The 63,017-nt window shown below is 38.6% G+C and overlaps 1 protein-coding gene across 1 annotated transcript; it reads left to right on the forward strand.

Annotated features, from left to right (window-relative positions):
- The first annotated feature begins 31,774 nt into the window (after window positions 1–31,774).
- On the forward strand, window positions 31,775–60,719 carry Prps2 (phosphoribosyl pyrophosphate synthetase 2). The gene is made up of 7 exons (XM_047536710.1): window positions 31,775–32,002; window positions 38,241–38,424; window positions 44,455–44,553; window positions 45,229–45,353; window positions 54,363–54,536; window positions 55,381–55,540; window positions 58,112–60,719. The coding sequence occupies exons 1-7, from the start codon at window positions 31,881–31,883 to the stop codon at window positions 58,202–58,204; spliced, it is 957 nt and encodes a 318-aa protein (XP_047392666.1). The 5' UTR covers window positions 31,775–31,880; the 3' UTR covers window positions 58,205–60,719.
- The last annotated feature ends 2,298 nt before the right edge of the window (window positions 60,720–63,017 follow it).

Here is a 63,017-nt window from a genome sequence, read left to right on the forward strand (position 1 = left end):
TAAGTGTTGCCTACAAAAGTAAGGTTCCTAAAGGATGACTTTAGGTATTTTACATGGTTTGGATGTGAGATTTTGGAGGGAGAGTGGTGAAATATACATGCATCTGTGAAAGATTAAGAGTCGGGTTTATTTTCAGCTGGACAGAATACCAATTCACTTCATGAAAAGTGTAAGAAATAGGGGGGCCCGTTATAGTATGAGCAGTATTTTTCTCAGCCAAGAATTTGGGATCTTTTTGAAAAATGTGAAAGGCCCTAAAATTACTGTCAAATAGCATGTGATATTGTGATGATATGAAGAGATGCTATTTGGGCTGGACAATCATTTGAAACACCTGTTTCCTTCTTATAGCTTAGTCCATAAAAGAACCTCAGTGTTGCCTCTGGGAATATTTTATCTTTATGAAGACCATCATCTTGATGGACTTGTGATAATGAATTTAAGTTCAAAATGCACTTCTTGTAGGCTAGGATGACTTGAGCATTTAAATGGAGGTTAAAACATTCAACATTTTCTTGCCACATGTTCTGCAGATAATTACTATGAATCCCTTTCATCACTTGCTATGTAAATTATAATAAAAACCATTCAAATATAGCTATTCAATGCTAATTCAAAATTTTTCTGTTTTATTTCTTAAAATATTTAAAGAAAATTAAATACTATAGCTAATTTGACTCACTTTCAAAAGATCCATGTAAGTTTGAAAAATCAGATTTTCAAATTTTCAATTTCTTTTGGTTTCTGTTGAAACACACAAATACCAATTTAGTAACCAGGACTTCCTGTGAAAGATGGGCCATTAAAATCCAGTAGTTATTTCTTCTCCATTCAAAAGTGCCCTCAAGCAAAGCATTTGAGATGTATTTTTAAGGTATACACCTACAGACAAATGAAATGAAGGAGAAAACATAATATCACAGTGTTGGAGGTGGGAAGGCAGGAGGACAAGTGAGAACTGACTTAGTAACTAGAGACAGCCAAATTCTAATCCTCTAGGGAAGAAATCACTGCACAATGATAATTTTCCTGTTTCCTGCAGGTTCCCCAAAAGTCTCAGATATAGGTGACCCCAGTTATCTGTACAAGTGGAGATAAAAGTGGTGCTAAGGGCTGAAGTTTGTCCTCCCTCCCAAAATTCACACATTGAAAACCCTCAGATTGTGAGCATATTTAGAGATAGGATCTTAAAGATGTAATTAATTTAGGATTGCTGATTAGGGTGAGCCCTAATCCAATAAAACTTGTGTCCTTTAAGAAGAGGAAATTTGGACAGACATCAACAGGGAAAGACAATGAAAAGACACAAGAAGTTATCAGGAAGTCAAGGAGTGTCCTAGAACAGAGGTCTCCCTCATGGCCTTCATCAGGAACCAACCCTAGCAACACCTTGATGTCAGACTTCCAGCCTCCAGAACTGTGAGGAAATAAATTTCTGTTGGGAAAGTATAAAGTCTGTGGTACTATATTACAACAGCTCTAGCAAACTAATGTAAGATGGAATTTTAAAAATAGGAAAAGCGGTTGAAGCAATTGATGCTACAGATCCTCTCGTTCAATTAGGGAGGCAGGAAATGTCCTTTCTGCCACCCTGGGAGACAAGCCAGATCTGTGTTCTTGATCATATAAAAGAGAGGTTCCTACCCTCTCTTTAGCTATGGTTAAGGGTAAGGGGACTGTGATGACAACAGGAGCATTGTTAAATCCATGTATACATGCAGTCAGGACACTAGAGAATACTTCCCTGGAAAATTCTACCTACCCAAGTGAAATGATATGGGGGCTTTTGTGACAGAATGGGTCATGTATTCGTTTCCTATTGCTGGAACAAATTACCACAAACTGAGTGGTTTCAAATGACACAAATTTATTGTCTTACAGTTTGGGAGGTCAGGAGTTCGAAATGGATCTCTCTGGGCTAAAATCAAGATGTCATTGGGGCTGTGTGTCTTCTCAAGGCTCAGAAAAGTGTCATGACCTGTTTGGTCATGGTGTATCCCCCAAAGGCTCATGTGCAGGAAACTTGCCCCCAATGTGGTGACATTGAAAGATGGTAGAACTTTTAAGAGATGGAACATGCTGGGAGGTAATAAGGTCTTCTGTTTCTTTTGCACCACTGGAGGAATCCAAGACCTTGAGTGTGCTAGGCAAGCCCTCCACCACTGAGCAACACCCCCAGCTGAAGGAAGTGGTGGTTAGTTCTGTAAGTAGGAATAATGCTTTCCTCATAGGAGTATCTTCTTGCTCTTGCACAAAGTCCCATGTGAGCAAGTTATTTTAGAGTCTGGCCCTTCCCCAGTCTCTTGCTTCCTGCCTTGCCATGTGATCTCTTCCACATGCAGTCCTGCCCTTGCCATGCCATTCACTACAAGACCCACACTAGAGCAGAGCAGATGGCAGTGCCATATCTAGAACTTCTGGGACCATGAGCTAAATAATCTCTCTTCTTTGTAAAGCTCCCAACTTCAGATGTTTTGTTATAACAGTATATAATTAACACAGATATGAAGAATCTTTTTTTTCCTTTTCCAGATTCTAGAGACTGCCTGCATTCCTCGGCTCATGACCCCACATCACCCCAACCTCTGCTTCCATTACAACATGATCTCTGATTACTACTCTCCTGCCTGCCCCTTTCACTTATAAGGGCCCATCTGATCACATAGGACTCACTTGAGTGAGCCAGAGAACTCTCCCCATCTCAAAGTCTTAATCACATGTGCAAAGTCCCCTTTTACCACATGAGGTACCATATTCACAGGTTCTAGAGATTAGGGTGTGGGCATCTTTGGGGCTATTATTCTGCCAACTCAGGGGCTCCATAACTCTCAGTGAAACCCATAGTTGGCAAGCCCCACTTACTAGCACAGAGCTTCTGTTCCTCTCTTTGGTACTGCACCCTAAATATTGGCAGACAGCTTAGAGATCTGAGTCTCCATTTTCTCATATCTCTAATAGCCCCTACCACACAGGATTGTTGCTAAGATTAAAATTTCTAAGATGAAATGAGTTCATACACATAAAGCACTTAAGAGAGTTTCTGCCAGACAGTAAGCACCACAAAAATGTTTGTTATTATTGATATTATCATCATCTGAGGAAAACTTCTAATATGAAAGGTAGAGAACAAAACAATTATTCAGGAAAACACAACTGAGAAGAAAGACATCATAAGAAGATAAAAATGTACAAAACATCTGCAATTAATATATTCTCAGAGAGATCAGAGAAAATTTTACATCCATGAAATGAAAACTAAATGCTATCAAAACAGGAAAAACAGGGTTGGGGAGATAGCTCAGTTGGTACAGTGCTTGCCTTGCGTGCACAAGGCCCTGGGTTCGATCCCCAGTACCGCAAAAAAAAAAAAAAAAAAAAACAGGAAAAACAATCAGAAAACATGAGTGTTATGGTTTGGATATGAAGTGTTCCCCTAAAAGCTCACATGACAATATAGGAATGTTCAGAGGCAAAATGATTAGATTATGAGAGTTGTAACCAAATAATAAATTAATTCATTTGATGGATTAAAAATTTGAAAGCATTACTGGGAAGGTAAGGTGTTCAAATTGAGCAGCTTTCCTCCACCATGGCCCTCCACCATGATGTTCTGCCTTACCTCTGGCCCAAATCAATGGAGCCCACAAAGCATGGACTGAAATCTCTGAAACCATGAGTTAAAATACATTTTTCTCCTCTATGTTTTTCTTGTCAAGTATTTCGATCACAGTGATGAAAAGTTGACTGACACATGGAGTAGATTTTGTAAATTAAAAATAGCAGTTTTGGCAGTCCAAGATGGCGGCCCAGAGGGTGACTGCACCCCCAGTCGCTCCAGAACCCAGGAGTTAAGAAGGGGAGGCATTGAGAGACTCAGATGGAAATAGAGCCACGGGTGAGTCTGCCCACTGGGTAAAGCTCGGCCCGGGTGGCAGGCCCAGATAGAGGTGGCTTATCGGAGCAGGGCAGGGCAGCTAGAGTCTTCCACAGGCAGCCCTGTGCACTCCGGCGATGGGCCCTGCCCACACAGCCAGCTTCTCCAGGTTCTCAGAGCAGGCCCCCTAGTGAGAGCCTTTCTGACCAGAACAAGCTCCAACTCCCGGAGCCAGCGCAGCGTACTCCCAGCGTACTCCGGCACGCAAGCAGCTTCAGGGACCAGGATAGGGCAGCCAGAGACTTCCCCAAGCAGCCTGGACCCCTGCGGTGGGAGGTGCCTTTCAAGGCTAGCTTCTCGGACCAGACGGCCCAGTGAGAGGCTTTCTACATAGAACCAGCCACAAGTCCCCGAACCAACGGAGAGCTTCTATCTGCAAGCAGCCTCTGGGATCAGGACAGGGCAGCCAGAGAACTCTTCAGGCGGCTCTGCCCACTCCGGCCGCAGGCTCTTTCCATGGGGCGATCCAAGATGGCAGCCTAGAGGGTGACTGCATCCCCAGTCACTCCAGAACCCAGGAGTTAAGAAGGGGAGGCATTGAGAGACTCGGACTGAAATAGAGCCACGGGTGAGTCTGCCCACTGGGTAAAGCTCGGCCCGGGTGGCAGGCACAGATAGAGGTGGCTTATCAGAGCAGGGCAGGGCAGCTAGAGTCTTCCCCAGGTAGCCTTCCACACTCCGGCGGTGGGCTCCTCCCACACGGCCAGCTGCACGGTGCAGGCCCCCAGTGAGAGCCTTTCCGCACAGAGCCAGCTCCAAACCCTGGAACCAGTAGGGGGCTAGGGGCAGCTTTCTTCGGATACACTGCATTATCAAATTCCTCCAAGACATCAGGCTACTGAAGTCTGGGAGGTGATACACTGGAAATCTACTGGGACACTATAAGCCAATAGCAGAAAACTGCAATATCTCAGGGTCCCACTGACAGCTGACCAATATGAGAAAACAAGGGAAGAAAATGTCCCAAACAAACCTAGATACTACATCAATAAAACCCAATGACAGCACAGCAGAAGAAATGTCAGAAAGGGAGTTCAGAATGTACATAATTAAAACAATCAGGGAAGCAAATGAGGAGATGAAAGAGCAAATGCAGGCATTGAAGGAGGAGATGAAAGAGCAAATGCAGGCATTAAATGATCGCACCAATCAACAGTTAAAAGACCAAATACAGGAAGCAAGAGATCATTTCAATAAAGAGTTAGAGATACTGAAAAAAAAACAAACTGAAATACTTGAAATGAAGGAAACAATAAACCAAGTTAAAAACTCCATAGAAAGCATAACCAATAGGATAGAACACCTAGAAGACAGAACCTCAGACATTGAGGACAAATTATTTAATCTTGAAAACAAAGTTGGCCAAACAGAGAAGATGGTAAGAAATCATGAACAGAATCTACAAGAATTATGGGATATTATGAAAAGGCCAAATTTAAGAATTATTGGGATTGAGGAAGGCTTAGAGAAACAAACCAAAGGAATGAACAATCTATTCAATGAAATAATATCAGAAAATTTCCCAAATCTGAAGAATGAAATGGAAAACCAAGTACAAGAGACTTATAGAACTCCAAACATACAAAATTACAACAGACCCACACCAAGGCACTTTATTGTGAAAATACCTAACATACAAAATAAAGACAGAATTTTAAAGGCTGTGAGAGAAAAGAATCAAATTACATTCAGAGGGAAACCAATAAGAATATCAGCAGATTTTTCAATCCGGACCCTAAAAGCTAGAAGGGCCTGGAACAACATATACCAAGCCCTGAAAGAAAACGGATGCCAACCAAGAATCTTATACCCAGCAAAACTTAGCTTCAAATGTGATGATGAAATAAGATCCTTCCATGATAAACAAAAGCTAAAGGAATTTACAAAAAGAAAGCCAGCATTACAGAACATTCTCAGCAAAATATTCCATGAGGAAGAGATGAAAAACAACGATGCAAATCAGCAACAGGAAGTGCTAGCCTAAAGGAATAGCCAAATAAAGGAGAAACCAGATCATGTCAAAAAAATATGAGTCAATTGACTGGGAATACAAATCATATCACAATAATAACCCTGAATGTTAATGGCCTGAATTCATCAATCAAAAGACACAGACTGGCAGATTGGATTAAAAAGAAAAATCCAACAATATGCTGCCTGCAAGAGACTCATCTCATAGAAAGAGACACCCATAGACTAAAGGTGAAAGGATGGGGAAAAACATACCATGCACACGGACACAGCAAAAAAGCTGCAGTATCCATCCTCATTTCAGATAATGTGGACTTCAAACCAAAACTAGTCAGAAGGGATAAAGAAGGACATTACATGCTGCTTAAGGGAAGCATAAATCAGCAAGACATAACAATCATAAATATCTATGCCCAGAACATTGGCTCATCCACGTACGTCAAACAAATCCTTCTCAATTCCAGAAATCAAATAGACCACAACACAATCATACTAGGCGATTTTAACACACCTCTCTCACCACTGGATAGATCTTCCAAACAAAAATTGAATAAAGAAATTATAGATCTCAACAACACAATCAACAATTTAGACTTAACGGACATATATAGAATATACCATCCAACAAAGAACGAATACACTTTCTTCTCAGCAGCACATGGATCCTTCTCTAAAATAGACCATATTTTATGCCACAAAGCTACTGTTAGCAAATACAAGAAGATAGAGATACTACCTTGTACTCTATCAGATCATAATGGATTGAAATTAGAAATAAATGACAGAATAAAAAACAGAAACTTCTCTGATACCTGGAGATTAAATAATACACTATTATATGATGAATGGATAACAGAAGACATCAGGAGGGAAATAAAAAAATTCTTAGAAGTAAACGAGAACAAAGACACATCATATCAAAATCTCTGGGACACTATGAAAGCAGTACTTAGAGGAAGATTTATTTCATGGGGCGCATTCAACAAAAGAAGTAGAAATCAACAAATAAACGACTTAACACTACAGCTCAAAGCGCTAGAAAAAGAAGAGCAGACCAATACCAAAAGTAGTAGAAGACAGGAAATAGTTAAAATCAGAGCCGAAATCAACGAAATTGAAACAAAAGAAACAATTGGAAAAATTAACAAAATAAATAGTTGGTTCTTTGAAAAAATAAACAAAATTGATAAACCCTTAGCCACACTAACAAAGAGAAAGAGGGAGAAAACTCAAATTACTAAAATTCGGAATGAACAAGGAAACATCACAACAGACACGAGTGAAATACAAAACATAATTAGAAGCTATTTCGAAAATCTATACTCCAACAAAACAGAAAACCTCGAAGACATCAACAAATTTCTAGAGACATATGAATTACCTAAACTGAACGAGGAGGACATACACAACTTAAATAAACCAATCTCAAGCAATGAAATAGAAGAGGTCATCAAAAGCCTACCAACAAAGAAAAGTCCGGGACCAGATGGGTTCTCAGCCGAGTTCTACAAAACCTTTAAAGAAGAGCTCACTCCAATACTCCTCAAACTATTCCATGAAATAGAAGAGGAGGGAACCCTCCCAAACTCGTTCTATGAAGCCAATATCACCCTGATACCTAAACCAGACAGAGACACATCGAGGAAAGAAAATTTCAGACCAATATCCTTAATTCTCAACAAAATTTTAGCAAATCGCATACAAATATATATTAAAAAGATAGTGCACCACGATCAAGTGGGTTTTATCCCAGGGATGCAAGGTTGGTTCAACATTCGGAAATCAATAAATGTCATTCACCATATCAACAGACTTAAAGTTAAGAATCACATGATTATTTCAATAGATGCAGAAAAAGCATTCGATAAAATACAGCATCCCTTCATGCTCAAAACACTAGAAAAAATTGGGATAGTGGGAACATTCCTTAACATTATAAAGGCCATCTACGCTAAGCCCATGGCCAATATCATTCTAAATGGTGAAAAACTGAAAGCGTTCCCTCTAAAAACTGGAACAAGGCAGGGATGCCCTCTTTCACCGCTTCTATTCAACATCGTCCTTGAGACTCTAGCCAGAGCAATCAGACAAACCAAAGAAATTAAAGGGATACGAATAGGAAAAGAAGAACTCAAACTATCCCTGTTCGCTGATGACATGATTATATATTTAGAGGAACCTGGAAATTCCACCAGAAAACTTTTAGAACTCATAAGTGAATTCAGTAAAGTAGCAGGTTACAAGATCAATGCTCATAAATCCAATGCATTTTTATACATAAGTGATGAATCTTCAGAAAGAGAAATTAGGAAAACTACCCCATTCACAATAGCATCGAAAAAAATAAAATACTTGGGAATCAATCTCACAAAAGAGGTGAAAGACCTCTACAATGAGAACTACAGAACACTAAAGAAAGAAATTCAAGAAAACCTTAGAAGATGGAAAGATCTCCCATGTTCCTGGATAGGCAGAATTAATATTGTCAAAATGGCTATACTACCTAAAGTGCTATACAGATTCAATGCAATTCCAATTAAAATCCCAATGATGTACCTTACAGAAATAGAGCAAGCAATTATGAAATTCATCTGGAAGAATAAAAAACCTAGAATAGCTAAAGCAATCCTCAGTAGCAAGAGCGAAGCAGGGGGTATTGCAATACCAGATCTTCAACTCTACTACAAAGCAATAGTAACAAAAACGGCATGGTATTGGTACCAAAATAGACAGGTAGATCAATGGTACAGAATAGAGGACATGGACACAAACCCAAATAAATACAATTTTCTCATACTAGACAAAGGTTCCAAAAATATACAATGGAGAAAAGATAGCCTCTTCAACAAATGGTGCTGGGAAAACTGGAAAACCATATGCAATAAAATGAAATTAAACCCCTATCTCTCACCCTACACAAAACTCAATTCAAAATGGATCAAGGACCTCGGAATCAGACCAGAGACCCTGCATCTTATAGAAGAAAAAGTAGGTCCAAATCTTCAACTTGTTGACTTAGGATTAGACTTCCTTAACAGGACTCGCATAGCACAGAAATAAAAGCAAGAATCAACAACTGGGATAGATTCAAACTAAAAAACTTTCTCTCAGCAAAGGAAACTATCAGCAATGTGAAGAGAGAGCCTACAGAGTGGGAGAAAATCTTTGCCAATCATACTTCAGATAGAGCGCTAATTTCCAGAATCTATAAAGAACTCAAAAAACTCTACATGAAGAATACAAATAATCCAATCAACAAATGGGCTAAAGAAATGAACAGACACTTCACAGAAGAAGATGTACAAGTAATCAACAGATATATGAAAAAATGTTCAACATCCCTAGTAATAAGGGAAATTCAAATCAAAACTACCCTAAGATTTCATGTCACCCCAATTAGAATGGCGATTATCAAGAATACAAGCAACAATAGGTGTTGGCGAGGATGTGGTGAAAAAGGAACACTCATACATTGCTGGTGGGGCTGCAAATTAGTGCAGCCACTCTGAAAAGCAGTGTGGAGATTCCTCAGAAAGCTTGGAATGGAAACACCATTTGACCCAGCTATCCCACTCCTTGGCCTATACCCAAAGGACTTAAAATCAGCATACTACAGAGATACAGTCTCATCATTGTTCATTGCTGCTCAATTCACCATAGCCAGATTGTGGAACCAAACTTGATGCCCTTCAGTTGATGAATGGATAAAGAAACTGTGGCATATATATACAATGGAATATTACTCCGCAATGAAGAATGATAAAATTATGGCATTTGCAGGCAAATGGATGAAATTGGAGAAAATCATGCTAAGTGAGATAAGCCAATCTCAAAAAACTAAAGGACGAATGATCTCGCTGATAATCGGATGAGGACATATAATGGGGGGTGAGAAGGGTTAGCATTAGGTTTAGGGTTAGGTTTAGGGTTAGGGATAAGGAGAGCGGTAAGAATGAAGGAAAGAAGGACTGTATAGAGGGAAAAGAGGGGTGGGAGGGGTGGGGGGGAAGGGAAAAAAAATAATCAAACATCATTGCCCTATGTAAACATATGATTACACAAATGGTATGCCTTGACTCTATGTACAAATAGAGAAACAACATGTATTCCATTTGTATACAATAATAAAAAAAATAGCAGTTTGATGCACACAAATTGCCAATTTTGAAGATTTTAAATCATCAAATATTGGCAATTTCATATGGTTCAATTTAATATGAACACAAATGGAAAGACTCAATAGAGTAAAAAGTTGAGGAAATTTCTCAGAGAGAACAAGAAAGAGTTAAATAAATGAAACACAGAAAAAAATAAAAGATATATAATCACAGGAGGTCCAAAAACTAGATGGGAGAAGCTCCAGAAAGAAAAAACAGAAAAAATGAAGAGAAAGAAATCATCACAGAAGTAATCCAAGAACCTAGCCCCAAATTGAACAGCATAATTGAAAATGTCCCTTGAGGGACTAATATAATGAAAGCAAATAGAACCACATGCCACAATAAAAGAGTGGCTCATAGATGACCCCAAAGAACAATAGTGGGGAAAAGCCAATCTCATATAGGATTTGAAATTTTGTCCTCTTGAACATAAACAATGAAAACTACAAGTATACAGTTTTGAAGGAAAATAATTCCCAATCAAGAATTCTATTCCCCACCAAATTTTAAGTGTGAAAGTACACTTAAGACATTTTCAGATGTGAAGAACCTCAAAATGTATTTCCTGTGCACCATTTCTCAGGAAACTACTGGGTATCAGCCTGCTCCCTTCCCACAAGCAAGGGAGTCTAAAAGAAAGAGGAAGACACAGTTGCAGAAAAATTCCGGAAATGATGATAAAATTGGGGTAGTAACAAAAGCACTGGGCTCAAGAGAAAAACAAACATATATTTAAATAATACCTTAAAACATATTTTAAATAATTTACAATAATATAACAGAGACAATTCTGTAGAGTATGATTCTCAAACTTGAATGAGTCACTGGGAAGGCTTGTTAAACCAGAGTAAGCTTTCTAGGCATAAATTTTTGTATCATTGAGAGATACAAAGGTTAATTAAGAAAAATTAAAGAGTTGAAAGTGCTTATATTCAGGGAGGAAAAAGTGGAGATGCAAGGTTGGGGGTGGGAAGGTACAGTGTAGGAAATTATCGATAATAACCACAGTAGTTCCTTAGAAGAAATATATTTGGCCCTTTATATGAGGTATGAGCAAATTATGGCCAGCAAGCCAGCTGCCTATGTTTGTAAATAATGTTTTATTGATAGGCAGATGTGCCCTCCCCCTTTGTTTTCTTTGTGGTGCTGGGGATTGGACCCAGAGTCTCATGCATGCTAAACATGCACTTTACCACTGAGTTACACCCTCAGCCCTAGCTTATACCCATTTATTTATCTGTCTAATCTATGGCTGCTCTCCCACTAGAATGGAAAAGTTAAGAAGTTTCCACAGAGTCTGCATGGCCCCAAAAGCCTCAAATATTTATTATCTAGTCCTTTAGAGAAGTTTGCCATCTCATTTTAAACTATTAATGTTTGATGTATAGAAATAAAACGTATATCTTGAAAGAGAAAAAACAGACAAAGAATGACTACAAAATCATAAAATGTGGGCTTGGGATATAGGTCAGTTGTAGAATGCTTGCCTAATATGCAAGGCCCTGGGTTCCATCCCCAGCACTGCAATTAAAAACAACAAAAATCATTAAAATGTTAGAGTGGAAAAGATCATCTCCAACTGTGTTGTTTTACAGGTGAGAAATCTTGGGTTTAGGAATTTGATATGGTTTATCCACTACCCAGGAATAGTGGGAAGTCTAGCAGTATAACCCAATCCAATGATTCTGGCTCAAATCCATGTCAACCACTGTGCTGCTGTCTCTCACAAATCTATGGTATTTAAATAACTTTCATTTAGTCAGTCATACAAAGTTACTAAAGTAAAGTATTCATGAATTAAAATTCACCTGTGACTAGAGTTCACTGAGAGTTCTAACTAAGCATTCTACAATGAAATCCATGAACCATAAAACCTATATGCAGCTGAAATTACCAAACTTATCAAAAACACTGTTTTGCGTCTGTTCTGAGTGTGCAATGTTGACTTCAATGTGATTTTCGATTGCTTTCAATTATAAAATGTGACTCTAGCTTGTTATCACTCGTCAACCCTAGTATGTAATATTTACTGAATAGGGGTCCATAATTTCTCCAAAGGTAGGATTTAAGGTACCTGTGATTGAGTTTGAATATGAGTCATCCATGTCCTTTGTTATAACCTAAAGTACTGTAATGAGTAGAACCCAAAATGTAATGCTCACAGTTTCTGATTCACATAACACTTTGAAGTGAAAGAAGTAGGGAGAGGGTACAAAATTGGGGGAGGGATGAGAGCGACTCTGGTACTCATGATCACTCAGAGGTTCAGGCTGATGGAAGCAGTTCTATCATATTCAACATTCAACATCCAAGAAAACTCTAGTCATCATCATTCCAGCTGGCAGGAAGTGGAAGGGTCATGGAGGGGTATGTGACATTTAATGCCACTTTTACTCAAGTTCCACTGGCTAGAACTCTGACACACAGTGGCACCTAACTGACTTAAATGTGAAGGTAATTGGGAAATTTACTGGTAACTTGCTCAATAACATTCATCAACTTCTAAACCTTTCCATGCGTGGCCACGGGTCTAGGAAGAAGTAGATGGATTTGGTAGTCTTTGCCATTCCTATTACTATGGAGGTTTTATGGTCAAAAATGCTTGTAAAGTAACAGTCCATTGTTATCACTTCAGTCTGATTGTCTCTCCATTGGAAAGTAGAAATTAGACAGATGGGTTTGCAATGGGGGATCTTTTGTTCTACTAAACCGTATTGAAAAACTTTGAGTCATTATTACTGATGAGCAATTACAATTGATAACTTGGTGGACTGAAATTTTGTAGAGGGGATTTTGGTTCACACACAAAAAGCACATGATCTCCCCAAGGACTCAGGCTTATGGAGAGAGTCTACATGCCCTGAGGCTAAAATTTAAAAATTAATTTTGAAAGAAACCATAAGAAGTCATCTTCACCTGCAAGCACAGACAGGTAGTAGTCAAGAATGATTCTAAATAACTTTATCTTACATCTCTGTAATAGTCTAAGCCTGGAGACAATTCTAATCCCAGCTAATGTGGTCTGTACACCCTAAGCCAGTGCACTTACTGGATGAGGGTGGCACAGACGTGTGGCTTCCTTCTCTGATCAGGTTGGCATGACTCATAAACCCTCCAGCAGCATACCCCACTTTGCCTCCTGGATCTACTATTTGTATTGCTGCCTGGTAGAAACTGGATTGAGGAAATGTACAAACTCACTCTCTCCTGTCTTGCATGAATTGGTCTGGAATTGGCATAATCCATGTGTTCTGTCATTTGATTTGCTCTCCAGGCCTTCCTGGTAACTGGGAGAGATGGAATTCCCAGAGGAACTAGTAGAACAGAGAGCATACATGCCAAAGTAGAGTTGGTGGTCCTGAAAGCAGTAGAACCTGCCAAGTGGAGGGAGGACAAAGAAACCCTACAGTCATCAAAAATCAACTACATCTCCCTTAAAATATGACCTCAGCATATCCCACTCTCACCTAGGAGTCATTTTTTTGTAGTAAGAATGCTTGGATTTATTATGGGTTTTGGTTTATGTTCATTTTAATTTACAAATTCCTGCCATCTAGTGGCCAAATTAATAACATCTCCTTTGAACTTGCCAGTATTTGCTCTACTCAAATCTTTTAGCCTTGTAATTTCAGTTTTTAAAAATGCTTAACGTAGATCAGATGTGCAAAAATATTTGATGTGAAAGTGACATGTAGTTCAACCAAAAGTTTCAACATGTGGTATATGACACCCCCAAAATGAAAAATAACCATATCTGACAATATTTATAGCTAAATTTTTGTCAGTGCATTGAAATCCAATATGTATCTCTCCTAAGAGAAATCATAGTAGAGCAAGAAGAGTAAATTATTGTACATGCATTTTCTTCATCACCATCATTATCCAGATAAAAAGGACCAACAGCAGACTTGCCTTGAGAAAATGGAGAAAAATGGACTATAAGGGGGGATTTTCCAAAATCTGCATATTATAATCACCTGGGGGGTCTTTGAAAAATTCTAAAGCCCAGGCCACATTTCACACCAATGAAATCACAATCTCTGGGAGTGGTCCATGCATCAGCATTTTGAAGCTCCCATGTAATTCTAATGCTCAGTCACATACAGGGATCACTTGATTCCAAGGGCTTAGCATTAACATACATGTACATATGAGCATAGTACTTCAGAGTTTACAAGAGCATTTTGGGATGGAATATCTCAGCTAAATCTTGTGCAGTAAGTATAATCCCTAAGCAATAAGTACAATGGTCTCACTGGTGGCTTTACATTTCTATATAGGGGTGGCAAATTGGTGATCCAAAAGCTTGGGGAGTCGTCTGGAAGCTAAGTTTGTATAGCAAGCCTGCTCCTCTTTCCTATATTATATGGTTTCTTGGGGTACTGGGGTAAGGAAACCGATGAAGAATGTGGCAACCTAAAGATTACCCCTTATGATGCCTCCTAAATGATTAATTATCTGCACTTTTTAAGAGATGGAGGCAATCCTTTCCTTAAAGATGCAAAAAAGTGTCCAGAAGAGGCAATCCTGTGACCTAGATTGAGGTTTCCTGAGAACTCTCGGGACTACTAGAGAGAACGTGTACTGTTTTGCTCACAGATCTTGGATCCATGCATTGCAGAGGTCTTCATTTAAAGCAAATTGGATGTACGAAAATCTGAATTGTTCCAATGACATGAGGTGATTACTTTGTGAAAGTCTTCTTCTCTTTATGAAAAAACAATTGCCACAGAATTTCTTAAGATAACGACTCCCTGTCTAGATTTTAAATTATTTAATTTAAAAGTTCAATTCTACATTCATCTTTTCCAGTAATCAGTTTTGGGTTGAGGCTAAGCATGCTCCAATATTCGTTCAAGTCATTGACTCTACATTTTTATACTTGTCTATCCAACACAAAATACAACAGAAAGAGAAACCTTTCAAAAACCAAAGAGTGACCCTCTCTGAGGGCTGATGTTTTAGGTGTGCAAGTTGTGTACTGTAGAACCCCAGAGGGCACACACCATGTGAGTCATATATTCTCATTTGTGTGATAAAGTGTGGTCGCTGTGATGTTAGGTGTTGCAGAAGAAATATAGGTGCTTGTCTTGATGTGTGTTTCTAACCTGAATGCTAGTGACACACCAGCTCAGCCTGGGAAGATCCCACAGTCAGACGTAATGGTTATCACTTTAAATCCAAAGCTGATTCTCCTGGAGTGGCTTCATGTTGGTCCTATGACATTTCAGTGACGTAAAGAGCATCTCTTCTGGTTTATAAAAGAATTTCTCTGAGAACATTTTTTAAAAGATCTATCCCAGTTCATCCATATTCAAGAGAACTTCATGCCTTGTACCCCAAACCTGAAAATCTCAGTTAAGAGAAAGAACAGTGTCCCCTCTGCCAAACATACACAATGGCCCTTTACCAACCCTCAGTACCATACTTGCCATTGTTCTTTGGGAAAACACTTATTCCCCTTGTATTCAAATACAATTTTCACCTCTTCTGAAGCATCTGATGAATTTTGTGTTTCTGCAGTGTGCTTGCCTTTGAGAGTAAGCTTCCCCACAGTGGGGTCCCTGGCAGCTTCTGGAAGGGGAGAGGCAGATCTTGGAAGGCTTGTCCTCCTACTCAATATAGAACTCACAAAGATGAATGTGTTAAGAACAGAGTGGCTAAACTCATCATGGCCCATGGTCCTTTCATTTTTCCATACAACCTGGTCTGTAGTCAATGCAAAAGCCATCTTTGGAACCCCTGAATCTTTGGAATCCTCTTTGCACCACCACCAGGCATCATAGAGACCAGTGTTCTTTCTTAGCTTCCCTTGGCTGCCTGGAAGATAAAGAGGGGTTTGGAGTTTCAAACTTTCTCTTTTAACTTGGCTTTCTAACGTGATTCATCCAAATCCATTTAGTCATTTTAATCTTGCATTAGTATATTCAGTTTGCAAATTTGCTGTTCTTTATCTTAAGGCTGACTCAAATTCCTCTAGGAAGATCAATAAAACTTTGAAAACAACATATACTGAGCTATGGAAGTAGCTCAGTCATAGAGTACTTGCCTAGCATATGTGAAAACCTGGGTCCCATCCTTAGTACCATGGAAGCAAAACAAAATGAAAACACACACAGACACACACACACACACACACACACACACACACACACACACATTGGAAATACACATTGAGAATACACAATTCTAGTTCCAAGACTTTGAGATTTGATCAGAAGGCAGGAATTAAGGAAACCAGAAGCCAGGAGACCCCTGAATCCTGCTTCTTGCTCATGACAATGGCAGGGGCGGGTTAGAGAAAGGAATGCATTTTCTCCTCTTTTCTTTAACACATAGGAATCGTAGGTCATAAATCCACAACAATAAGCAGGGGCAGAGTGTGCAGTAATTCAGTTGATAGGCTTGGGATGTCAGATCCACCTGAGTTCAAATCACAGCTCTGCCACTTTCCACCCCTTGATCGAATTACTTTTTCTCTCTGCCCTTTAGTTGATTAATCTGCAAAATGGGGGTAGTAACTCATACTTCTTCAGCTTTTGTGATAATTAATTGCATTAATGAATGTAAATACTTAACACGTTGCTTGGAGTATTATAACATGGGTTCAATATATGTGATAGGCATATATAATGAATATAGTTTAATAATCTTTTTTTTCCAGGAGAAAGCTGGGTAACAACTATATGAATGGGTATATTGTTAGTCATCATTCTAAATAACAGGCACAATTCAAATTTTTCTTTATGAAAAGGATTAGGGGATATGGGAAGAAAAATTTCTAGAAATAACTTTATTTTCCTTTACAAAAATTTTCCCAGATATGTATATATATTTGAAATAATATACCTTTGAAATAATATGCATATCTTTGAAATGTAACTGCCCTTAAACACTAACTTATTAGGACAGTTGAATGTTTCATTTGCATACAGTGATCTTTAATTCAAGACTACAAAATACCATTCCTTTGGGGTTTGTTACCAAAAATAAAAATTAAAAAATACATGATCTCAGCACAATTCAATCAAATAACCAAGAAGTAATATATTCTTAAATTTTATTCACTTTTGGAAAGACAAGTTCACTGGAAGAGTCTCTTTTTTGGAAAGTTAAAATACTGAGTCAATAGCTTGACCATGAACCCATATACTTTCCATACTTTAGTTTCTCCAAATTGTAGAGAAAAAAATACAATAAAGATTAAAATTATACCCAAAACAATAATGATACAACAAACCTTTTTCTGGAAAAAAATGAAAATATATTTCTAAAATAAGTATTTTTTAAGAGTTAATTCAATCCTGCAAATCTCAAGCTATGTATGGTTACAATTCATATTGCCAACCAACAGCATCTAAAACATAAATTTGAATTTCAACAATTCCAATATTACCTGTTTTTTTAGGTTGCATCATTCATTTTAAAATTGATTTTTTTTATTCTCTTAATGTACAAGGCAGGCAGCAAATGCTTTGCCACGAGGAGGAGCACAAGTCCTTTGACAATTCAGATCTGTCCCCTGTCTGCAATGCTCTGGTGAGGCTAGTTCAGAATCAAGAGCTTACGAATAGCCTCCATGTTAAGACAACATTTATCCAGACCTATTTGATATGCACTATGTGTGCATGTGGGTGTGTGGGTGTGGGTGTGTGTGTGTTTCCTTCAACAGTGAAAGCACACTCACTCTCCAGCAGAATAATTAAATTTCTCCAGCCCCATGCACATCCTGAGCTGCATTACAGGCCCAGGATAATTGGAGACAGGCAGCTATTTGCTCTCTAATTTAAATGGGTCCTAAGGCTTGGAAGCACACAAGCAAAACCAGACGCTTGTAGGAGCCAACATATCCAGGGAGAGGGTTGACTATGTGATGGCAAGCACAAGCACAGGCATGACAAGAGAGTGCAATTGACATATGACCTCCATGGGACTAATATAGAGATTGTTGGGGTAGATGGCAGAGAGGGAGTGCTGCCCAGGGCAAAGACATCAGATCAAACTCAGAGACAGGTGTCTGTGGCTACAAGGAAAAGCAGGATTGGTGTTACCATATCATCTGATTTTTTAAGAGAATTCAAAGATCTTGTGTTTGTATGAAATTTTCCACATTTGTAAGTGAACATCTCATTCAAATTAAAGGCTGCAACATATCAACATCACTATGCAGACAAAAGAAAATAGAATTTCTGGACAATGGTTTCCTAATTGTTGCTTTGAGTAGGTTTTCCATAGGGTTGCATTTTTCCTTGAAATATACGTTGAGACAGATGCCATTCTTTCAAAAACTCTTCTCTGATAGCAGTATTAAAGAAAAAAATTCTACAACCTGGATTGAACCTTGGAATAGAAAAATGTTCTTTGTCATAATGAGCAAAGTCGAAGTCAAATCTGGAGATATTTGGAATCCCACTGGTTCCCAGGAGAGCTTGCCATATCCAACATTGAAGAGTGAGTGATTATCATCTGTGTTTCAGTATTTTGGGGGGAGTACCAGAGATTTAATTCAGGGGCACTTGACCACGAAGCCACATCCCCAGCCCTATTTCTATAATATAGAAATAATATATTTCTATATTATTTAGAGACAAGAGTTTCACTGAATTGCTTAATGCCTTGCTTTTGCTGAGGCTGGTTTTGAACTCCAGATCCTCCTGCCTCGGCCTCCTGAGCTGTTGGGATTATAGGCATGTGCCTCCGTGCCTAGCTCAATATTTTAAAAAAATCCAACTTACAAACAGAAAATGGAGACAAGATTTCAAATTCTTGCCACCATCCCTTACTTGCTAGGTTGGATGTGCTATCTATGAGATTCAGTTTCCTTATCTGTACTAATGGAGCAATACCCAATGGGGTTATTGTCAGAGTTAATGTTACTCTCTGAGGAGTTCAGCCTATAATAATGGAGTAATGATCCCTTCTTGGGATTCCATCCATGAATGAGTCAACACACAACCTTTTATATATTAAATTGATGTGTTTATAGTTATTTGGATTTCATACAATACTGATGTTTGCTAAATGTATTGTATTGACTTCATTTCAAGCAATCTGGAACTGAGGGTCTAAGTAGCAGAGAGAAGTGTACATGAACTAAAATTCCTGATGGTGCCTGGCTGGTCCTTCTCTCACCTATGACAGTGTGACCTTGAAGTCATGCCAAGAAAGTCAATCATTTACAAAGCATGGCTTTTTCCCTAAAGACACTTGAGCTGAGACTTTTTCAAGCCTGAATAAAGTCACGTTTATTCTTTTAAAAGATCAAGAAACTCACAACATGATTCTGAAAATCAATGTGGAGATAGTTGTTATCATAAGTTGGCCTTCATGGAATGTTTTTGTTAAAAAAAAAAACTGTGATTGTAAATCAGATTCTTATATATGATAAGTCTTAAGAAAGTACATATCAAATTCTTACCTCCTTTACAGCTCTAATTTGGAGGGCAATGTTTTCAACAATTGTTTATTTTCTCTTATTCTAAATAAACACTTGTTTAAATGAGCTGTATAAAAAAAAAACATTGAGAAAGTGTTGATTTTAATGTTTCCTCACCACCATGGTCAAATTAATTAGTCAGGATAAATAATTTACATCTTCTTAGCTGGCACCCCTGATCCCTGAGGAGCAAAAGATACTGAACATGGGAAAAGGAGAAATAATGTCAGAATCGCAGCCCTGATTACTTGATTAGGGGACAGGGGAGAATGGTGGTCTAAAGATTTACATCATAAAAACAACAACAAAGAAGGCATATACTGTTAAATTGGGTACTCTTCTTCCAGGAAAAGGTGACTCAATATTCTGAAAAGAATGAGTCAATTCAGAATCTAGAAAGACAAGAAGCTGATGGGAGAATTGGACACGTCATTGTTGTTGTTATTGACATTTGTGTGTGTGTGTGTTCCTTTTTATATAATGATCAGAAAGACACACTTTGTTGGAGTTATTCCTCATTACTCTAAGAAGTTTCTAGGGGTAACTGGATGCTAATTCCTATCTTATTGGTAGATTATTTCTGAGTGTGGCTATGTGAGCACAACATAAAGAGACTTGGGTCATCAGGAAGATGCCAAATGCTGAATAGTTTTTATTGTTGTTGTTACTGTCTACCTTGATCACATCAATTGCAAAATAATCACATTTTAAATTAACTGTGCAATGTGCCTTCTCTGAGAACAAATTTAAGGAGTATTTGTTGGAGAGCACTTCTAATTTTTTAAAGGTTTTGTCTGCATGCCTTCTTTATATTTTATAATTTTTGTAAAAGAATCTGCCAAACAATGTGCTAACTGAAGGATTGGCAAACTGCTTACAGCCTGCTAGCCAAATCATGCCTGCTCCATTTCTATACAGCCTTCAAGCTAAGAATGGTTTTTATATTTCTAAGTGGTTGAAGGAAAGAAACCACAAAAGAATAATAATAAATAAGAATAAAATAATAATGAGAAGCAGAATATTTCATAGCACATTAAAATTAAATGAAATTTAAATTTCAGTATCCATAAATAAGGTCTTTCTGGAACAGAGTCACACCCATTTATTTATTTGTGCTACAACTGCAGACTTGAATCTTTGGAACAGAGAATTTATGACATGCAAAACTGAACATATTTACTCCGTGACCAAACATGCTTATGGACTCAGGATGTAACTGGTCAAGACTGATTCAATCCCTGGCCTAGTGTCGCTTACATTCTAGTCACTAATGGAAAAGACAATCAATATGCAACAAAAGACAACAAAGAAATAAATTAAGACAAATGGCATAAAGGCAACTGACACACAAAATGATATGATAGAGAAAAGCTAGGGTGAGAATGGGGAGGAAAGGGAGTTATTATATATAGGGAGGTTTAAGAAGTGATATTTTTAAACAGACACAAAGATCAAAAAAGCCAAGGCTGTGATGTAGGAGCCAAGGAAAGAGCTTCTCAAGAGAAAAAGGTCAGGTGCAAAGGTCCCATAGCCAGAGAGATTTTAGGTGTTTTAGAAAGGGAATGAGAGGACCTGAAGGTTAGTCAGAAAGATCACATGAAGTTGGAGTGCAGGGATGGTGAATCATTCACTTTGATTTTTAAAAAAATCATTCTGATTGTTATATAGAAAGAGGTGGAAGGGAGGCAAAGATCCTTGGAAGAATGCCCTGAGGAGGACCCCGCAGGGGCTGACTGATAGCCATGAAGATAGGAGGTAGGGAGACTTGAGATTCAGATTTGGCAAACAAAACCAACAGCCTTGGAATGGGAAGGGTGAGAAGAAAGACAGAATCAAGGGTAATTCACACACTTTGAACTTGACCAAATGATGGTGGCACCATGTTCAGGAAAGAGCAGGTTATTGAGAGGTAGAACATCATGCTTCCCATTGGAGAAGCTCAGCTTTTCCGCTAAATGACCACAAACTAATTATTTGGGTTCAGAAGGCCAGTGTCTCAACCCCAACCCTTCAACTCTGGGTGGCACAAGAGCAGACACAGACAATATGTAAATGAATGGGTGTATAAATATGTAAAAATTGATTTACAAAAACAGGTTATAGAATGATTTAGCCCTTAGGTCAGAGTTTACCAACCCATTGGAGTAGGTTGGATGTTCAATTCTGACCCCTATGGGAGAAGTCTAAGCTAGAGATATAAACATTTAAGTGCTCAACATTAACTCATGGGACTTGATGACATCAAGGAGGGCATGTAAGAATAGTGAAGACAAGAAAGTCCAGGGTTCAGGGACTAGGGATATAGCTCAGTGGTAGAGCTCTTGCCTAGTATGTGTGAATCCCTGTATTGGATCCCCAGCATTGGAAAGAAAAAAGAAGGAAAGGAAAGGGAGAAAAAGAGAAAGAATGAAAGAATGGATGGAAGGAAGGAAGGAAGGAAGGAAGGAAGAGAGGGAGAAAGAAAGAAAGAAAGAAAGAAAGAAAGAAAGAAAGAAAGGAAGGAAGGAAGAAAAGAAAAAGGGAAAGAAAAGAAATAGAAAGCCCAGGAACATACTTGGAGTCATTCCAAAATTTCTTGGCTTTGTGGGATAATCTTTATCAAAATTGCATTACTGGAATTATTCAGAAGCAGAAACCATTATCATAAGGAAGGAGAAGTACACTTTATATACCACATTAATCTAAAATTGAAATTATATTTCAACTACATTCACTTACAAGATACAGTGAAGTAGGAGGAAATAGAGACATAACAAAGAACTGTCTGGCTCTACTATATAGCTGTGTTACCTTGGGTAAGTTACTCCATCTCTGTTCCTCAGTTTCTCTACATGTGTGAGATGAGGTTAATAGTAAGGAGACTGATCTCATAAGATTATTTTGAAGGTTTTTCATACATTAAATACTATATACATGGGCAAAATTATTATTCCTTCTTTTAAAAGCTACCTTATTCTAGAAAAGATTTGCTGAAACTCTCTTGTATTGGTCCTTACTTAATTTAGACTCTCTAATTTTTTATCAGATTGATTCATGCTAAAGTTAAACTCAGTCCAATTTCAATGACTTTATATTGCTCCTCTCATCAGAATATTATCCTTCCTCATCCCTGAAAATCCAATCACCTATCCCTGAATTAGTATGGTTTTTATTTGCTATAATGAAATACCTGAGTCTGGATAACTTTTTAAAGAAAAAAGTTTTATTTAATTCACAGTTCTGGAGTCTGAAAGTCCAAAGAGCATGGCACTGGTTCAAGCAAGGGGTCTACTAGTTGCATTACCTCATGGCAGATGACATCATTATGGGAGCATATGTGAGTAATTACGTTGCCAGATGGGAAGCCAAAGCACACAAGGAGTGGCTAGGTTCATGCTTCTATAACAACTCTCTTATACATTCTCAATGACCTAAAGACCATCCAGTAGGTCTCACCTCTTGTGTGTGGAGAGGTGGGGTACTGGTGATTGAACCTAGGGGTACTTTACCACTGAGCTATAACCTTTGCCCTTTTTACATTTTAAAATTTTGTGACAGGGTCTCACTAATTTGCTGATGATCTCCCTAAGTTGCTGAGGCTGGCTTTAAACTTGTGATCCTCCAGCCTCAGCCTCCTGAGTTGCTGGGATTACAGGTGTGCACCACTGTGCCTGTTAAAGGGAAGGTCTTTACTGAACAATTTCAGCTAATATTTTCATACAGGAGGGGTTGATAGAATTAGAGGCTTCCCATTTTTCAAAGGTAAAAAAGCTGCCTTATAAAGGAGAAATTAGAAAATCGCCACCTTAAACCAGTGATCAATCTCAATATCACTAGTAGCTGAATAATTTGACATGTTAATGTGGGATGTGATCATGATATTAGAGTCATAAAGAAAAATGTCCTAGCTGCCTTCACATCCATTCCTGCCCCAGATCCTGAGTCAGCCAAATTGACAAAGATACCTGTTTGCTTTCTGTGAAAGATAGTGTCACAGTTTGGATCTGGAATGTCCCCCAAAGACTCATGTGTGAAGTCTTGGTCTCCAATGCAACAATGTTTAGAAAAATAAAAGTTTCATTTAGATTTAATTCACATACCATGCAATTCACCCATTTAAAGTATCAGATTTGATGACTGTTAATATATCCACAGAATTGTGCAACCATCACCACAATCAATTTTATAACATTTTCATTACCTCCCTAAAGAAGTTCCACACTGCTTAGCCCTCACCCCCCAACATTCCTCCATCCTCCAATGCTCCAACCATAGGTACCCTCTAATTTGCTCTGTCTATAGATTTGCTTGTTATAAACATTTTACATAAATGAGCTCATGCAATATGTGTTTTTTTGTGTCTATATTTTTACTCAACATGTTTTTTAAAAATTTTTATATGTTCTAATAAGTTATACATGACAGTAGAATACATTTATGCATTTTGGTAAATCTTGTAAAAATGGAGTATAATTTCTCATTTTTCAGGGTTAATCCATGTAGTAGCATATATCAAAACTCCATTTCTTTTGATTACTGAATAATATTCTGTTGTATGTATATACCATATTGTGTTTATTTACTCATCAGTCAATGTACATCTGGGTTGTTTTCAGCTTTTATCTGTTGTGAATAATGCTGCTGAGAACTACTTGAGCCCTAGTTTTCAGTTCTTTGAGTGAAATGCTGTCTCATATGGTAACTCCATGTTACCCGCTTGAGGTAATGACAGGTTATTTTTCAGAGCAACTGCACCATGTTACCTTCCCATCATCAATGTAGCAGGCTCCAGCTTCCCCACATTCTCACTACCATTTGGCAGTATCTTTCTTTTTATTATTACCAGCCTGTTGAATATGTAGTGAAGTGGTTTTGGGATTTGAATTTTCCTGATGGCCAATGTTGTTTGCCAGAATGTCATGTGTTTATTAGCCATTTGTATATCTTCTTTTTTTTTTTTTTTTTCTGTACCAGAGATTGAACTCAGGGGCACTTGACCACTGAGCCACATCCCCAGCCCTGTTTTGTATTTTATTTAGAGACAGGATCTCACTGAGTTGCTTAGCACCTTGCCGTTGCTGAGGCTGGCTTTGAATTCATGATCCTCCTGCCTCAGCTTCCCAAGACACTGGGATTATAGGCGTGTGCCACCTCACGCAGCCCATTTGTATCTTTTGGGAGAAATGTCTATTAAGATTCTTTTCCCACATTTTGGTCACTATTTAATAGACTTACTTTCTTAGAGAAGTTTTATATTCATACTAAAACTGAGTAGAAACTGCAGAGTTTCCACAGACCCCCTAATCTCACACATGCTCAGCTCCACCACTATCAATATTCCACACCAGAGTGGTGCATAGGCTATAATCAATGAATTTTTATTGACATATCATTATTACCCAACACCCAAAGTTTATATTATGGTTCACTCTTGGTGTTGTGCATTTTATGGGTTTTGAGAAATGTGTGATGTTGTGTATCCACCAATAATAGTGGCATGCAGAACAGTTTAATTACACTAAAAATCTTCTGTGCTCCACTGATTCATCTCTCCTTCTTATCAAACCCTGGGCAACAACTCATATTTTTATTGTCTCTGTAGTTTTGTCTTTTCTGAATGTCTTATACTTGGAATCATACAAGATGAATGAAGCCTTCTCAGGTTTGCTTCTTTCACTTAATTATATGTTTTAAAGTTTCCTGCATGTCTTTTCATAGCTTGATAGTTCATTTCTTTTTAGTTCTGAATGTATCTCAGTGTCTCAACGTATTGCTGCTATCTTACACAGTCACCTACTGAAGAACATCTTGGTTGCATCCAAGTTTTGATAATTATGAATAAAGCTGCAGTCAATATCCATGTGTAGGCAGGTTCCTTTGCCAATATTTAAATTGGGTTATTTGATTTTTTATTATTGAGTTGTCAATTTTTAATGTAATACAAGTCCATCATGAGATACATGATCTATAAACATTTTCTCTCATTTTTTGCATTGTCTTTCACTTTCTTGATGGTATCCTTTGAAGCACAAAAGGTTTTTTTTTATTTTGATGTCCAGTTTATATATTTTTTATATTTCTTCTGCTTGTGCTTTTGATGTCATATTTTTTTTCAAAAAGCATTGCCTAATCCAAAGTCATGAAGATTTGTACCTATGTTTTTCTCTAAGAGTTATATAGTTTGAACTCTTACATTTAGGTCTTTGATCAATTATAAATTAATTTTTGTTTATAGTGTGATGTCCTTATATAGATACAGGTTGAAGAGTATAAATGTGAATATATGGCATCTTCAATTTACTTTAAAATATTTCCAAAAAATAAATGGAATAATTTTGACAAAATTTTGATGGTTACAAAATCTATGTGATGGGTATGTGGGTATTCATTATACTCTCCTCCCTGAGTTTGAATTTTTCTTTAGGCAATAGAAGATAAAAAGGTAAGGTATGTTGTAGGGCGCCACTCATGGTCTGCAGGAAAACCAAGCTTGGTTGGACTATTAGACAGAGAAATCTGGCTTTCAGGAACTCACAATTATGGAAGATTGTTCAAGATTGCCTGAAGCATGTGGTTGCCCTGCAGTTGGTTCACTGCTGAAGTTTTGAATGCAGGGCCTGAATGTGGGAAAGACCTGCTAGAACCAAATGGCTTGCTTAACTCCACAGTATCCTGTTTTTCACAGAAGCAGCTCCTACCAGCCCTGCTTTGATCTGTACTGCTATAAATAAACCTAGCACGGGCTTCTTCCTTTGTTGGAGTCAGTCCCTTATGGACGGCTCAATCAGTCATGCCCCTGCTTCAAAGATAATTCTGTCTTCTGTCGTTCTTTCTGATAAATGAATTTCTTAGCTATTATCGTGCAGCCAACCCATCCCTTCTACAGAAACCCTTTCCCTAGCCCACGCAGAACATGCAGCGAGAATATATAAATAAAAATCTGAAAAAAAATTCCTAATTATGAGTGAAAAAGTCACTAATAACAGAATAATGTTGAATCCACTTAAACTTATTTTTAAAGTAAATTTGTTTATAAGCTCTAGCATTGTATAATTAGTTAGAATTTATTTGCCACATCCCTGGTAAAAACACACAAGAGAGTGGATGTCTTGGCATAAGTCTTGGAAACCAGTGTTCTAGAGCTTCTAGCTCTAATATAGCAACAACTAGCCATATGTGGCTGTTGAGCACTTCAAATATGGCAAGGTCAAAGTGCAATGTACTATTTGTGCAGAATATGCTTCAGATTTGGTACCAAAAAAGAATGCAAAATATTTCTTTAATATTTTATGCCAATTACATGTGGGAGTGATGTTTTGGATTAAATAATGTGTATTGTTAAAATTACCAGCAGCTGTTTCTTTACACTCTTTTAAAATGTGGCTACTAAAAATATAAATTACAGACATTGCTTGTATTAGATGCCTTTTGGACAGCACCATTCTAGAGAGGAAAAGACCAGACTAGAAGACCTGAAGTATAATTCCTTTGCTGCTTTTCAGAAGCCATGTGACTTTGGGCCTTTCTTCCACTTTTCAGTCATAGTATAGTGAACAGTAAATTCATTCAGCAAATATTTAGAGCGCTTACTACAACGAAATAACTTGGCTAAATGAAATGAGAAGCACAAGATGTGAAAATGTCCACAAATTCAAATCATTGTTTTCCCATTTCATTCCTGTCCATGACTCAATGAAGACAGACATCAAGAATGGAAATTATCTCATCATTTGTATTCTTTTTCACAAACATTTTATATGTATTGGCATCAGATCTGCTATTTTGCTGCCGCCATTATTCTGCTTCCCCACACCACTTTACAACCCAGATCCTTAGTCCTGGAAATTCCTAGCCAGTAATTGGTCCAGATTGTTAGCCCGTGCGAACCTCCTCGACAACCACTGGTCCGTTGTTACTAGCCCCCAAAATTCCACTGCTTAAGAATAGCTTCCCCTGGGACTGGGGAGATAGCTCAGTTGGTAGAGTGCTGGCCTCGCAAGCACAAGGCCCTGGGTTCAATCCCCAGCACCACAAAGAAAAAAAGAATAACTTCCCTGCTATTTTTCTCTCTTTCTCTCCTCCTGGCTTTCACTCTCTCTCTCTTGCACACACTTTCTCTCTCACCCTGCAGGGAGACACTCTGCCTGTCCACTTAAAAAACTCTCTTGCGTGAGTTCCCATGTCCCGAGTGGTTTCTGGGTGCTTTCAATATGAAATAATGATTATTTATAATATGCCCAAAATCAAAGGTCCCATATACCCAGAGTACATGTCCTTTTTCTCCTCTGAGTCTTGGGTCTTAGAGTATATGTTCCAGTTTTCCTAGAGCTCCCACAGCTCCACATTTACTTCAAAAATAAGTGCACCATGGCAGACCTTTAGTGGACCTAGTATTTGCTCTCTTATGTTTTCCCATACCACATTGACGCAGATCTCGACCATCAAGAATTACTTTGTCGAATAGGATTTTATTTCAAAACAGCTCGTTTGTTTTTAATTTGACAGATATGAATCTTAAGAGTTAATTATGAGTCCTTCCCACCCCCTGCCCCAGATCCTAGGGAGCACAAAGTTAAATTTACAGATAACTTTTTCTTAGTAGAGCATTATAGTTATACAGAGTAGTTGGGTTCATCTTGACAAATTCATACATGCATGGAATTTGATTTGTTCATGTTCCCCCCACTTTTCCCTTCCCTCCTCCATCCCCCCATTCTCCTTCCGGTACTGTGCTGATCTTTCTTTTGTTCATCTTTTACTTTTGATTGGTTCTTTCTACTTATACATAAAGATGAAATTCCCTATGGTATATTTATATATGCGCATATCATGATTTTTAAAAATTCATTTCTGCATTTTCTCCCTTTTTCCTACTCCTCTCTTGCTCTGGATTTCCTTCTTCTACTCTACTGATTGTCCCTATATCTTTATGATATCTAATCCTCCCTTCCATCCTTTCTTTATTTTGCTGTAACTTCTATATATGAAAGAAAACATTTGATCCTTGACTTTCTGAGCCTGGCTTATTTCAGTTCAGCATAATGTTCCCCATTGACCTCCATCTACCAGCAAATGCCATAATTTCATACTTGTTTATGACTGAGTAAAACTCCATTGTGTATATATACCACAATTTCTTAATCCATTCATCTATTGATGAGCATCTGCATTGATTCCATAATTTACCTATTGTGAATTGTGTGGCTATAAGCATTGAGGTGGTTTATCACTATAGTATGCCGATTTTAAATCCTTTGGATAAATACCAAGGAGTGGGATAGCTGGGTCATGTGGTGGTTCCATTCATAGTTTTTTGAGGAATCTCCATACTGCTGTCCAGAGTGCTTGTACCAGTCTGCAGTCTCACCAACAATGTATGAGTGTATCTTTTTCCCCACATCCTCACCAGAGTTCATTATTGTTTGTGTTCTTGATAAATGCTACTCTAACTCGACTAAGATGAAATCTTAGTGTAGTTTTGATTTGCATTTCCCTGATTGCTGGAGATGTTGAACATTTTTTCATATATTTGTTTGGCCAGTGAGATATTAACACATAAGATACAAGCAGAAGGTTGATAGGCATTTGTTCTCTGAAGATGATCTTTTTGGAAGACTCCTTCTTGGACCCTTACAGGTACACTGTGAGGAACCCCGAGCAGTCCCTGGGGAAAGTCCACATGGAAGAAGAAAGAGCTAGGGTTTCATTTATACAAATGATTCTTAGCCTGGAGTGATTTTGCTCTCTGGGGGACATCTGACAATGTTTGGGAATACTTTGGGTTCTCACAATTGGTGGAAAGGTGCTACTGGCATCTAGTGCATAGAGACCAGGGATGCTACTAAACTTCCTGCAATGTACTGGGCAGCCCTAAGTAACAAAGAATTACCCGGTTCATCAACTGTGCTGAGGTTGTGAAATCCACTCCAGATCAAGGTTTCTGCACAACCTGGCTCCTGTGGATCAAGGAAAAAGAAGCTTAGGAGAGAAGGTGTTTGTGCAAAACTTCTAAAGCTATGCTTTTAAGCCTGTACATTTCCTAATGATGACTTTCTGTACAGTCCATTACTCATGATGTTTTTTGATAATCCCCATTAGTATTTTCATCTATTGTGATGGCACTTTTCCTCTTGTTTACATTCAGAACTTAAGCATAGTACTTCATCAAACTGTTGAAACAAAAACCATGTTTTTAGTTACTCCAACCCAAATATTCCTTCAACCTGGTGTTATCAAGTTCATGATATGTCAAAATTCAATCCTGGCTTCCAAAACCCCATCAATTAACCAGCCCAGTGACCAGGGGCTTTAATTTAAAATCCACTGTCCTTGTCATCAAAGAACCGTGTGCCTACCATACTAAGAGAAAGCCACTTTCCCTCGGAGTAGAACATGTATATATTTAGAAGAATTCCATTATTCACCAATTTTGTTTATAAGTGAAATTTTAAAAACATAAAAATTATAGTAATATTGCTGGTAGTAAATTTTATTGGCAGAGTTTAATACAATGACATTAACAGACTCATTCAATAAACATTTTAGACATATGGTTGAGTATGAGCATAAATCTCATTGATATGGTAATTTAGTATGCAAATTTAATTTAATTTAATTTTGTCATATGCCATTTAATATCTGGGATATGCTCTGAGAAATACATCATTAGCAATTTCATCCTCGTGTGAGCATCATAGAGTGTAAAAGAACTAACATAACTACAACATCACTAAGCAATATAATCTTTTGTGACCATCTTTGTATTTATGGCCCATCATTGACTGAAACATGGTTATGTGGTACCTTACTGTGCATAGATGATAAACCATAGCAGGTAGGGGTGTTTCTTTGTTTTTTTAATATAACAAGGCATATACATCTTTCTAAGTAGAATGAAAAGGGGCAGAAATGCTACTGGAAATGGTGCTTTGGACAACTTTTTGGTAAGCAGGCACATGCAGACGTTTAAAAGAATCACTGGATGTGCAAGGCTTTCCTGTTTGCAAAATGAATGATAATCCCATTAATCTCCTAAATCCCAATAATACGAAGTTGAGTTAGAGTAGACAACAGCTCAACTGCAGGTGGCCTTCACTATGAATAGAAAGCCAATTCTTGTCATAGTTTGTAAAACCTGGCCATTTCTCTCTCAGGATTAATATATCTTCAATGAATTGTTAAAACTGTGACCAGCATCACTACGTGGACACAGGGTACATTCCTTCCCCTACACTGAATTTGTGCCCAGAGGTTGGCTCTGGTACTGCATTAGCTTCTTGAGAAAACCTTTTGACTGGTTTCTGCCTGGAGAGAAGTAAGGGAGGTGCTGATTCCAGAGAGACTGACTCTGGGGGCCTTTCTGGGTTGTTGGTGATCCTGGGATCAGGTTCTTGTGAATTCAACAGGCAGGAGGTCCTGAACCTGGCACAAGGACCCCCACGACTACCTAAAAATGAGGCATATGAGGGGATTTGCTTTGATCCAATGCATCACCCAGAACAACCCTTCCCCGTCCACTTGTGGTCAGGGCTCAAATGGTGGCTGGCATTGCTGGCTTTTTGAGGATATGGGACGACTCTGCAGTTCAAGGATCAGCATTTAACTATCAAGGACAGGACGGTAAATATTTAAAGTTTTGTGAACCAAGAGGCAAAAGGGAAGATATTTTATAGGTACGTTTATGAAACAAACAACAAAAAAAAATTTCAGTTGTTATTGACAAAATCCAAAACGTAATAATATCTCAGTACAATTTTTGTAGTGCATCTACTAATGAAAGAGAGGACTTCTTTCTATGGGGAAACATTTCTTTTAAATTGGGATTCAAAAGTGGTGTGTGCTACCATCACATAAAGTGCAAAAGTACTTAGCTCTCTGATACAAACAGCAGCTCTGTGGGTCAGTCCCGTGGGCCATAGTGTGCAGACTCCTGCTGGAGAGGAACACCAGTCTTCTGCACTGGGTTTGGAACACACCAGAATGGGAGGTCGCTCTCGTCTGTGAGGCACCACCAAGGCCCCTTCGCGCATTTTCTCTGTGCCCTGTTAGTCCGGTTTTTCGGACTTCCCCTGCGAAGCAGGTCAGAGAGGTCAAGTATGGGGTGGGAGCTCTCCCACGGAGCCAAAGCGCCTAGGCGCTTCAGGACCACCCACGGCTTCACAACCTGCAGCACGGCCCTGTGGGCAGTCGCTGCTTCCCGGCACCCTCCAGCTCCCCTGACACTCCCGCTCCTCCTTTCCCTCCCGCGTCCCTGGCTCCTCCTTCAGCTCCGCCCCCTTGGCTCCGCCCCTCCTTTGGGTCCAGCCGCCGCGCTTTCCCGCTCCCGCAGCAGCAGCCGTCTGCGTCGCTGTTCTTGTTGCTATCGACCTCGCAGCGCGCCCCTCGGAACCCGCGCCTCGCCATGCCCAACATCGTGCTCTTCAGCGGCAGCTCTCACCAGGACCTGTCCCAGCGCGTGGCCGACCGCCTGGGCCTGGAGCTGGGCAAGGTGGTCACCAAGAAGTTCAGCAACCAGGAGACGAGGTGGGAAACGGGCTCTGGTGGGCTCGGCGCGCGGCTGCGGGTCCGGGGCATGGGCCGACCCGTGCCCAGGCCACCTCCGCGGGCGCCGCGCTCCCCCTTCCGGGGCGGGACGGCGGCAACGCGGCCTCTGAGCCACCGCGGCTGCGCCCGGGGAGAAGTCTAGGAGGGGCGCCCGCCGGCCACCCGGGCGTCCCAGCGCACGTCCGGGCTGTCCCTCTGACGGCCTGGTTTCGAGCCCCGCGACCCTTCGACCCCAAGACTCTAGGGGCCTCCCAGTCACGCTGCCCACCCTGCTGTCCCCAGTCCGGAAGGGCGACATCGCGGCGGTCACAGACCGTCGGAGAGAGTGGACACAGCCGGTGGGAACTGCATCCGTGCAGGGCGCGGAGGAGGACGTCCCTGGGTCTGCCAATCCGGGTTTCTGCGACCATGCAAGGCTGAACTCCAGACCTGTGCGTGGTATGAAAGGTTCCCTGCATGTCCAGTGCCCTGGCTGTGCACTGGATTTACCTGGGGACCTTTCAAACGCTGTTTCCCCAGGCATGCCCCAGAAGTTATAATCCAATGGGCGGATCAGGGATCTGTGTTCTTCCAAGACTCCAGGTGACTATTGCTAGCAGCCAGGATGCATAGCACTTCTATCCAGAGGGTGAGGTTGTGCTGCGAAAGAGCTTAAGAACTCCAGGACGCACGTGCTAGGCTCCCCTAGGCTTCCTCTAACTTTGCTGCCTCAAAGATGATGGACTTTCATCTTCTTTGTGGTTCTGGAACTCTGCTGTGTATAGCAGCAAGGCCCTAGTTTGGTGTAAATTCCTCCCATTTCTCAAGTCAACAAGTGGTCATCTCTGCTCATTGTGGTCAGGCAGTGACCCTCCTCAGAAACTGGACCGGAGGGCTCTTTTTTCACTCTCCCTAAGTTAACAAAGTACTTTCACTAATTTCAAGTTGGTCTTATTCCCCCCTCCCCCTTCAAATGTCTAGTACAGTTAAGTGTACACAGTTACAGATAACTTTTATATCTTTGGCAGAGTTCCAGATCCAACTTAACCAACAATTTTAAGAAATGGTGCTGAAACAGTTGAACAGTCAGATGCAAAAAAAAAAAAATGAACCTCTGTCCATACTTTTCACTATTAAATTAATTTGGAATGAATCATAGACCTAAATGAAAATCTAAAACTTTAAAATCTTTAGAAGAAAGCATGGGAGAAAATCTTGCTGACTTTTGGTTAAGCAGAAATTTCTTGGTGAGGAGTGATATTGATACTGATGGCAAAGATGCTTTTATTTGACCAATTTTTAGGATATGTGAATCCTACGTGACTTTTTCCAGGTGGTGAATTCCAGTTACATGGCTCTGATGATAATATAAGTGAAGAGACTTCATAGTGAGTGAGTGGTCGGTGATATTACTGTGTGGAGAGCTCTGGCTAAATTCCACTTTGCAGAGTTTAATGCAGATGACCTAGAGAATGGTCAAGGGCTGTGGAAGACAGAGCTAGGTTTGAATATTGCAATATTTTGCCAGTCCTGTTCAAGTTTTGATAGTTCTGAGAACACCAGAAAAGTAATAGTTTTTGTTCACAAAGTGTTGTCATATAAATCAATGAGAAATTTCTGGATGAAGTGGGTTTTGAATGCAATTATGTTGCCCTTCTGTGTTATCTCAGTATGGCACAATCCTTAGCTAAAGAGCATGGTTAATCTATGTCAGTTCATTGCTAAGTCAGTGTTGGATTTCTGCTAAAAATATTTAATGAACTGTTGGGTAAAACTCACTCAGACATTCAAGTATGATTGTTCATGCATTTGTTTTAAATATAAAGTACTCTTAATTTTTATTTGATTTTGAGTACAATAAAACCACTGCTTGTTAATTAGAAATCATAAGGTCTCAAAACGTATTCAGCATGCAGACTCTGGGAGTTGTTTACATAGCTACATTTTATGTTTTAATATGTAGAATATAAAAAATTAAATTTCTGAGTTTGCTTTTTCCCACGAATGGTATAGGTTCAGAGGCTGATTTTTACCAACAGTTCTCTCCATGCCAGGTACTGTATTAGTGATCTGGTTTTCACAGTGGTCCTAAGCAATGACAAACAGAAGGGCAAAAAGAAGAGAAAATTAATTCCATTCCATAAGAAGCCTCTTCCCACATCTCTCACTGAGCCAGGACCAGAAATCTGATGTGCAGGGAAGTCTACTCCAGCCACACTGTAGACCACAAAATCCCTCAATGACTTCCTAGAACAGCATTCATGGTTCTGTCTAGAGCTCTCTGTTGAACTTTTTACCCTAGTCAGTTAATGTGCTGGCAGTGTACTTAGCTATATTGTGGGACCCAAGGTTCTGGTTACCATATAACAAATCACCCCAGAAATTAAGGAGTTAAACCAACAATTATTTATCTGGCTAATAAATATGTAGTTTGGGCAGGGCTCAGCAAGGAAAGCTTGTTTCTATCTCATATGGTGGCAGCTAGAGTGGCTACTGGGGCTGGAGGCCATTTTGAAGGTGGCTCATTGACATGGCTGATAAATTCACACTAGCTTTTGCCTGGAAGCTTAGACAGGAACCTAAGTTCCTCTTCCTGTAGACTTCTTCATAGGGACACTTCAGCTCCCGTTTAGCATGGAAGCTAGACGGCAAGAGGTGTTGTTTCAAAGGACAAAAAGTGGTAGCTACCAATCCACTAAGGCCTGAGCTTGCAAGTTGGTACATCATCAGTTCTGTCATATTCTGTTGGTCAAGCTCATAGTCCTCCCAGATTTGAGAGAAGGGGATATAGACCCGGCTCCTTTACATGAAAAGTGTTAATGAATCTGTGGCCATCTTTTAGTTACTATGCCTCTTTGTTGTTCAGTCATTTATGCTCTTTGACCTTCTTATTTGGGATCAGAAAAGATCCTCTGGCTGAATGGCATGTGATGCTGCCTTCTATCCACAATCTGTTAAAGACTTTGAATGTGGATCAGGAGTGATCATCTTCACTAGTAGAAGCAGGAGCATCTTTGGAAAAAATGTTGTCATGGCATTCTCTGCCTTTCCCTGGACTGCTAGTCCTATGTGAGAAAAATTACAAGGACAAAACGTCTAATATTGTGGGATTAATAGTCATGAGACCAGGAGTTGGGAAATTTTCTGTAAAGAGCTAGATTTTAAATATTTTAGGCATTGCTGACCACATGTAATCTCTATTGCTGCTATATCTTACAGTTAAGTTTGAAGTCCATGGTGGGTCAGCAAGGCTGCATCCCCTCCTGAAGTTCTAGAGGGAAATCCATTCCTCTGCCTTTTAGATGCAGCCCACATTCCTTATCTCTTGAACCCTTCCTCCAGTTTCAAAGGCAGCAGTAAAGCATCTCTCTGACCCTGCTTCAGGCATAACACCTTTTTCTCTGACTCTGACCTCTTTTGTCTCCCTGTTCTATTTTTAAGGTTCCTTGTGATTACATTGGACCCATTTAAATAATCCAGTATAATCTCCCTTTTTAAAAATCAGCTGGTTAGCATCCTTAATTCCATCTGCAAATATACAAGTCTCTTTGCCAGGTAATCAAACATATTCAGAGCACTAGGGCATAGATTTCTTGGGGTGGGGGAGGTGGTCATTGTTCTGCCTATCACACCATTTGTAGCACATGGGCCATACAAAAACAGGCCACATGCTGTATTTTGTGAACCACTGAGCTATATAATGCTTGATTTTCAAATTAAGTTCATCCTACAGTTGATGTAATATTCACAAAGAAGTTATGTTAACCCCTTAGAACTCGAAATAGAAGGAGATGCACATTGAATTATTTCTGTCTCTTTCATCGTGAGGTTGAAAGTGTACCAATAATCACCATAGCAGACAGCATGCAAGAACAAGATCAAATGTTATCAAAACTCATTTTCAGAAATATCAACTTAAACGTTTTCATTTTTGTCTCTGATTATTCTCTTTGAAGTTGTATGTAAGCTTCTGTTGGTTTGGATAGACTACGTAGTATCTCAAATGTTGATTTGTTTTTAAATTTTCATTAGTTGTAATTTGCTCTTCTAATAAAATTATTTTATTGGGTACAATTGGCTTCTGATAGCAAGAGAAGGGAGAAAGATAATCATGTGCCCAACTTATACATTCATTGTATTTGATTTTTGGATGAATTTGCTTATTACCAGTTCTGCTATAATGTGACATATGGAGTCCTAAAAATTACTATGCTACGAATCATGCAGTTAAAAGTCACAGGGTTTATGAGAGAAAATGAGGATGGGCATAACATTCAAAAAAATGGGAATGTAATCTGAACAATAAACCACTTTCACAGGTATTACATACTTTTTTTTATTATTGTAAACAAATGGGATACATGTTGTTTCTCTGTGGTATTACATATTTAAAAATGCATAAATGCTACAAGAAACACTGCACTTCCTGATGAAAATTACCTTCCCTTTGTTGGTGGAAGTGGGTCTCAGAAGAGTTGCAGGTTTTGAGTTATTAGGAAATGGTAGAAGGAGGCAAGTTGAGACACCAGATGGGGATGAATGTGGCTCATTGCCCTTTTGAGTTATGTGCTTGTATATGCTTAAGGAATTTCTCAGTGGCTCCATTCAGCTGGGCTTAGTGCAGTTTTCTGCATTCTATCTCAAGATAAGAGGTCCTGCATAGTAAGCAAATACAAAATTCACATTATTCTCAGATTTTTCCAAATATGTCAATTATTGGAACAAATTTGCCTGCTCAAAACAAGCACTGATGATAGAGTTGATTCTTATACAATGGTGTTAATGACCTGCCCAGGAACACAAAGCTGTTTTGCTTTCTTTCCACAGAGGGCACAGACCAGGGATGGGCTGCCTCTCATGTTGAATACCCAGAATTCTATACCTACAATTTCAGAAATTTTTCAGACATGCAATTTAAAAATTTAGCTCCTACTTACTGTACCTCAAGAAGCTAGTGGAGAATAGATACCAACCAGCCAAACAAGGAAGTACATCATAAAAGAGGATACAGAAAGTGGGTATTTGAGTGCAGGGCAGAGGTGAAGGGAATCCCCAGCTGATTGTGGGACATAGGCAGGAGGATAAGCCAGGTCATTCAGCTCTGGAAGCGGCATTTGCAGGATGATGAAATGGAGATGGGATTTGAAACCTTTGACATTAGGAGACTGAAATTTTTAGTATAGTGTTCAGAATAGAATCTGAGTTCAGTACTTACAAAAACTAGTAGAAAGAAAGATCAGATCATTACCTACAGGGAAAACAAAACAAAACAGAAGTTGTGCATGACAGGAGAATATGAATGTTGATTTAAGTTTACTGCATGGCTCAGCTCTGAACAATATTTATGCACTTCAAATATAGTGGTCAGTTTTTAGTTAGAATATTGATCTTTATTGAGATGATGGCATTTTGGGAAGGGTTATACCCATGTATATAGCAAGAAGTCAATAATAATGCCTCAAAAGAAAAGTCAAGACATAGCAAGACTCACATATTAGCCAGAGACTTGGTAAATATGTAAAAACCATATCTAGAGTTGAAATCAATTGCTTCCAGGCTATTCTCCATTATCAGACTTACATACCAACTTGAATTTTAAAAGTAGTATTTATTTATAGCTTCAATAAAAATAGAAAACTTAAAACTAAATATAGCATTTTGCAGAGAAGTGTTCATCATAGCAGGTCTGGAAAGTTAGAAAAACCTGCATGCAAGGTTGGCCCTTGGTTGGCAACTGGGAACTTAGATTTTGCAAGGATTCCCACAATTCCTTGATAAGAAGGACTCACTAAACTTTTAACAACTGTCTACCGATGTAGCTTATGCTGAATGCCTGTGAGTCTGCCATTTTGGTGTGCACTAGGCAATGGGTCCCTTCATGATAATCCCTCAGTAATCCCTAGGCCTTGAGTCTCTAAGGTGGCGCCCTGGTAGACAACACTTTGTACATGTTGTACCAACTTGCTACTAAAGACATTAAACTCACCTGTGACCCTCCTCTGGGAGAGAACACTTGGAATCTCACCTCCAGTTTCTCCCAACTTTATTTCATGAACTTTTCCCTTTTGCTGATGTTGTTCTGTGTCCTTTCCCTATAATAAATCATAGGAAATGAATGTGACTTTATGCTGAGTCCTCTGATTTGACCTGGTGGATCGTCGAACTTGGAGGTTGTCTCAGAGACCTCTGCAATACAGACATACCTTATTACTAATCAGTGGCATTTTTCTTTTCCTAGCGTTGAGATTGGTGAAAGTGTGAGAGGGGAAGATGTCTATATCATCCAGAGTGGCTGTGGAGAAATCAATGACAACTTGATGGAACTGCTCATCATGATCAATGCCTGCAAGATTGCCTCATCATCCAGGGTGACTGCAGTGATCCCATGTTTTCCATATGCCCGACAAGATAAAAAGGACAAGGTAAGAGAGGTGTGTCCTGCCCTTGAAACCTGTTCTGGGTCACCATTGTTTCCTCACATGTGGTCTTGATTGGAATGCCTGGAAAGTGTTGGGCTTTTCTTTTAATGATTATGTAAATATGTATCCTCACTTTTTTTCAGATTTGCCTTTGAACTCAGCATAATGTTAATATTTATAGATATCAAAACAGGTAAAGCATGTTTTTGTAGATATCAAAATACCATTATTGTCCTTATTATAATGGAATTGTTATGCCTCTATGGTGGATAGAACTAAATACATACATGTGCATGCGCATACACACACACACACACACACACACACACACACACAAGTCAGTGAGTCAAAGGCAAACAGAAACACCCAAATCAGATCACTGGATTATATCAATTTCAGGGTCTTGGTTGTGATATTGTACTGTATTTTTGGAAGATGTTACCTTGGGGAAGACTCTGGTAAAGGGTCTATAGAATTCTTGCATTATTCCTTATAAGTGCATGTAAATCTACAATTCTCCCCAAATAAAAAGATTAATTAGGAAAATACTATTGTCCCCTTGTAGTCTTTCAAGAGCAGAGTTAATATTGGTTAATTACTCTTTTAACAACATTAGCATTGGAGGAGAAGTTGAAGAAAATACTCTTGGTCTTAACCTTCACGATATATCAGAGATGGAGGTTAAGGGGAACTTTGAAGAGATTGTATTTGTTTGGTAGGACTTCCATGAGCCAGTTTGCCAACCCCTGCATTAGATTACTAATTGGTTTTCGTATTTAGTTTTGCATTGTTGTAACAAAGTACCAGAGACTGGGTAGCTTATAAAGTAAAGGTATTTATTTGGCTTATAATTCTGGTGACTCAGAATGTCCAAACATCAAGACCACTGACATCCTGGTAAGGTTCTTCCTGTCTTTGTTGCAGCATGGAGAAGGGGAAAAGGAACTAGCCACATGCAGAAGGGGCACATGTATGAGCAAGGAACAAGAAAGCAGGGAGGGGTCAGGCCTATTCTTTTTATAATAACCCACTCTTGCAGGAACTAACCCACTCCAAGAGATCCATAATAAGCCCTTCTCCTGACTTAATCATCCTTTGCTAGGCCCTACCTCTTAACCAAAACTTTGGGTCACATACACTTCTGAGAAGCCATGTCCTCTCACTTATTAATTATATAGCTTCTTTTATTTTAAACTAGATTCTGAAGTTATATGTGTTAGATTTGCTGCTAAATTTCAATTTTTAAATTAATTATAATGGTATCAGTATAGTCTGTCTGAGCTCTTCCTCCCATCTTTGTGTTTCAATAGGATTGTTTAATATCTTTATCCTTGTCCATGTTAAAAAAGAGCTAATTTTCTGCCACTTTTTCTATTTTGTGTGACAAGAGATTTGGAAAATTCTCATGCTGTAATTATTTTAATCAATTTCTTCCATTTCCAGTAAGTTTTACATCCTGCATTTGGCCTGTATTTGGCTGAGATTTTTAATACATTGTCGCTTATTCAGTATATTATTTCTTTTTTCATAAGAAGACCTCCATTCCATAGAGTGATTTGAAACATGAAATTCCTCTTCGATACCGGTATTGAGATTCTTCCATTTTTTGTTAGCACATATCTGACTTGAAGTAACCTCCTTTTTAAAGGTTGTATTTTCACATTTTGTTTCATACTTTTATTCATAATGAAGTTTTTGTAATAGAGAAACTACCTGTCTGTTCCCTGCCCTTCTAAGTGCAGGAAGTGTGACAGCTCCAATTGCATATATTGCCCTCAGACACTGTGCTAGCAAGAAGAGCCCTACAGATTTCCAATAACTAGTATACCTGTTTTGTGGAGCTGCATTATCTGACTAGCTTTTTACCAGTTTTCCCATTGTTGGATACTTAGATGTGTTTTCCACTGGGACTAGTTCGAACACCTTTCCATGGCTTTCTGAACTTAACTACTAGTAGAAGAGATGAAACTTGGATCATCCAGCGAGGACACTGTGGAGATTGAAAGGGGGTACTGTGACTAAGTGTGCCAGAAAAGAAGTGCCCACCCAGACTTCCCTAAGCAAGACTGATATATAGCTACTGTCTAGAGGTCTTTAGCCTCTGGACTGACCCTGCAAGTGGCCAACACACATAAATTGTTCTGGCACCATTATTTCTGACACATCTTGTAGTTCATGTGACTCATCTTATGGGAAGGAGACAATTTCTTTCTTTCTTCAGACTTGTTGAAAGGAGAATTCTTGATTTGATCTATCACTTGAGGTATTTTTAAGTTCCTGACAATTTTTCTAACTGTTCATTTCCTCCCTTGGATCAAGTAGCTTGGCTTTGTACAGGGAAACTGCCTAGATGAGGGCAACAGGAATTGAGTTAGCACTTTAAAGAAATGGCCAGAGCCTGTTAGTGTATACTTCGCTTCTTAGTCAAGTGCTGGCTTTTGCCAGTGTGGGTGAACAGAAAGGAGACCAGGCATAATTTGGGGTGAGGGTGCACTTCTGCCTTTCTATTTCACTTAGGCAGGTAGAAGGCCATGTGGTGTTTCTATGAATGTCATAGAAAGCCGAGGGCTACATTTGATTTCTGGGCCTACACAGAAAATTCTCCTTGGCAACAGAAAGAGCCCTGGGCAGGCCTCCCAGGCTTTCTGTTTTCCTTTTCCCTTCCTTTGGGACTGTATTACCTATGACATCTGATGACACAATGAAATTCTGTGTAATTGCTCTACTTAGAAGTACCTACAAAGAAGCTCAGAAAAACCTAGAGCCTTTAACCATCTTCAAAGCTTGTTCATTTTTACCCTGCTCTTCTTTTTAAGCAAGTCCTGCAAATATGTTAGGTTTTATTTTGGCTTTTATTTGTACAAGAACCCAGGGGCAGGTTCCGACAATTAAGGAATGATTTTATGATATATTACAATGTAATATTAACAAGAAAAAGTGATGCTATAATAATTGTAAAAGAGGTTGTGCAAAGTGATCTGAGATTTGGGTTGCACTTTGGGAATGAAGTGGACTGAGGTTTGAATTCTAACACCATTATTTATTCAGTTTGTCCTCTGTAAAAGGTACTTAAACTATGTATTTTTAGTTTGCTCATCTGTAGATTAAGGATAGTAACAGCTACTATTGATAAAGTACCTATTATACAATATAGGAATGGGCAAAATTCCTCTGAAAAGAGACTAGTGTCAAATATTTTAGGCTTCAGAGACTATTGGGTCTCTGTTACAACAGCTTGACTTCTGCCATGTTAGTGTGAAAGCGGCCATAGCCAATATGTAAACAAATGGGCATGTCTGTGTTCCAATGAAACTTTCTTTATGCACAGTGAAATATGAATTTTTATATAATCTTCAAATGTCTCAAAATATTTTTCTTTTTTATAAATGAAAAAAAAAATTCTTAGCTTTCAGGTTGCATAAAAGCAGTCCACTTGTGGGTTCGGCCCATGAGCATAGTTTGCTGCCATAGTAGACATTCAGTAATTGCTAGTTCCCTTCACTGGCGAAAACCATAGATTGTGGGCAATTGATGGAATAATTACTTTCTGAAGGAGGTGAAGGACTTTCAGCATGGGATTTTTTTTCTGATTTCAAAATCATTTTTAAAATCTTGTTTTCATTTCAATGATAAAATATTGTTTCCTTTTATTTTTTAACTGATATGCATCTCTACAATCTTGTAATTTCCTTAAAACTTTCAAGATTTCCCTTGAAGCAGGGTTGCATTTGATGCTGCAATTTGGGATACCCTGCGTATACTTGACTGACTTGCAAAATGTTTGACCTGAATACATTTTACATTAGAGGAACAAAAGTTTATTTTTGGCTACTGTGCCTTGACACTACATTTGTTTAAATACTGTACTAATTTTTATCTATGTAGGCTGTAAAGTTAGTTAACTTGTTAATCACTCTTCCTGTATGATTTGGTTGGGTATCAAGCCAAACTGTGAAACACAGTACAAAACCAAATTTGTAAACAAGGGCTGAAAAGGAAATCAGAACACCTGAATTTAGAAGTTACCCCCATGTTTTGGATTCCAGAAGTAAGAAACACTTGATTCCACTGAGGGGAGAGAAGATCCTTTTTGCTGGTTTCTGTTTGTGCTGCTATAACAAAATACCAGAGACTGGTGATTTATTTTATTTGTGTATATATTTATTTTGGTACCAGGGATTGAATTCAGGGGAACTTACTCACTGAGCCACATCCCCAGCCCCCCTCCCTTTTTTTAAAATAGGGCCTCACTAAGTTAGTTGCTTTAGGGCCTTGCTAAGTTACTGAGGCCGGCTTTGAACTTATAATCCTGATGCTCAGCTTCCCAAGCCACTGGGTTTATAGGTGTGAATCCCCACACCTGGCAGACTGAGTAATTTATAAAGAACAGAAATTTATTTTCTCACAGTTTTGGGACCTGGAAGTCCAAGGCACTGCTGTTTGGTTTCTGGTAAGAGTCCCAACCTCCAAAGGAAGGAATTCTTTGTCTTTATATGATTGAAGGCAGAAGGGCAAACTCCCATGATGCAGCTGGAAACATATCAGGGCATTAATCACATTTAAAAGGTAGAGGCCTCATGACCTAATCATCTCTTAAAGGACCTGCTGCTTAATGTTATCACATTAGCAATACCTGAATTTCAGAGGGGGCACATTCAATCCAGAGCAGCTGCTTATAAAGAGAAGAACCCAAAGTTGATAGCATTGTGAATCAGATTCTTTTGTAAAGAAGTCCCAGTGACCAATTTGTTCTTTTTATTATCCTGGCAAGGTGGAACATAGCATAGAAGAATTAAACAATGAAAATATGAATTGTGATATAGTTAGTAGAAAAGATTAAAAAACTTTAAAACAAAGAAAAAATTTTCTCCACAGTTTTTAAAATATATCTGCTTTTAACATTTTGGGGTGTTTTAGTCTTTTTTTTTACATTTTACATTTTATACACACACACACATATATACATATATAATATAAAGTAATATATATTTCCTTTTCAAGAGTCAGAATGGTAGACAAAATAAAAATATTCTGTTAATCTTTTGATATAATTCTTTCCTCTGTGTGTTCTTACATGAATATACTGTGTATGTATGTGTTTTTAAAGGGATTATTTATTTGTTACTATTTTGAATGAAATCTCTTTTCAAGCTTCTATTTTCTCTTTTATAACTAGTATTATATAGGAATACCATTGTTTACAGAAAATTACTTAACTTTTCCTAGATCATATCTATATAGTCCCTTGGATTTTTTTAATGTGTAAAGCTTTATTGTCCATAATTTATAATGTGGAAACTAAAGCTATAAAGAAGTTTTTTTAAAAGACCATAATATCAGTACATCTATTTCTCTAAATATTAAATTATCAGTCACCATAAAGTGTTCTTTCTTTCCCCTGGTTTTTGTTTAATTTGTAACAGCAGTAGCTTGCAGCTGTCAGTACATGAATGCCTCTTTAATTACTGGGCTTCTTTCAGTCCCTGGCTGTGTGAGGCTCTTTGGCTTCAGCCTTCTCACACGTACCATTGTATCCTTCTAGAACACTGTTTCTCACTGCCTTTTGCCACCTTGCCTTAAAAGCAGTTTCCTTGGTGGGGCCTCTGACAACCACCCTATTTAAACTTTGTGTCCTTCCTGCTCTCATCTCTCATTCTGTGACTTTTATTTTATGTCTAGGCACTTCTCATAATTTGAATTATACAAATTATGAGATTACATATATAGTATATACACCTGTAAGTTTGCTTCTTTGCATTTGTTCTCTATACCTAGTGTTAAGTACATTGTTTCACAATGATTTATGTAAATAGTGAATAGTTGGTGAACAAAATGGGATGGATAGATCTTTTATTGTCATAACTTGTGTAATTTTCCTTACTATGCTTTGTTGATTTTTCTCCATCTCTTCCTGCTATGAAATCCATGTCTTTGTTTTTGACAGTGCTAGAACTTGAACCCAGGGCCTTACACAGGCTAGGCAAGCACTCTACCCCAAGCTACATCCCCAGCCCTATGTCTTTCTTTTTATAGAGTCGTGCTCCAATTTCTGCAAAACTTGTGGCTAACATGCTCTCGGTTGCTGGGGCTGATCACATCATCACCATGGATCTGCATGCCTCTCAGATACAGGTACCAGCATTTTCATTCTGCCAAGGGTTTTGTTTTAACTCTCTGTTAAGTTAAATAATTTTAGGAGGTAACATTCATGTTTGAATTTCTGTATGGGTGCTCTCTTGGATTTCTGTCCTTAGTGAACCTGGGAATGAAATTTGATGTTGATACCTCCTGTCTCTATCACCACCTGGGCTCCGGTCAGGTTTGGAGGAGTAGAGATGGCATCTTGGAGTGTACACTATATAATTCCACTTCAACTTGTGGGAAATGATTAGAATGGCAGAATCATAATGTGTGCTTTTGTCTCTTCATTACTCAGTTTCTTCATCCCCAAAACAGGCCAGATTATATCATGCCCACTTTACAATATATAATGAATATAAAATATTTGGTTTGTAATAGGTGCTTAAACAAAACAAACCTCCCACCCCCACCCACTGCCCTGAAAAGCTATTCTCTTCCTCAGAGGATAGGCCATCCTAAGTAATTTACATGTCTTGAAGTTGGGTTGGATTGAAACATGCCCTGTAACATATCTCTTTTGATTTAATTCTGTTAACATTAAAAAAAGTGAATCTGTTATAATGATTTCTTTGGGATAGAAAATTCAAATGTTATTTAATGAAGGCAATTTATTGTTTTTTTAAAAAAAATAAACTCCTGCAAGGTGATACTCATTTTTCCCCTTAGGGATTCTTTGATATTCCTGTGGATAACTTATATGCAGAGCCTGCAGTTCTGCAGTGGATTCGGGAGAATATCACCGAGTGGAAGAACTGTATTATTGTTTCACCGGATGCAGGGGGAGCCAAGAGGTAATTCACAGGCAGTGCCATGCAGATTTCTCTTTTTGCAAATTGCTTTCTTTACGTATTGCTCTATGTCCCCTTGCCCCCACACCTTGCTGGGGATCAGAACCCAGGGCTATACACAGGCTACGCAAGTACTCTATCACTGAGCTACACCCCAGTCCCAGGAAATCATGCCTTAAATTACTTAACACTTTATTTTGCGTATGAGCAGTAAGTACACCACAGGCTTCACTTTCAGAGCAGAAACTTATCCTCTTTGTCAACATTTCATCATTCATGAAAGTTAAAAAATACACATACAATATGCATATATTTGTTTTCAGTCAAAAATAGATATATTTTGTTTTTGAATTTATTTTCTGATTATAAAAGTAATGACCTTTATTGAGAAATAAGGCTTTTAATGAACACCATCATCAACTGAACTAGCCCTTCCTGCTATAAACCATGGAAATAGTAGCCTAAATAGAACAAAATTTTTAAAAAGATATCTGTGTACATAGAATACCAACAACCCTGAGGCCAAGAAATAAAGAAGGTGCTAAAAGCTGCATTTCTGGTACCCTAAGGGGAAGAGGCCAGGGTGGCAGCTTGGCGGTGAATGCTCACACTGGGACCTCCATAAAGAAAGGAGCTAGAAGCCAGACCTCTAGCTAGCAGGCTGGGCCTTTGGATAGGGGGAGAATATAGTCCCCCATGAGGACTCAAACAACAAGCCTGTGCCACAGGCAGATGTGCAGTGGAATATCCCCTCTCCCTGAAGTCCAGGAATCCCTGTGCTAAAAAATAGTTAACCTGAAAATGGGTCCCAGGCTGCAGAGCTACTGCAGAGGGAGACTCCCAGTTGCTCAGTGAGCACTCGCTACTGAATGTGAACATGAATGGATTGATGCTTGAGGATCCAAAGTCAGCAATCCAAGAAAACAGTTCTCCCAGACCCAGTATATGTAGACAATAGGGTAGCAGGGGTGATAAAACAATTACAGTGCAATCAAATGAGCAAGATTCAATGAAAACTAAGGAGAAAAAAGAGGGAGCAACCAATGTGGTACTAAAAACCCCCAGCAGAGAAAGTGATGGTGAGTAGCATATATGAAGCTGCAGCATTTTACAGGAAGATTCACGTAGGTAGAGACCCATGAGGGCACAGGGTGTTGAGAATCAAGACTGAGAATTATAAGCAAATGCTGATCTGATACATAGTGTTTACTAGAAGCTGAGGCTGTGGAACTTTGCAGCTGCTGTCTAAGAAGAAAAAAAAAGTGGAATGTGGGAAGAAAAAGAGAAGTGGAATGGAGTTTATTGCCCATATAGGGGCCACCATAAGGTAGAGAGGTAGGAGAGACCTCCACCCACCAGCCCAATAATAAAGCAAGGAGGAGAATACATATGTGTGACTAGTGCTGAGTGGGTATCAAGTCACAGGAGGTTTTTAAAAAGCAGGAGCTTGGGATGTAGCTCTCTGGTAGGGTTCTTGCCTAGCATGCATGAGGCCCTGGGTTCCAGCCCGAACACCCAAAAAAAAAAAAAAGGCAAAGCAAAAGCCTGGCCCTCATTTAGCACCCTCATCCACCTGCAGCCCAGCTGGGGACCTAGAATCACATTTAAAAGCTTAGGAATGGCCCAGGAAGTGGTCACAACACCCGTGCAGGGGAATGTAGGTCCTGATTCTCAGAAGAGCCCCATTTGTTCTGCTCTCAGCTGTCAGTCCAACGGCTGCCTAAGTTCCCAGCTCTGAAGAGGAGGAAGAAATGGGCCATACAGCTGGAGATAGGCCTCTGACAGCTGCAGGAAGTGGCTGTGAACAGGAAGGAGACACAAATATATAAAAGACAGTATAGAGAATTAGCTTGCAAAGACCCCAGAGGGACAGCAATGGAGTGGAAAGCAGCACCATGTTATGTGGCTCGTTATGGTGCATGATGGACACACATATGCCCTCGGCATTGGGGTTCCATAAGAATTTGAGCAACTTTTCAGAGTCATTTTTACTGGAAATGCTTGTAGTTCTCATGGAAACTTACTTAAGTCACTTGGTGGAATCTGCATTCAAATATTGCCAATCTACTGGTTTGGAGTGAGGAAGTAGGCCAAGGGGTTCAGGTGCATAAGATGTCCTTGGTTTGTAATAACAGATCTATTGAGTTATAATTCAAATACCTACAGTTAATCCATGTACAGTTCAGTGCAGTTAGTATATTCACAGATTTGTGCAAACATCACTACTGTCTAATTCCAGAACATTTTCATTGCACCGAAAGTAAACCTTATATCCATTAGCAGATGCTCCTGCCCTTCGCCCCTGGCTAGCACTAATCCACTTTCTTTCTCTATGGAACTGTGTCTTCAGAACTTTTCATATCAATTGATCATAAAATACATGACCCATGTGTTTCATATATTTCTTTTTTTAACCAGAAAATGTAACTTTCTTGGCTAATAAGTATAGATTCCAAAGATTTATATTGCCTTTTCCTTTCCTGTCCCATCCATATTTTATATGGTAAAAAAAAGTCATGATTACTCTGAGTAAAAATTGAAATAGTACAAAAGGTGGACACCTCTCTTTTCTTCTTTAAGCACCACTGTTCTTTCCAATGTCAGAATGATGTTATTCAAACATATATTTCCCCTATTTCTTACACAAATATGTTAACTTGTGCATAGCACTTCTTCACCGTGCTTTTTTAAAAAACATACTTGCTATAGTTTAGCAATAATTCCATAGTTGTGTAACAGGTCTGCTTGATTATTTTTTTTTACATGTAATGCTCTCTTATATGCACACATTATAATTCCTATGGTCAGTCCCCTGTTACCCATGTGCAGGTACTGTAATTGAACACTCCTGAAGCATTATGCTTGCTTTGCCATTTAGTGTCTGGGGCAGGTGGGATACATACCTAGAAGTGGAACTGTCAAATCGGAGGGACCATTGTAGTCTTGATGGACAGTGCTTAAATGTGATCTTTCAAAAAAGATAAGACTCAGAGACATTCCATCAAGTACGGATACCAGTGACTTTGTACTAGCCTTGCTCACACAGTGGATTATCAGACAGTTTTACTTGGCAAATCAGGTGAGCAGGCTGTGCTGTCTTTTGGTGAAGGAAAGTGCTCTTTGTGGCATGGCAGATTCCTGAATGGTCTCATCAGACCTTTTGCCTGTTGCTTTATGGCTGGAGGTCTTGCCTAAGGATTGTCAAGAGTTCTGCATGAATATGAGATCACAGCTTTGTTTCTTGTGTGTGTTGCAAATATTTCCCCAAGTTTTTCATTTCTTTCCCCCTTTTTATTTTTATCCTTTGTGGGACTTTTAAAACCTTCCTGTTCAGTCATATTTATCCTCTCTTCATATTACAGCTTCTGGGTTTATGAAGCATTTGCCCTTCTCTTAAAATTTTTCTTCTATGATTTTGTATATTGGGGGGCTCCCTTTTTCTTTTTTTCTTTTTGGTACTGGGTATTTAACCCAGGGGTACTTCACCACTGAGCCACACACCCACCACTTTTTATTTTTATTTTGAGACAGAGTCTCACCAAGTTGCTTAGAACCTAGCCAAGTAACTGAGGCTGATCTTGAACTTACGGTCTTCCTGTCTCAGCCTCTCAAGTCACTGGGATTCCAAACATGTGCCACCATGCCCAGACTGTTTTTCTTTTTTAATGTTCCATAAAATGTTATTTTTATCTGAAATTTATTTTGGAAAAAAGAATGAAATTAGAATTCAACTCTTTTACCCCCCTCAATCCTACCAGCTGTGTAGTTGTTCCAAAACTATTTATTAAATAACCCACCTTTTCCTATTGTTTTGAAATGTGTTTTTTATATACTAAGTCCCCCTAACTATTCACTAACTCCTACTTTTAAAAAATACAATAGTCTAACCAGAGGAAATGGCCAGGTTTGAGACACCATTTTGTTTAGATCCCTTCAAAACATTCCCACTCATCTACCCGACTCTCTATCCCAGGAGAGGCCAGCTTTGAAATTTTTGCCACCTCCTTTTTCTTTTCCCCAAAGTGTCAGCTATATATCGTGTCATCCTCATATTCTGGAATGAACTGTTCTCCTACGGACAACCTTGCAGGTAACAAGTAATCCATGCAGTAGTCATTATCTGTGACCTCTTTGCATAATGCAAAAAGCATATTTCCCAAGAGAAACTATGTCTATCTGACCAATCAGAACTTGTTGCTTTGGAAAAAATTGAGGCCCAATTCATTCCAGGTAAAACTTAAAATTGCCACAGGAGGTCACTGGTGAGTAGTCTTTGAAGCTTGATGTGGTTGAAGAAACAGACCCACCCCTGTTGAGATAGTAAATATCAACCTAAAAGTGACGTGGGAAGTGAGAGAAACTAAAATCAGATTGACTTTTTTTTTCTAATTATGTGGTCTTTGGACATTATCTATAAAAATTTTTGGAAAATTATGAGAAAACTTAGACTACCTCCCTTCTCTATCAGATAAAAGGAGGAATAATTTGGTGTATCATGTATCTGTCCCTCCTGGGTCTGTCCACCAAAACTGACACACACACCCAGGAAAGAATATAAATAGTGCCAAAAAGAAAACAAAATCTAAGTGTATATTATTTTTGTTCTAGTTCTGTCCACCTAAGATTTCAATGTGATATGTTGTCTTAACCTCATTTATTGGTAATGTGTATTGTGTCTCTACCATATGCCCAGAAAAGAAGAGTTACCTGTAGCTTTTTCAGGAAATAGCGTTATAGCAACCCAGAGGGCTTTTTGCAGGAATGTTTTTGTTTTATCTTCTGCCTTTGACATTACCACTGAGTACCTGATGTTGCTGGAACTCTTCACATAAATATAGATGTCCCATGGCCCCCACTGCCAAGAACCCCATAGTTCAATTTCTTTCTGAGACAGGCTTCTGTGCCTTCCCAGCTGTGTATGTAAACAGGCTGATGAGGACAGGAGTCTCCTGGAAGAAAGGGGAAAGCAAGTTGTGCCTGGATGTCGCAGACTTAGAACTTCAGCCACAAATGGCAGTGCTTCCCAAGCTGTGCTATGAACTAGTACTATACCTGTTCCTTACCAAATAAACAGATAGAACAAAAATTAATGCAAATGTACATTTTGGGTAAAGTGTTCAAGTATCCTTTCTTGAGGAAATTTCTTTCGTGTTTTAAGAAATAAGCTTTCCTTAATTAGAGTTTAAATGGTTTGTCTCTCATAAAATTGGCATGTAGATAGGTAGTATATATTTGAAGGTGATTATGGGGCAAAGATTTTGTCTGCCTTCAAATTAAATTTTTTTTCCTTTCAGTAAAATCCTTAGGCAAGGAAACTGTTGAAAGTTTAGAAACTAAAGCTGTCTGCTAGGGCTGCTATGGTTTTGGTTCCTGCTTAAAAAATGTTTTTTTCCTAGGGGAGGAGAAACTTGGACTTCATCATAGTAATACTTCCTTTTGCTTCCAAAGATATTTGAAAAAATCTGAAATTAGTGTCTTCTCATGACTAACAGTCTATTTTGCTGGAAAGTTTGTTCCCTTTTCTGTTACATGATTACTAATATTTGGATTTATGACTACCATCTTATGCACTTTAAAATTGTTACCTAGTATAGCTTTTGTTTCTTCTCCACAGATTGGACATTATTATTACAGTCTTACATGATCAACATTTATCAACAACTATTCACATATCAATATCTTTGCTCACTTTTCTTCCCTATGACATCTCAATGTATCTGCTATCATTTTTCTTTTACTTAAGTTGCATTCTTTAAGTCGTATATTAGAAATTAATTCTCAGGGTGTATAATTTAACAGAAAATATCTTTATGTTGTCCTTGTTTTCCAAAGACAATTTTGTTGGGTATTGAATCCTAGTTTCACTTCCATGGTGGAAGTTCAGGATTTGGATGTTAGTCTGATTGTTATTCCTTTTTAGGTGACTGGTTTTTATCCTTTGCCTTTTAAGATTCCTTCATCTTCTACAGTTTTATATGATTGCTTGGGGATTCATTGGTTCCATTTATCAGATCAGAGAATTGGTGTCTTCTAATACTTCTGGAAATTTTTCAGTCATTGTCTCTTTAAATATTTTCACTTCTTTGTTCTTTTCTCTCTTTCTAGAACTCCATTTATTTATGTCACCTTCTCACTCTGCTGTTCATGTCTCTTAGCATCTTTTTCATGTATTTTTTTTTCTCTTGTCTCTTGTACTGCCTTACGGACAATGAATTCATCTCCATCTTCTGATTTTGATTCTCATTCTGAATGTTTTTCATCTTTATCTGTTTATTTTTAATTTCAATAAAATTTAAACATAATATTTTCTCAAAATTCTCTTCCATTCTTTCCTGTCTTGATTGGGTATTCTTTTTCATCCTTTTTTCTTATCTAAGATTCTGTTTTATTTCTTTAAAACAAAACAATTGACTTATAGTCCTTTTCAGCTAATTTCAGTGTCTCATTCTTTGTTATTATAATTAGGCGACAGTTGTTTCTGGTGGCTCTCAGTTTTGCTGCATTGGGTGTTTTTGGCTCTGTTCTATAATTCCCTCTCTTTCCTTAGAATTTTATTATTATAATCCTTCTGAGAGGGTGTGCATGTGTTGTTGCCAGCTCCCTTGGAGAACTGCCCCCAATATTCACTTTTAATTAAACTCTCCACTTGAGGGTTTTCATCAGACACATGTAGGAATTTGGACAAGCAACCCTCAGGAGAGCCGGAATGTGGTTTTGAACTCTCTAGAAAGAACTAACCCTCTCTACTCAGCATCGAGTTTGAGACAGGTAAGCATCCTTCTTTTTCCCAGGTGGGCAGCAGATTTATTTTTTATTGCTTATTACCCTGAAAGAAGAGCCTGTGGTATGCCTGTGTAATAGGAGGGTTTCTCGCTATACCCTCAGTCTTGCCTGAGCCCTAGGTTTATTTTCCATCATCTGCCAGGTCCCTGCCAGCAAAACAGAAGCTTAAGATTGTTACAGCTCCTTCGAAACCCTTAGAAGAAGCACTTTGCTGCTTGCCAGCTTCTCAGAGTCACCTACTTGTGCATTGTCTGCCTTTGCTGATGTCTGAGTTGGTGATGTGTTTGTAAAGATAATTCCTTGGATTACTGTGTAATCTGTAGTTAGTTGTAGTTAGTTGTTTCCACTTGGATGGGTAATCAGTCTATCTAGTGTGCCAGAGTGCCATAATGCAACTCCATAATGTCATCTGGAAGTAGAGATGTATGGAGTCCGTTTGGAATAAAGATGGCCTTCCCTTAGGCCTCATTTTCATGTATGTCCCTTGCTTACAATGCCAGATATCCTTGCTTTCAAACGTAGAAAGAAAGCATGAAAGCATGAAAGAGGTCACTGCGTTCTCTGTTCATATTTAGAAAAGGTAACTAGAAACTGTTAAACTACTAGCTGAATAAGTTATATACAATTACATATATTCTGGCAATTATACTCCCAGGTATATGCCCAAAAGAATCAAAGAAAAGAATTCACTGTCCACAGCAACACTGTTCACCATAGGTAAATGGTAGAAACAACCCAGCTGTCCATCAACAGATGAACAAAGAAGTAAAATGTGCTATATCCTCTCAATAGAATCCTATTCAGCCACAAAATCAGTGAAGTACTGATACATGCTGTAACATGGATGAACCATGTAAATGTTATGTTAAGAAAGCCACCAGACAGAAAAGGCCATGTATTGTATTTCTATTTATATAAAAAACCCAGACTAGGTAAATCTATAGAGACAGAAAGATTAGTGCTGGGCATGACCTGGGGAGAGAGGGGTATGGAGAGTGACTGCTTAATGGGTAATGGTGTTTCCTTTCAATATAATGAAATGTTCTGGAACTAGATAGAGGTGATAGTTGTATATCATTGTGAATGCCATTAAATGCCACTTTAAATGGTTAAAAAGATAAATTTATGTGTTTTACTGCAATTTTGAAAACTACTAGCTATTTGAAAGTTCTCAAAAATGAGGAAAGACAGCCCTGGAGTATTTAGTCCCATTTATGCTGCCCTCTCAGTTCCAGAAAGTGGGTCCTCACAGAGAATTGCCCACTCTGCCCATGATCGAGCACACACGGAGCTCCATTACCTGTTGTGGTCTGAGGATGATATGATGATTAGGACCAGTGCTTTGAAAATAATGTCTGGAGGTATACTCCATGCACTGTATCTGAAATTGGGCTGGGGTGGGGCTGTGAATTGATCCCTTGAATATTTTTTCAGCTGAGTTGCATAATGACGATTGTCATTTTAGAAACTACAATAGGAAAATTGTAGTATCACTTTATATCCTTGGCATTGTTTTGAAATTTGTTTCATATTTAAGTGTAATCTTCATGGGCAAATCCAAATTGCCCCATGCTCACCACCTATCCTGGCCTACCCACTTCTTCTCTTGCCACCTCAGCTTCTCCTGAGCCAGTGATTTTGGAGCAGTTGCCTTGGATGTGCAGAGGGACTGGACTCATGATTTACAGAATCATCTTAGGTCTCAAGTAAACAAAACTCATTCTCACAAACCTACATGTTACACAGATAACATTAACCAGTACTTTTGTCCCTGCTGTCTGCTCCCCAAATGGAGCAAATGGTAGTTTCTACATAACTTGCTCTAAATTGTGCCCATGACTTTAAAAATGTACCCCTAAATGCTAACATATTGAATATCAGTTTCTTATCCAGTAGTTTATCTCATGGTCAGGATGCCCTGACATTCATTACCAGCTGTCACAAAGGCAGAGTCTTGTCACCAGCATATTTCTTCCTATGGATTGCTTATTGTGTACCTCAGAGGATGCTGGCTTTACCTGACTCTTTTCATTTTCTTGACTATAGTTTGCTTGCCATGTTCCTAAAATACAATTTAAAAGAAAAGTTTTTTTTTTCTTTTTTGTGGTTCTGGGGTGGAACCCAGGGCCTCATACATCCTAGGCAAGTGCTCTACCACTGAGCTACATTCACTAAAGAACAGATTCCTAAATGGACTGTATTATCATGTTCCTTTGCATCTTTGCACAGGGTCACATCAATTGCAGACAGATTGAATGTGGAATTTGCTTTGATTCACAAAGAGAGGAAGAAAGCAAATGAAGTGGACCGGATGGTTCTGGTGGGAGATGTGAAGGACCGCGTAGCCATTCTCGTGGATGACATGGCTGACACATGTGGTACCATCTGCCATGCTGCTGATAAGTACGTGGGGTGGTTTGGAAAGCATGAGGACATCTCCTTAAGAAAGAAAAAAAAAATCAGTTTTTTTAAAAAATTGAGCCTGTTTTTCCTATTGATGATTGCTTTGCAGTGGAATTTTAGACCAAAGGACATTCTAGGCCCATTTGGTTTTGTAGTTTTTGTTGGGTTTGTTTGTTTGTTTGTTTGGTACTGGGGATTGAACCCAGGGGCACTCTACCACTAAGCTACAACCCCAGCCCTTTTTATTTTGTATTTTTAGAAAGGGTCTCACTAAGTTACTGAGGCTGCTTGCAGTCCTCCTGCCTCAGCCTCCAGAGTTGCTAGGAGTATAGATATATGCCACCATGTCTGGCAAGTTCCATTTGTTTTTCTCTTCCTGGTACGAAAGAAACTGTGGACCTTTTCATATTCTAGTTTAAGCTTTCAGTGTATTTTTAAAAAGGTCAGAGAAGATACTTCCCTGGAAACTGAGCATAGAAGAAAAGACTTTTGGGGCTTCTTCAGTCTCTTGCTTCCTCCACTTTGGCCTTTGCTCCAGCTCTCTTGACAGCATGGCTCTCCAGAGGCTGCAAAGCTGCACAGTCCAATGTGGAGACCATACCAGCCACTCATGGCTGTGGAGCACTTGGAACGTGGCCAGTCTGACTTGAGATGCACTGAGATAGCTCACTGAGTGTTTTGCTAACATATCTTAAAAGATCCTACTCTTGGCTAATAAATATGAGTGAAATTTGTCACATCTTTTCCTTTATGTAACACACGTTTTGCTTCTAACACTGATACTAAGGCAGAATATCTCAAGATGGTTTGTACATACTTATTTTTTTTATCTTCTGTTTTACAGACTACTGTCAGCTGGAGCCACCAAAGTTTATGCTATCCTTACTCATGGGATCTTCTCTGGGCCAGCTATTTCCAGAATCAACAGTGCTTCCTTTGAGGCTGTTGTTGTCACAAACACAATTCCACAAGAGGACAAGATGAAACACTGCTCCAAGATTCAGGTACTCTCCCACAAACAGAATCAAGCAGTGAGGTACCTGCTTCAGATCCATAAAAACTGCACCCAGTCTTCTGGGTGTGACTACTTGCTAGGGCAGGTGCTCACTGAGATTGTAGCTTCTCACCACAGCAGGGTTTCAGTTACCTTAGATCCCTGAGAAAGGCCAGGGCCAGCAGAGATCAATGTCTACTATTTAGAAATAGTAAATGAATAAAATCACAATAGAAAAGTAGCAAAAAAAAAACAGACTGTGGTAAAGTTACACATAGAATTATTGTATGACTAGATAGTTCCACTCTTAGGTATATCCTCCAAATTTGGAAACATGTTCAAATAAAAACTTGCACATGAATGATCATAGGAGCACTATTCACAATAGCTTAAATGTCCATTAGTGGATACAGAGAAAATGTCCATCAGTTGACACCGAGAAAACCATAGTGTGACCTAGTGCTATAATGGAACATTATTCTGATCTAGAAGGAAGGAAATTCTGACACATCTTTTATAATGAATGAATCTCAAAAGCATGTTAACTGAAATAAGAGAGTCACCAAAGCAGGAATATTGTATGTTTCTGCTTATATGAGGTACTTAGAATAGGAAGGAATATGGGTGGAGACAGAAAGTGGAATGGTGGTTACCAGAAAGTGGAGTATGGCAGCTGGGGAGTTAGCATTTAATAGGTACACAGGATTTTTTTGTTGTTTATTTCTTTGTTTTTATTTGTTTGTTTGGTTTTTGATACCAGGGATTGAACCCAAGGGTACTTAGCCACTGAGCTGCATCCCAGCCCTTTTTATATATTTTTTAAAATTTCGAAACAGGATCTCACTAAGTTGCTGAGGGCCTCATTGAATTGCTGAGGCAGGCTTTGAACTTGAAATTCTCCTGCCTCAGCTTCCCAAGCCACTGGGATTATAGGCATGGGCCACTGTACCCAGCCCACAGTTTATTTGGGATGATGAAAAGGTTTTAAAAATAGATAATCGTAATGTTTATACATCATTGGGAATATAATACAATTCTGTTATATACTTAAAGGGTTAAGTGGCAACTTTGGTTATGTACATATTTTAGTATGATCAAAAAGTGAGGGACAGGCCTGGAGTTGTAACTCAGAGGTAGAGCACTTGCCTAGCATGTATGAAGCACTGGGTTTGATTCTCAGCACCACATATAAATAATTGAGTAAAATAAAAGGTCTACCAACATCTTAAAAAATATTTTTTAAAAAAGTGAGGGAGGCCATGGAAAGCAGCAGGCTATATTAAGGATCTTCAGAGCTTTGCTCCTTTGTATCCCTCCTAACTAGGTACACACAGGCCACTGGAAGCTGGTGGTAGTCACTGACACCAACTGACCTGGAATCAATCTAAAGGTTTTTAGTCCCCATTTCGCCTCTGTGTTTCTGTGAAACTCGGCAAGTCCTTTAATTCCTCAGAACCTGAGTTTCCATCAGTACAGTGTGTAGGTGGGTCCATTGTAGAGAAAAAGAGTTCATTTGGCACAAGGAGATAAGTTTGAAAATGGTCAAAATACTGATTGCTTATATTTATATATTTATATATTTTGGCAGAGGTTGGGGGGCAGTACCGGGGATTGAACTCAGTGGCACTCTACCACTGAGCCAAATCCCCAGCCATTTTTTTGTATTATATTTAGAGACAGGGTCTCACTGAGTTGCTTAGTGCCTCACTATGTTGCTGAGGCTGGCTTTGAACTCTGGATCATCCTGCCTCAGCCTCCTGAGTCACTGGGATTACAGCCGTGTGCCACTGTGCCTGGCTGGTTGCTTTTATTTTAAGGTGTCATTAACAGTATAGCTGAGAAATTGGAAAACTGTGACCCACAGGCCAAATCCAGCCCATCACCTGTTTTCATAATGAAGTTTTATTGATGCACAGCCACACCCATTCATTCATACATTGCCTATGGTCACTTTCATACTACAATGGCGGTAGATCATCTGGACTGTAAGGCCAAAAATATTAACTCTGGTCCATTATATAAAATGTAATTTGCTGACCCCAGGGTTAGATGATCACAGCTGTGCTCTGAAATGGCACACAGAGAGAAAGAAAAAGCTTGCACCACCCTTTTCTGAAAGAAGAAAAAAAAAAAAAAACTCCCACTGATTATTCAGTAAAATGAATTTAAAAAAAACAAATGTAACTCCACATCTCATACAAGCACAAGAATGGGATCCTAATTAGAATAAATTATATTCCATGTATGTATAATATGTCAAAATGCACTCTGCTGTCATATCTAAAAAGAACAAATTTTTAAAAAATCATAAAACCAACAACAAATTCCCAAGAAAAGGATATTAACAGCAGCCCTGGAGAGCCTTTGAATGTCTGCACTGAAAATCTTCCTTCCAGGTTTGGTTTAGCAGGTTGTAATGTGAAGAGAGACCCCAAAGCTATCTGCTTTCCCCAAAGAAATGGGTTTAGAAGCTTTTGACAGTAACACATTGTGCATACTAGAGAAATCATTTCTAGGCTTTGGATTTTCATTTTTTAAAGAACTATAACTCCTCTCTTTCTGTTTTCTCTTTGGCGTTCAGGTGATTGACATTTCAATGATCCTGGCCGAGGCAATCCGAAGAACACACAATGGGGAATCCGTGTCTTATTTGTTCAGCCATGTGCCGCTGTAAATGCAAACTGAGAAGTGTCGAGCAGGCCTCCTCAGACTTCTCACTTGATTTATTTGCTTTTTAGCATTAGGACTAAGCAATGATAGGCTATTCACTGGCAAAAGCATCAGATCTTTGTATACTCTGAGATTCATTGTTTCCCCTTGTGAAGCCCGAGACTATTTCTTTCTGGTTTATTGGGGGAAAGGTGGTGGTTATTTGGTCTTTAAGTGAACCATCTTAAATGAATAATGTTTTTTATCATCCTGACTTGTTCTGATAGGTGATCTTTTCCTTTGTTCTTTTAGTATTTTGAGGCAACAACTTTCAAGTATAAGATTCCATTGTGGAAATACATCTTTTATATATTTTGAGGTTGCCAAAGGTGACTTCACATTAAAGCCTACTGTGTAAATATATAATGCCTATGGACATTTGGGTAAAACCCTGTATAGCCCTTTACTTTGGAATAAATCTTAGAAAATTTATAATACCAAGAATTTTAAATTTTTCTCTTTTTTTTTCCTTTTTTAAAAATGGTATCTGGGTTTTAAATAAACCATCTTAACTGTGCCTAATTTGGACCAAATTTTATTTAGCTAAAGATGACCACTGACATGTTAATTTTTGGTAGACATTAGACATTTCAAAGGCAATATAGTTCTGTATCATTTTTATTCCCACTTTTAAGTTATGTTATAACTATCACTGGAAATGTCATATCCTAAAACTTCAGATTTACATTCTACAATCATTCTAATTTATAAACCATTTTGAGTTGTGGTTTCTGAGCTCAGGGTCATATTTACACTCTCCTCTGTCCACCCTAGATGGATAATTCTTTGGGATGTACCTTGTGTCCCTGTCATCATGTTCCTTTACCCCATATTTTTTATCTATAGCTTTTACTTAGTATTTTTCCAGTAATTTCACTTTAGGATTTCTACCAAAATCAAAGACTCTCTTAAATCCCCTCAAATTTACTAAGGTGATCATTTTATATATTGCTTTTGACATATATAAAAGTGGATTTTTTATGAGTGCTGTCAAATGCTTATTTTGAACATTATCTCATGAGCTTTGATTAAATATTCTTTTGCCCTTTATAATTGGAAATAGTAGGTCTCTGGCAAACAAGTACCTTAACTAAAGCTGTTACACCAAAAAAAACGTGTGTAGGAGAGGCCTATGGAAAGTAAACATAAGTTGCTCCATTAGGATAATGTTCAAAAAGTGGCTCAAAAGTGATTGTGAAGGGAAAATACACTGAAGATTGCATTCTCCATAAATGGCCCTTAATAACATCCTCATAAGTGAAGTGCCTTGCTGTCTCTGAATTTATTATATGCAATTTTGGTGGACAACCAACCAAATTCTTCAGTCCCCAAAGAACAGGATTCTCATGCATAGACGAAGCCTAGGAATGAGAAAAAAAAATCCCCTCTGCTGAATCTTTTCTTTTTTGTCCTTTGTTTTTTTGGAACTGGGGATTAAAACCCCCTCTACTGAATCTTAAAACTGATAGAAAATAAATGTTCTGATCAAAATTCTGCGGGTGGAAAAATCAAATCTAAGTCATTAACAAACTTGACCAGCTGTCTTTAGGGTTTCAAACTTCAAGACAGCAGAAGTTGAAGTTAGAAAATAAAACTTAAGTTGTTACCGAAACTAGCATTTTGTTATATTTTAAAGTGGTTTTTGCAAAAGAATTTTGGAGCCTGGTAAAAATTCAGCTCTGCAGTGCAGATTGACTGTGTCTAGAAAGAGTTGACTGGAGATGTATAAAGAACCTATATTGATGCTTTATGATTTCCCTTTTTGATAAATGTATGACATCTGTATTTTTTGGAATTTCTATGCTTGTACGAAATGAAGACAATTGTAAACGTTTATGTAGACAGTTTGACATGCAAGTATGCAAGTTCAGGTGTGTTGACTAAAGCCAGTTAATTTAAAGGTAACCATTTTATCTGAGAAACTGAAAGTTTAAGAATGTATAGAACTAGTTTTCTAATAATGATTTCCAGATTTTAAAAAATGGTTACTATCATTATTAAGCCCCACTTGTACAATTCAAAATACTCCTGAATGCATTTATGAACTAATTAGACTGAACTTACCTTACACTGTGGAAATGCAGGCTTTAGCTATTCAGTGGTTTTCAGTCACCGGAGGTGATGAAAAGTGCCTCGTGAATAGCTTAATCCCCAGAACTTTCTTGTTCCTTGCTGTTCATGGTGTGCAGACTTAATAAGTGAGGCCATCAAATGTATCAGTCTTGTCCAACTCTACTGAATAGGGGTAAACTTCACATATATCTAGCCAAAAAGGGGAGCCACCAAAATATGAATATGCCAAAGTTGTTTAGCCTCCAATTTAAATTATACTAGTCAACTTATAGATATTCACATGATAACTATCCTTTATTAGATATGATGTCAACTAGATTCAGGAATGTATCATTGCAGTGCTTGCATTGGTTAGAATCTAGGATTTTAAGATCCTACAGTGTACTAAAACATTTCAATAAAATCCTGCTGACTACTTTGTTTCAGTTTGCATCATCATTTTGGTGGAGTTTTGTGTTAATGCAGTACCTGAAAGTGTTTGCTGCTTTACAAGTATAGCCCAGATTACAAAAAGAAAAGTCAGAAGTTAGTCGAAGTCAGTTCTTCTTCATTTTGAAGGATTTTCTTTGTGAAGGACTTCCTAGCAATCTCCTTACCCTAACGTGTAACAGGTATGCCACATAAGGCACCTAAATTGGTGATTATAGATGTTCCCCTTAAAGATTGCATAGTGTTTAGACATTGAAGTAATGATGTTCAATACCCATGTATTGGAGAACACCAAACTTAAACATAGGCCACATAAAAGTTGTCCATGTGTTTTGATGTTAGAAACACCAGAGAAGAGTTCCTGTCCCATAGAACACATCCCTGTTCAGTGATATTTTAAATTACTCTTTTTGGGAACAAAATAAAGTTCCCCCAGTGAAGCTCAGCTTCAAAGTGTGAATAACACTGAGTGGCAACCTAATGTCTTAAAGTCACAGTGAAATATGAAGAATAACAAAATCTGAACAAAAAGTTGATCATAATGTGACAGAGAACATGTAGAATATACTAGAAAGAAGGAAGGAAGTACAGGAGAGGTGAAAGCCAAAATAAAGTCTTTACTTCTACCTAACAATTCAGTCTCATCTTGAAGGTGTTTCATTTCCTACCCAATCCACTGGCTGAACTACAATGGGGCAAGCTAAATGGGGAAGGGAAAGATGGGTACTAAGGGGTTCGAAACATTGAATCAGGCTGGGGAGATCAGGAAGAGCTTTGTAAAGGAAACAGCATTATAGATGGTACTTGATGGCAGAATTTTCCAGAACCTAATGGCTATGTTTCAGCATGGACTGAAGCAGGACAGCACAGGTGTTCAGTACATGCCGTGTTTGAGGGAAGATAACCAATGAAGATGGGAACTAGAACCTAAAACATATTACCATATCCTTCATCTAAATTGCATGCCAAAGTCAACAGAACACCTACTTTTCACTACAATTATCCATCTTAATGATTTTCTTCTAGGAACACACGCCTTTACCTTTTTCTTGCCCTTGCTTTCCAAGACCACATTCAGGATGCTTTGCTTTATTGTAGTCTTGAAGCTCCATTTTCACTTCTAGAAGAACTTAATGTTCAAGAACACAAACACCACTTGCCAGAATTAAAACAATTTGGGTTACTTAACCCTACAGTACCTCAGTTTCCCTATTTGTGAAATGGGGATAATAATAGTACTTCCCTCATGGTGTGGAGGATTAAATGAGATGTTATCTGTAAAGTGCTCAGAACCCATCTGTTTGTACATTAAGTTCAATTTTTAGATAGGAATCTTTAATCTTCCCTTGGAAAGAATGTAAGGAACAAAGAAACAAAATTTCATGTTTTTTAGTTGTTAAATCTGAAGGGGAACACAATTCTGTTGCCTGCCATTTTAGAAGGGTTATATGGTCTTGGCACATGACTGACTTGATCAGCGTTAGCATTTAGGTGATAACAAATAATTGCATGTTGGAAATACTTGCAGCAAGTTTAGAAATAACAGATAAAAATGAATGCCCCCAGATCATAGAGATGATGATCCATTGAGGCCATTCAATGAAACAATACTATTCTAGCCCTCTTTCACATCCCATCAGAAATACAACTAAAAGCAGTGCCCAATATAAACCAGAAGGGCAGTTTTCACTCTTCCAACAGCTGGGTTCTGTGGCCAAAAGACAAGCCAAAAAGAATGGGGGTGGGGGGAAAGAATGCAGTGGATAGCAACCAAAATTGGGAATGTGGCAATCTGCAGTCTGGTTCCTTATATGCTCCTAGCATGCTGTATGACCTTGGGGATAATGTCCATGCTTCTCTGAGTCTGAGTGTCTCCGTTATTGTTTAGATATGAGGAGTCCTCCAAAAGCTCATGTATGAGATAATACAAGAAAGTTCAGAGGTGAAATGATTGAGTTATGAGAGTCTTAACCTAATCAGCGTATTAATCCCAATAGGGATTAACTGTATGGTAACTCTAGGCAGGTAGGGTGTGACTGAAGGAGGTGGGTCACTGGGGGAAAGTTCTTGGGATTTATATTTTGTCTGTGGTGAGGGGCGCTCTCACTCTCTTATTCACTCTCCCTCTCCCTCTGCTTCCTGGTTACCATGTCCTGAGCTGCTTTCTTCCTCTATGACTTTCCACCATGATGTGCTGCCTCATCTCAGGCCCAGAGCAATGGAGTTATTCATCCATGGATTGAGACCTCTCAAATCATGAGCACCAAATAAACTTC

This window comes from Sciurus carolinensis, chromosome X (assembly GCF_902686445.1).
Source record: "Sciurus carolinensis chromosome X, mSciCar1.2, whole genome shotgun sequence".
Taxonomy (NCBI): domain Eukaryota; kingdom Metazoa; phylum Chordata; class Mammalia; order Rodentia; family Sciuridae; genus Sciurus; species Sciurus carolinensis.

What these genes read in the sequence shown, in the direction of transcription:
- Prps2 (XM_047536710.1), top strand. Translation starts at nt 31,881, where the DNA reads ATGCCCAACATCGTGCTCTTCAGCGGCAGCTCTCACCAGGACCTGTCC. An exon ending in ATCTGCCATGCTGCTGATAA is followed by an intron (nt 54,537 to 55,380) that starts GTACGTGGGGTG and finishes TCTGTTTTACAG; the next exon opens with ACTACTGTCAGCTGGAGCCA. An exon ending in AACACTGCTCCAAGATTCAG is followed by an intron (nt 55,541 to 58,111) that starts GTACTCTCCCAC and finishes TTTGGCGTTCAG; the next exon opens with GTGATTGACATTTCAATGAT.